The sequence below is a fragment of the Benincasa hispida genome, chromosome 9 (assembly GCF_027475165.1).
Source record: "Benincasa hispida cultivar pf3 chromosome 9, pf3_genome.v1.1, whole genome shotgun sequence".
NCBI classification, from domain to species: Eukaryota; Viridiplantae; Streptophyta; class Magnoliopsida; order Cucurbitales; family Cucurbitaceae; genus Benincasa; species Benincasa hispida.
The window spans coordinates 6,227,528-6,299,616 of NC_143486.1; the positions used below are offsets into that span (position 1 = coordinate 6,227,528).

Below are 72,089 nucleotides of genomic sequence, written 5' to 3' on the forward strand. Positions count from 1 at the left end.
CAAAGTGATAGGTTTGAGTCGGCGACCTGGCCATTCATACCCATGTAAATCAAAGGACCGTCCTTAATGGCAAGAGTTCCCAACTCACTCAGGATTAAGGTCATGTTGCCTATGGTCATCCTAGTGAAGTGAAATCTCTGTCATGAATGGTGTTATATAATGAAACGTTAACACTTCGTGGTCATGTCTTATACAAACTCTTTGTATAGGATGCCCCCACTCACATGTCCCCACATGAATGATCAGGATTAGACCATCTGTGGCAAGTCAAAACACTTGTAACCATTCCACAAAGCGGGCCGCATCCATAACGTTACCAGGATAAGATTTCCCTCCTATATCCATATACTTAAGACATGACCCACTTATATATCACCACATATATGCTTAAGTTACATAATGACAACCAGAGATTTTTAGTTTATTGGTTTGTGGTAAAGCAAATAAAACATCAAATGTGCAAAGTCAAGAAGTGAAGTAAATATCATATATTATACATCACCAGCATTCGTACAAAATATGTTTACAAACTACAGGACATGAGACTTTAGGGCACCATCCCCAACAGAAAGCATCTTGGCGTAGAGTCCATCGATCCACTAGAAGATTATGAGGCTTCATTACCGCACAGTAAGGAGTAAATCGGGAAAGTTTTCGCACAATGATCTCATTTCATGTTCCGATTCTACATTCAAATGTAATCCAATCAATGAATCGAATACGATTAATTCTCTGGCCTGGAAGTCTGCACAAATAAGCACCCGGTGCATTCTAAAGAGGTTGAAAGGCATGTAAATAGCATCGATGTTGCTCCAATGTACATCGTGGTCAGTGTGTTTACCACTGACGTACTTTAATACGTTTGTCACCTTACTCCAATCGATAGTATGACGATCGTGTCTTAGGAAGTTTTCAAGCAATGAGAAAATCAGACAATGTTGAGTGCATGAACCTATGGAATAATGTATATAACGTACCGTTACTACAATGTCAGCTATGGCAAATTTTCGATGACACAAGTCCGGTTGGGCTTACATTTTCATTTTTATGAACATAAATAATCATTGTTTGAATCGTTTAATTGTATTTGCAAAAATTTTCTTGCTCCAGTCCTCATTACAAAATTTATTCCAATCATTTATGATCACTAAATTTTCAAAATTCATTTGTTTTTTCCTGTCTCTACCCATCATAGCAAACTCAATAAAATAAACAATACAATTTTCACTGCGTCAACATCGTTTTCGAACTCAAGTTTTCAAAAAAATAGAGTCCAACTCATATGCCTTCGTACCCTCATTGTCATTTAGATACTTAGCTCCGAGTCTAACAAAAGAATTTTCTCCTCTCACAGTTCTAGTTTGATATTTTAGTTCTGTAATAAGGTTAAACTCTATTTGGTTGAATGATACCTTATTCCCCATAAAATTAAAATTGATAACATATCTCATAGGTTCCTTTACCTCGTGAAGAAAAATATAATAAATCAGTGGTCCACTGAAGATGATGTTTGTGTCAAGGAAAGGACCAAAACATGTTTGTCTAAACATGGCTAATTGTGTCGGAGTTAGTTTTTTCTTAATTTGCGGAATAGATTTTCCTATATGGGAAAGGTATGAAAGGGCGGCAGGAAAATTATCATTAGGATAAACCTTCATTTCTAGTTCCATTATAACCTACATTTTTCATCAAATAAATAAATTAGAAGTCAATACAACACAACAATACATCAGAATATTTAAAAAGAAAAAAAATTAAATGTAAGCTACTGTTTTTTTTGCCTGGCCCCATAGCCATCTGGGCCTAGGACCAGGTCAAAAAACAATAGTTAGCTTTGAAGATTTCCCAATCTGGCCCATCCCAGTCCGAGTTGCCCGATCCCACCCTTATAGCTACTGGTTTTTGGTCGGACCCTATACCCGGTCAAGCCCGGGACTGGGCCAAAATCCAATAGCTAGCTTCGAAGATGACCCGGTCCCGCCCACCCCTTCCCAGTCCCAAGTCGCCCAGTCCACCCTTCCTATTTTCTGGCCCGACCTCAATACCTGGTCGGGCCTGGGATTGGGCCAAAAAATAGTAACGTCTCCTTCTTCTCGCCCGATCCTGCCCCATCTCGCCTAGCCCACTCTTTCTCGGCCATCTTCCCGGGTTTCGCCCCACTTCCCCATTCCCAACTCGAGCCCCTTTCCCAGTCCCACCCCACTTCCTGGTCCCGATTCCCTACATCCATCCAAAATCCTGCCTGGTCAAGATCTAAAAAAGCCCGGTCGAGTTTCATCGAATTGGAGACGTCTCAAAATTAGAAAATCGAAATTTAAAGCAAAAAATGGTTTCTAATGTATAAATCAATATATATACTACCTATAGGTCTCTAAATCATTATGAAATACCAACGTTTTTTCCCAAAAAAATCTAAAAAATTATGAAACCCCATGAAAACCCATAAACTTGTTACCAAAAATAAAATATTCTATTTGTTTGAATCAAATGAGCTCACACAAGATCAAAACTCACTACTATAACATAATAAAAGATAAAGATACACAAAGGCATGAAATCAAGAACAATGCCAAAAAATCCAAAACCAAAACCCTCCTAAATACTTACTTGATGAAGATGAACTTGAAGATGATGAACCGAAATGTTGAAGAAAAACTGAAAGAATGTGAGGAGTTTTGAAAAGAATTTGAAGGGTTAAACAAGAAAACGGTCATGGAGGGAGGAATTGTGGGTTTCCAAAGTTTTGAATCTTTTTCCAAAAAAAAAAAAAAAGTATAATGGTCTTTTCCTACTATGGTAAATTTTGAGGGGTCAAAAATCTATTCTTTTTAAAAGTTGTCATTTTTTCCAAAGGAAAACTTCCAATCGGTCATTCTTATTAATAACCCCAAATTTTTCACTCATCTCTATCTATTTTTTTTTTTTTTAATTATTTTGTTACACTAAATAAACTTTTTCTTTTCTCATATTTTTACCTTGAAGCTTTATTTTTCCCTCTTCTTCAATTTCCTCATTTTTTTAGCACTCTTTTTCAACAAAACTTTCTCCATACTAAGGTAGGTTAATCTTTCTTCTCATCTCTTCTCTCTTCTTTTACATACTTTTATTTTTCTTTAACAAGATTCAAAACAACTAAAAAGAAACAACACATAAAAGAAAGAGATAAACAGTAGAAGAGAAGTAAAGAAATCGAAAATAAAATAAGCAGTAACAATAACAACTTATTTATAACAAATATATGAAGGTTAGGTAATAAGGTGTGGATCATTAGGATCAAATCCTACATTTTATCATTCTGGGAAGAGGACATTTTCTTTTTCATTTTTGGAAGAGAAGAGGGATTGAGGCTTTAGTCAATGTTGGAAGAGAAGAAAAAATGGTATGGGGGCCGCTCCCTTCCTCTAAGATTTGTGTAGAATGGTGGTTGTTGCTTTCGAGTTTTTGGAAGAGAAAATGAGGGTTTTAGGTGTGGTGGCTCTCTAGTATTTTTGCTAAGAAAATAGGGGTTAATGAAAGTGGTGGCTAGGGTTTGTGTGGAGAAATATGGGGTTTATAAAACCTAAAAAATTGCCACATTTGTAATTTCCTTTTTATTTGTTTAAATTTTCAATTTTTGTGATTTTGCCAATTTTAGCTAATGCCTAAAAATTTAGCTAATTTTTGTGATTCAAAATTTTATCCTATTTTTGTACATCCTAATTTCATTAGTCACTTTAACCGGACCAAAAAGGATCAAAATTTCACAAATAAATATATGTACGAAATTAAAATTTAATTAACAACTACCATACAAAAATGAGCAAATACATAACCTTAAGTCAAACTACTTAAAAGAAGTCGGACAAACATAGGTGGCTACAATACTTTCTCAAACAAATTCAAAATCTCTTTCGAAAATATTTTCTCAAACATTTTTCTTCTTTTTTTTTTTTTTCAAAACTCTCTTTCGGAAACATTTTTTCCATACATTTTTCTCTTCAATTTTATTTTTGTAAAAAATTTGATCATTTTATGTATTTCAAAAACTATTTCCAAAATGTTTTCACTTGAAATTTTATTTACAAACTCTTTTCAAAATATTTACCCAAACTTTTCTCTTCAGTTTTGTTTTTGCAAAAATTCTCTCAATAATTTTTTATTTAAAAAAAAAAAAAAACTCTTTCCAAAATATTTTCTCTCAAACTTTTTTCTCCTTTTTAATCCCTTTCAAAATACTCTCTTCAATTTTATTTTTCAAAAACATTTTTTCCAATTTTTTTCTTATTCAATTTGATTTTTGCAAAGATTCTCTTGTTTCCAAAAATTTTCTCAATTTTTTTCTCGTCCTTTTTCTTTTAAAAAATCTTTCCAAATCATTTTCTCAAACTCTTCTCTTCAATTTTTTTTTTTCAAAATTATTTCTCATAATACTTGTAGACCCCTTGTCCAAAATTTTATTTCATCATTGTTGGAGGAGAAATTTCGGACCAATTACGGATTGCGACGTCATTTATTAAATTAACGATGAAATGAAAAAATCATCAAATTTGGGACTAGTTAAGAGTCGATACATGTCCCAAATTGAAATTGAAGATGAATTGATCTGATGACGTCACGTGTTTTCGTCACGAACGTTGGGTTGAGTAAAATTAATTTCGCCCAATTCGACGTTATAATTTGGGCATTGGTCCAATTACGCCCAAATGTAATGTGGACTTAATTTAGACCTAAAATGTCAAAATAGGTCCAAATTCAATTAATAGGGCCTAAAGGTCAGGCCCAAGTTCCAATTAAGAGGACCCAAAGGTCAGTTGCAAGTCTAATTAATTGAGCCCAAAGACCAGACCCAAACCCGTAAGGCCCATCAGAGAACCCTATAAATAGAATAGCTCTTCTCATTCCAAGGGGTCAGCAATTCTACATTCAGAGAGCCCAGAGAAAATTCATCAACAAGCAAAAGATTCTTAAGACTCCTGAAGATGCACTCCTAGAAGACAGAAGGCCCTTGAAGACACAGACTCTTCCAAGACTTCTACTTCAAGAACGTTCGGTGTCTTTCTTCTTCAAGTCAAGTACATCCACTCAAACCAGAGAGAATCAGAGGATCAAGTATTGAGATCGAACCAAATCGCATCAAATCAACATCAACATCAACACCAACTCAAGTTTAACTCCACGAAATACGTTTCTCCGAAAACTTCGTGTGAACAAATTGGCACGCCTAGTGGGACCTCTCTACCTCTCATCTCTCTCTCTCTCAACATCCAAACAAGACAAATGGCACCAAAGAAGATGACATTCAGAGCTTCCTCCACAAACAACTCTTACACGCGACCTGTCACCCACAGTCGCTCAAGAGAAGTCACGCAGGAGCAAGAGCAAAGCTCCCTCATCGAGCACAACATCTTGAGGCAAATGACGGAGTCCCCACAAGGTGGGGTTGTCATCAAGGAGAACCCCCTGTTTAACAACTCTACTTTCACCTCCAGCAAGTCGAAAAGGGATTAGCAGCCAGATGTGATTTCTGTCATGATGGCAGATGTGACGGCTGAAGCGGTCATGGCAGAGATGGAAAAGAAGATCAACCTTCTGATGAAAGCCGTCGAGGAGCGAGACCATGAGACTGCTGTTCGGAGAGAACAGATGCAGTCTCGAGAGGCTATTGAATCAAGCCAAGCACCTACGGTCAAAGAAACTGACAAAAGGAAGACCGTGCTAGAAGAAAACCAGCTGCAACAGTCAGCTTCGATGGCCTCTTTATCAATCCAACAGCTACAAGACATGATCATGACCTGCATAAGGGCTCAGTATGGAGGTCCGGATCAGAATTTCTTCATGTATTCCAAGCCGAAAGATCGACAACGTGAGAATGTCTGCAGGGTATCAACCCCTAAAGATCCAGTAATTCGACGGAAAGGGCAACTGAAAGTGACACATCGCCCACTTTGTAGAAGCATGCGAGAATGCGGGAACAAGTGGAGATCTGCTAGTCAAGCAGTTCGTCAGAACCCTCAAAGGAAATGCTTTTGACTGGTACACAGACTTAAAACTTGAGGTGATCGATAACTGGGAGCAACTTGAAAAAGAATTCTTGAATCGGACACACTGTCGGCATGATAAAGCTGACAAACACCAAGCAACGGAAAGGGGATTCGGTCATCAACTACGTCAACCGATGGAGGGCTCTAAGTTTGGACTGCAAAGATCGACTCACCATATTTTCTGCTCTGGAAATGTGAACGCAGGGTATGCACTGAAACTTCTCTATATCCTGCAGGGAATAAAGGCCCGTACCTTTGAAGAATTGGTTACTCACGCCTACAACATGGAGCTAAGTATCGCCAACAGGAGAATGAAGGATTTCCTGATCCACGAACTGAAAAAATACAATAAGGAAGTAAAAGGCACCGAGAAGTTTGTGAAAGGCACCACGAAATAATCAATGGTCGTTAATACGATCCCGTTGAAGTTTTCCTCGAAAGGGAAAGAGAAGAATATGAAAAAGAATGACGAAGGAGGCGAAAGACGTCGCCTAACTCTGAAGGAGCGGCAGAAAAAGTCTATCCGTTCCCCGACTCCGATGTTGCGGATATGCTTGAGCAACTGCTGGAGAACCACCTTATCCAACTATTAGAATGTAAACGATTGGAACAAGCCGGTAAAGTGGACGATTCCAATTACTGCAAGTATCGTAGGGTCATTAGCCACCCAGTTGAAAAATGTTTTGTATTGAAGGAGTTGATCCTTGAGTTGGCCCATGAGTGAAAAATAGAGTTGGATCTAGATGAGGTGGTCCAAATAACTCATGTCGTGGTGACGGTAACACCAAGCGTGTTGGTACCAATCATACGTTATGAAGAAAGTGAGAGTTTGGTCCAGTTTGGGACCTTCGAACTGTGGTCGTGCGGTTTCAGTGGGAGGTCCAAGCCATAGATCCTCAAAATAGAAGAGATCATGTTCATAATGAAAATAAGAAGGCTGGATCCTTACGACATGTCGAAGAAGAAAGGATCGAACTCTACCCAAAAAGAGTCACGCTCTTATCGAAGTTACAGGAGAGGGAGCAAGACACAAGAAAGAAAGGGTAGAAAGAAGGGTTGGAAGCCAAAGGCTGTTGGTGAGGGAGATGAGGACGTTCTTCGTCTCAGGCAACAGGTGACATTGGCAGATTTCCTCCCGAAGAACTTCTACGATTGGGATTCAGAAGAGACACCAGAGGCTGCCACATGTCATGCTGTCAACACCGTGGAAGAAGATGATAGTCAATACCCTCCCAAGCCCATTAAAATCGACATAAGAGCCAAAGGGCTTATCGTCATTCAGTATAGACGACCTGCTCTCACTCCTGCAAAAAGCCAAGACGACCCTCATTAAGGCATTATTGGAATCCAACGTATCTGGTGCACCGACCTCCATAACACATGTGTATGCCTCGTGTTGTATATCCATAGGCTTCTCAGACAAAGATCTGCTGCTGGGTTCCAAATTGCACAATAGGCCTTTATGCGTCTCTGGATACATTTGAGAATAGAGAATGGTACGAATCCTCATCGATAAGGGATCCGCCGTCAATATAATTCCTAAGACGACTATGAAATAGCTGGGCATTCTCATGGAAGAGCTATCAAACATCAAATTAGTGATTCAGGGTTTTAATCAAGGCAGCCAAAGGGTGATAGGCATGATACGCTTAGGGCTTCTCATTGGCGATTTGAAGGCTAATGCGCTATTTCATGTGATAGACTCAAAGACCACCTACGTGTTATTATTGGGGCACCCTTGGATTCACGGGAATGGTGTGATTACGTCAACACTGCATCAGTGTTTTAAGTTCTATCCGTTTTCTCAGGCTGAATCTCACTTCGCAGATGCGAAGTTTTACCTAAAGAGCGAGAATTATGGTGAAACAATGCCCGCAGAGGCCTCACTGACAAAGAAAGTAGGTAAATCTCATCGCTAATAGAAACAGAGAAAGGAATAGGTAGCAAGGTACAAGCCTCCAACCCAAAAGAGAGTGGGACATCCCCCAGTGTTGGAGAGACACCTGTGGTGAGGGACGAAAAAGCCTCAAATCCTCCGATTCTGCTATGTCCCTTTGTCGAGACGGAAGAAGCATGAGTCACCTTTTATGGAACACTCAAAAGGTTTATAGGTCGGCAACATAGAATTCTAAAGGAGAGTTTCGTCACACCTCTCACGCCAATAACGAAGCAGGAAGTCCACAAGTCAAAGGTGGAAGTGACGGAGTTAAATTTTCTCAAGAAGCGAACTAAAGACGAATTTAATCCCAAGGCTTACAAGTTGTTGGTGAAGGTGGGTTATGACTTCATCACTCACACTAAGTTCAAGAGCTTGAAGATTTATGAGCAACCCAGACTCTCGTCGACCCAAAAGAAACTTTTGCAAAAGGGACACACTATACCTACATCGAGGGTGGGACTCGGATATGAATCGTCAGAGTTGGTCCGCATAATCAAAAAGGCGAAGGGAAAAGTGGCCAACAACAATCATATCATCGAATAGAAACGTCGTATAGTTCGATCGTTGTTTCCTCCTTCCCTCTACCAAATCTAACAAAACCCACACCTCTTAGATTCTCACTCTGAGAATACCAAGGTTGCTGCGTGATAGTGTCCGAGAGGTTGCTTGTTCGTGGAGAAGTTTTTTTCTTGACGACCGAAAAAGCACGACGAAGTTTTTACAAGAGGGACACGTTAACTTTTGTATTTTTATGCAGAATATGCGTTGACGAACGAGCGTGATCACAAGAAATCAACGAACGAGTGCAGCATTACCGCAAGGCTTTGCGGTGATTTGTGCTCGCAAATATCTGCTCAAGAAGGATAGCCGCATAGAGCCGGCACAACGTGGTGGGCACATCTAGATGAAAAGCATAATTAATCACGATGGGATAGAAAGTTGTTGACTATCTAGTCCGATTAAGTTGACAAGCCACTAACGGTCTACTGTAGCAAGTACACTCAGCTTTTCGGTGACAAATATTTGGGACATCAATCAAAGAATTAAAGCCATCCCATCTGTGCAATCATAAGAGAGAAGTTTCACCCTGAAGGTCTATAAATATCGAAGGCAACCTTCAGCAAAGGAGTTCGGATAGTTGGAGAATTTTTCCCTTAGATAGAATAGCCTTGTTCATAGTTTTCCTTTTTATTTAGAAGACGGAACGAGAGAAGGGAAGAGACGCCGAAAGATCGCTCAGGGCAACTCGAGAGAGAACCTAAAGGCGTGAAAAAGCAAAGAGCGGTCCGACTCTCGTGAGAGCAGACTATCTTTTGAACAGAGTAGAAAAGACAGTGTAAAAGCCTTGGGAAGCAAGAGATTGCTACCAGGCTCTTTATTCTCTTCTTGCATTGTTATTTTGTATTTCAAATCTATATCTATACAATAGAATTTCTTTATCTACATCTGTTCACTCTCTTAAAATCACGCATGAGTAGCTAAATTTATCGAATTGGTTAAGAAGAACTAAGCTAACATGATCTAGGATCTTCATTGCATATGATTATCTTGTTTTATGTTGTGCCCAACACCCCTTTAGAGCTACTCGAGACAGAGTCTAAAGAAAAAACCTAAGACTTGAGAGAGCTAGGTTAGAATCTAGACTTGAGAGAGCAAGATTAGACCTGCATAAGCAAGAGATAGGGGCTTAGAGATAAACTATGTTTGCCAACATGCATCACATGCACCCTAGAGATAGGTTATGATATTATGTGGTCGCCTTATTTGTGTGTGTGTCATTTTGTCATCGCATAGATAAGAATAGAGGCTTATGTGTAGGTCCTATAGACTCATGCATATATCGCATGCATTCTAGTATTAGAAGTCGTAGCATTTGCATCGAGAGATGATTTGCTATTGTATGTGTGTTGCATGATCACATAACATGAGCGCATCCTAGGAAGTGTTAGCCGAACCCCTTCTCAACCTGTCCCCCCGCATACTCATCGCATCTTCTGTATTATCTACTCTTTTCGAAACTCTGCCGCATTCATTTATTTTATTATCGCAAACAATGACCCAAAACAACTATTTGATTTCTTGGTTACTGCAAAGTTTTCTTGAAAATTACCACCACATACCGTTTTCCCTCGTCCTTGAGTTCGACCCTAGACTTAGCAGGAAACTCAGTGGAATTTATACTTGGATTCCACCGAGAAAGCTTGTTGCTCAACGCATTTCCATCACCACATTTCATTCCATAACTTCACCTCACAAAAATAACGCATCATCAACCACCAGTGGTGGCGTGACCTTCAACCTTCAAGAGACTAGGTGCAGTTCCAAAGAAAAACAAAGGAAAACCTCGCACTCCCATTTTTTATCGCCTAAAGCACGAGAGGGTTGAAGATTCCCTCGACGAATATGTCTCCAGTGAGACAAAGGGTAGGGAAAAGCCTGCGGTGATGCCTTTGATACGACTATAAGAAAGAGGGGACCGATACCTCGGGCCTCAATTTGGTGACGCCTCGACCTTAAAGATGCTGAAATTTTTGTGGTTGATGCCTTAAACTCTTGTAGGATCCTATAGTTTGTAAACACCCTCATGAACAAGCGCTTATGATATAATAATATGAGATATTTTCTTCACTATTGTCTATGAAATATAAGATATTTTATTTGTAATTACCACAAACCAATAAACTAAGATCCCTGGTTGTCGTTGTAACTTAAGCATGTATGTGAAGATATATAAATGGATCATGCCTTAAGTGATAACCTAAATAGTCTGTAGTATATGGATATAGGATGGAAATCTTATCCTGGTGACATTAAGGATACGGCCCGCTTTGTAGATTGTTACAAGTGTTGTGACATGCTACAGATGGTCTAATCCTGATCATTCATGTGGAGACATGCGAGCGGGGGTGTCCTATATAAAATAGTTTGTATAAGATCAGACCACGAAGTGTTTAGTCTCGTTATATAAAGTCGTTCATGACAGAGACTTTCATTTCACTAGGATGACCATAGGTAACATGACCTTAATCCTGAATGAGTTAGGAACTCCTGTCTATGGGGGTAGTCCTTTGATTTTCATGGGTGCGAGTGGCCAGTTTGCCGACTCAAATCTACCAATTTGGGGATTCATCTGATTGGAAAGCTGGGAACTCAACTACACAAGATGAAATTCACTCCTTCCCCGAAGCAGAGGTAAGTAGATAGATTGCTCCCTTAAGGACTGATTCCAGGGCTTGAACGATGTGGCACCACACACACCTTCTCATGGTTCGAGAGGTGTCCACTCATAGTAGGACTATGATGTATTGTTCATTAGAGGAATCAGTGGTACTTAAGAAGTTAGATATAACTACAGGGGCAAAACGGTAAATTGGCCTAGCTGTACTTACGAGCATCTGTGAAGGGTTATCGTACTTGAAGAAACTCTTATCGTAGAGGACCTATGAATGGAAGCAAGATCATTCCAAATTCATTGTGATAGAAATACCGCATTCACAACAAACACACAAGTTATGCATCTAAGAATAAGTTACAGCATGCTTTTCAAACTTAAATCCAAAGGAACGAGATACATACCAGTTGAAGAACTCTTCTTCTCTTTAAATCTCGCTCTCATCACGGAATGGCAACTCTTGTTGTCGCTGAGATCGCCAAGGCTATCGTCCACCAAATCACGTTTCCGCTTACCACCGAAGGTCTTCTACACGAATAAGGCAGCAAGGAGGACACAACCTGGTAGAGGGGAGGAGGAAACAACGATCGTTTACCACGACCAAGAAAGTGAGAGAAATATGAAGTCTATTTCATAGACAGATGCTTGATCGTTTAGTAAAAGGAACATGATCGTGTAGTAAATAGGGGTTGATCGTTTAGTAAAATCGCTTGGGCGCACGATCGTTTAGAAAAGACTATGCAATCGTTTAGAAAATATGCGTATGTACACGATCGTTTAAAATAACTTGAGCCATCGTGTAGGCTCTAGTTTACTAGGCGATGATCAATGTACTCAATCGTGAAGCGATTAATCGATGTATTTGCAAAATGAAAACTAATTTCATTTTATCTGCCAGTTACGAAAATTGAATGTAACCTCCCACTATCTCGTGCAGTTATGGAGAAAAACCAACAATTATCTCATAATTGCTTAATTAAAAATAAATAGAATCATATTATATTTATAACCTATAGTTTGATATCACATCATATGCAACATATAAACCATAGTCCTTTTCTCCTTCACTAGATATAAATCATATTTATATCCTTTTCCTCTAATCAATGTATCTCATACATCATGTCAACCATATCATATATAATCGACAAGTTCAATCATATCATATATAATCGAACTCCCTCTTGTCAATTTGAACACTTCAAACTAACCCAAAAACTGATTCTCATCTTGAATCCATTAAGCTACCAAGAAAACCTTATGGACCTGTGGCTTGAAGCTCCAACGGTATGTGAATAGTTGACTAAACTCTTTAGCCACGAGATTCACTATCCATTAACTTCCAGGCATTCCACTAAAGACCGACAGTTGCACTCTTCTTACCACATATATATTTTTGTGTCCATCGGATATAACCAATCAATAGTACGATAACCCTTCACAGATGCTCGTAAGTACAGCTGGGCAATTTACCATTTTTTCCCTATAGTTACATCTAACTCTTTAAGTATCATTGATCCCTCTAATGAATAATACAACATAGTCCTACTATGTGTGGACACCTCTCGGGCCATGAGAAGGTGTGTGGCACCACATCGTTCAAGCCTTGGAACCAGCCCTTAAGGGAGCAATCTATCTACTTACCCTTGCTTCAGGAAAGAAGTGAATTCCATCTTATGTAGCTGAGTTCCCAGCTCCCAAATCAGACGAATCCCCAAAGTGGTAGGTTTGAGTCGCCAATCTGGCCACTCGCACCCATGCAAATTAAAGAAACGCCCTCAAATGCAAGAGTTCCCAACTCATTCAGGATTGAGGTCAAGTTACCTATGGTCATCCTAGTGAAGTGAAGTCTCTGTCATGAATGACATTATATAACGAGACTATAACACTTTGTGGTTCGGTCTTATTCAAACTCCTTTGTATAGGATGCCCCCGCTCGCATGTCTCCATATGAATGATCAGGATCAGACTCTGTAGCAAGTCACAACACTTGTAACTATTCTACATAGTGGGCCGCATCCGTAGCATCACCAGGATAAGGTTTCCCTCCTATATCCATATATTACAAACCATTTTGGTTATCACTTAAGGCATGATCCACCTATATATCACCACATACATGCTTAGGTTACAACAACAACTAAGGATCTTAGTTTATTGGTTTGTGGTAAAGCAGTTAAAACATCCAATGTTTCATAGACAACAGTGAAGAAAAATATCATATATTATTACATCACAAGTGTTTGTTCAATACAGTGTTTACAAACTACATAACTCAATGAGAGTTTAGAGCATCAACCCCAATAGTACTGTTGACTGGTTATATCCGATGGACACAGAAATATATTTATGATGAGAAGAGTGCATTTTTCGGTCTTTAGTGGAGTGCTCGACAGTTAACAGATCGTGAATCTCGTGATTAAAGAGTTTAGTCAGCTATTCACGTACCGTTGGAACTTCAAGCTACAGGTCCATAAGATCCCCTTGATAGCTCAATGGATTCAAGTTAAGAATCAGTTTTTGGGTTAGTTTGAAGTGTTCAAATTGACAAGAGGAAGTTTGATTATATATGATATGATTAAAAACTGGTTCAATTATATGTGATATAATTGATGTGATGTATAAGATACATTAATTGGAGGATTTTGATATAAATATGATTTATATTGAATAAAGGAGAAAAGAACTATGGTTTAAATATTACATAAGATGTGATATTAAAACTATAGGTTATAAATATAATATGATAAGTTAGTTATTATATTTATTTATAATTAAAACAATTATACGAAAATTGTAGGTGGTTTCTCCTTTAACCGTGCGTGAGGTGGGAGGTTATGTTCAGTTTTCATAATTGAAGAATAAAATGAAATTTTTTTTTTTATTTGGTAAAGAATTGCTTCATTAAGGGCATTACCAATCGTTTATCTAATTAGAGACTATACGATAGTCTTCTAAGCGAGAGCCTAAACGATTGTGTAGGCGCCTTTGACTAAATGATCATGTAAAGTTTTATTAAACGATCGCATGGCAAGCGAGATTCTCTAAACGATCGTGTAAACGATCACGCCTGTCTTTCTAAACGATCGTGTACCTCCTGAATTTCACTAAACGATCAAGCACAAAGTCTATACGATAGACAAAATACCCTCCTACTTGCTTGGTCGTATAGTTTGATCGCTATTTCCTCCTTCCCTTTACCAAATCCAAAAAAACCCACACCTCTTGGATTCTCACTCCGAGAATACCAAGGTTGCTACGTGATAGTGTTCGAGAGGTTGCTTGTTCATGGAGAAGTTTATTCATGATGACCAGACGTTTGGCTAGACAATCGTAGCGACAGCGAGTGGTTGTTGGTTCAAGTCTTCACGAGAGTGAGAGGTCTTTAAAAGAAGGGTTCTTCAAACGTATGTCTCTCGTTCCTTTTGTATTTATTTACTGAAGCATGTCGTAATTTGTTAAAAGATGCATAACTGGTTTGTTTGTTTGTGAATGCTTGTAATTCTGTCATAATGAATTTGGATCAATCGTGCTTCTACTCGTGGGTTCTCTTTGATAAGAATTCCTTCAGAAAGGCCATCGAACAAGAAACCATCAAAAGAGGCAAGAAATGATGGAGAAATCCATAGTACTGTCCTCTCACGCATGAAGAGAAAGACCTTCGTTACTTTAAACACAAGTAAGGGCTCACTGAAAGTAAAAAGCACGACGTTGTCTTCACTAATCCTCAAAATGGAAATTTAAAGCAGGAGGAAAGCGAAACTTCGTGCCACCACATCACTGTCACTGAAGAATCTGAAGAAGGTATGATGCAGGAGGAAGTGGAGGACGCTTCACAAGGTCAAGAGAACGGTGGTCAGTCCACAGTGGACAAGCTAAAAGAGGTGAATCTAGGCACAGTAGAGGAAACGCGTCCGACTTTCATCAGTGCCTCCCTCTCGGAAGAGGAAGAAGGCGAATACATGAGTTTGCTCACCGAATACAGGGATGTTTTTTCTTGGTCATACAAAGAGATGCCAGGACTAGATCCGAAGGTAGCAGTCCACCATCTCGCGATCAAAAAAAGGTGTCAACCGTTAAGCAAGCTCAACGACACTTTCGGTTGGAACTTATCCCCCAGATTGAGGCTGAAGTCAATAAGCTAATTGAAGTCGGGTTCATCTGCAAAGTCAAATACCCAACGTGGATAGCCAACATTGTCCCGGTTAGAAAAAAGAATGGATAGTTTCATGTCTGCATGGACTTTCGCCACCTAAACAGCGCATGCTTGAAAGACGATTTTCCATTACCCATCACAAAGATCATGGTTGATGTGACAATGGGACATGAGACCTTATCCTTCATGGACGGATCATTCAGTATAACCAGATACGAATGGCCCTCGCAGACGAGGAAATGACGAAATTTTGAACCCCAAAAGGGATATATTGCTACAAGGTGATGCCCTTCAGGTTGAAGAACACCGACGCTACTTATCAACGTGTCATGTAGAAGGTGTTTGACGATATGTTGCACAAACACATGGAATGCTATGTGGATGACCTTATGGTCAGGACCAAGTGACGACAAGACCACTTGAAAGATCTATGAAACGTGTTCGATCGCCTGCGAAAGTACCAATTAAAGATGAACCCCCTCAAATGCGCGTTTAGTGTAACTTCAGAAAAGTTTCTAGGCTTCATTGTGAGACATTGAAGGATAGAGATATATCGATCCAAGATCGATGCCATCCAGAAGATGCCAAGCCCAAGGAATCTACATGAGTTAAGAAGTTTGGAAGGACATCTGGCCTACATCCGGAGGTTTATTTCTAACCTGGCAGCGCGGTGTCAACCATTTCAGAGACTGATGAGAAAGGGAGAAAAATTTGAATGGGATGAGGCCTGTCAAAATGCCTTCGATAGCATAAAGAGGTACCTGATCAGTCTTCTTATCCTAGGAGCCTCGGTATCGGGCAAGTCGTTGATACTATACATTGCAGCGTAAGAAAGATCGTTGGGGGCACTACTAGCACAAGAAGCAGAAAAGGGAAAAGAACGTGCTCTCTACTTCTTAAGTAGGACCCTAAACAGAGTTGAGATCAACTATTCTCCTATTGAGAAGACGTGTCTTGTGCTCTTCTTCACCATAGATAAGCTGAGGCACTACATGCAATCTTCACAATCCACTTAATTGCGAAAGCTGGTCCCATCAAGTGTGTTCTGTCCAGGCCAATCATCTCGAGGCGTTTAGCCAAGTGGGCAATCATGCTTCAACTATACGACATTGTTTATGTACCACAAAAGGCAGTCAAAGGGCAGGCATTGGCCGACTTCTTGGCAGATCACCTGGTTCCATCAGATTGGAAGTTAAGTGAAGACTTGCCCGACGATGAAGTTCTCTTCACAGAAACCTCAGAGTTATGGGTCATGTTCTTTGATGGTGCGGCACAAAGAAGTGGTGTTGGGGCAGGCATCATCCCGTTTTTCCAGAAAAGCACATGTTTCCTTATAGTTTCGCAGTTGCTGAGTTATGCTTAAACAATGTTGTTGAATACCAAGCCTTGATAATTGGTCTCAAAATGGCTTTGGAGATTGGGATCGCTTGCATAGATATTTTCGGTGACTCAAAGTTTATAATCAATCAACTCTTATGCCAGTACAATGTGAAGTATGATGACTTGAAATCTTACTTCATTTACGCTCGCTAGTTGATGGAAAAATTCGAAAGCTTACGTCAGAGCATGTCCCGAGGATGAAAAATAAGAAAACGAACGCCTTGGCAAACCTAGCTACTGCCTTAACGGTCCTGGATAATGTGCCCCTTAATATATTGCTTTGTCAAAGATGGGTTATACCTCCGATCGGGACTGCATGTGAGGAAATGAATGCGATATCAGTCTACCTAACCGACGAGGAAGATTGGCAGCAACCCATCATAGACTACCTTGAGCATGAAAGGCTCTCGAATGACCCTCGCCATAAAACCGAGATTCGAAGGAGGGCTGCGCATTTCATTTACTACAAAGGGATCTTATACCACCAATCCCTTGAAGGACTCTTCCTTCGATGCCTAGATAAAGAGGAGTCAGCAAATGCTTTGGGGGAAGCACACTCAGGCGTATGTGGCACATATCAAGCAGGACCAAAGCTACAATTCCAGCTAAAAAGAATGGGTTACTATTGGTCGGGGATGATCCAAGATTCAATGGAATACACAAAGAAATACAAAGCCTATCAATATCACATGAATTTCATTCATCAACAGCCCGAGCCTCTGCATCCGACTATAGCCTCGTGGCCTTTTGAAGCATGGGGGCTAGATCTGGTCAACCCTATAACACCTAAGTCGTCAGTAGAGGCACTTATATCCTCACAACCACTGATTAATTTTCAAGATGGATTGATGTTGTCGCATTAAAGAAACCTAAGAAAGAAAATGTGGTGGACTTTATCCGCACTCACATCATTTATCAGTACGGTATTCCCTATCAAATCATGATAGATAACGGGAGACAATTCTTCAATAGCTTGATGGACAGGTTGTGTGAAAAATTCAAATTCAATCAGTACAAATCGTCCATGTTTAATACTGCCGCAAATGGGTTGGCAAAGGCATTCAACAAAACATTGTGCAACCTGTCGAAGAAAATTGTCTCCAAGTCGAAGAGAAAATGGCAAAAAAAGATCGGTGAAGCATTGTGAGCTTATTGCACCACTCACTGTACCCCTACGAGAGTCACCCTGTAGTCTCTCGTTTATTGGGTAGAAGTTGTCATTCCTTTGGAAAGAGAAATTCCATCATTAAGTCTGGAGATGCAAGAGGGGTTGACTACAGAGGACAATACCAAACTGTGTCTCCAAGAGTTGGAAACAATGGATGAAAACCAATTAGAAGCTCAACAAGCGTTGAAATGTTACCAAGCACAAATGTCTAAAGCCTTTGATAAACATGTAAAGCCTCGATCTTTTTAAGTTGGTGATCTAGTGCTCGTCGTAAGAAGACCAATTATCACAATAAGACATATGGGAAATAAGTTTACTCCTAATTGGGATGGGCCCTACATCGTCAAAGAAGTCTACACAAACGGAGCATACAAGATAGTTGATCAAGACAGACTAAGAATCGACCCAATCAATGGCAAGTTTCGGGTATGTAGACAACTTAAAGCAATTTAAGTCCAGTCACGTGGAGAAAAAAAAATCCAAGCGCATAAAGAAAATGAAACCTTAAAAGAAACGCCAAGCACTAAAAGTTGCGACATAATTAAAAAAAAAAAAAAACAAAAACAAAGAGAGAGAAATATCTTCCATATAAGAAAGTTTCAACATTACAATATGATAAATAAATATAGCAATCAAAGAGAGCCTAGAGATTAGAAAATTCTTGAAAGCTCCAACGACAAACATAGGGGTAGCTAAGCAAGGTGTACAAGGTTGGATCATGGTATCCAATTATAGTCTTTCGGCTCCTGTTGCATAGCCTTTAACATTTGATGCAGCATCTTCGAGGCTTTGGCGTCCTTATCAGAAATAGCAGAAGTAGTCTCTATATTGTTTATGGTCCCTCTCGTGTTAGAAGCGTCAAGCTTGTGTTGATTAAGAAGATTCTCATTCTTCAAGAGTTTCTTCGATATTTTGACTCATTTAGCTTTGATGACTACTAGCTTCGCTAACAACTCTTCCTCTTCTTGTAAAGCTCGAGAATCATGCTCTAGTAGGGCTTTTCTTTTAATAAGGGCACTACTTTCATCATATAATATCTTTTCCAAGTGAAACTTGGCCTCCTCCAAACGTTGGTTCTTATTTTCCTCGGTTAATTGAGAAGAAAATGATGATTGGAATTGATTGTACCTTTCCATGTTTCGATACTAGTCATCTACGAGCTTTCTAAGTGGGGGAAGATTGGCTCCACAAATGTTCAAAATTGCCGCAAATATCTGGTGAGTTTCCTTTTCCAGACAAAGGACCTTCTCGAAGGGGGTACATATGATTTTCTTCTGTATAGATTCCCACATAGCCAAGACAGCATGGCGCCCAATGTCAGAAACTATGTTGCCAGCGCAAAATTCAGACACCCCAGAAACAACCGTGAAAGTTGATTTGTCCACATGTTTAGGGAATTCCTGGGCCACAAGAGGATGAGCCGAAGCTAGAGCCACCGTTGTGCCAACCAAGGCCCCAGAGTCGTTCGCACACGCAGAAGTCAGCTTGTGTCCATTTGGGTTCGCCAGGGCTTTTAAAGCTTCCCCCAGTTGTAGGTCCCTCTCTGCTGAAGAAGTGTTGGGGAAAATAGCTTCCCTAACTTGAGAAGCCAAAGCTTCGACGCACCCTATGCATGTTTCCTTCTCGACGTGGCAAATGTGTTCAGGAGTAGTGAGCTTTTTAGGTAGCATCTTTAAAGTTCTGGTATCCTCAACAACTGTGTCGATAGTGAAGGGGCTCATTAAGGACTCTTCACTTTGTGGTCTTGCCAACTCTTGAAGTGAGGCGTTCAAAGGCGACTAAAAAACCACATAGCATAGGTTATTTATTAAAAAAAAGTTAAAAAAGAAAAAAGAAAAAAGAAAAAAATTGTACCAGTAAGTTAAGAGCATCATGGACTCCAAGATCGTTTTGATCCCCTGGTAATAAATCATGGCATGAAGCCTTTGGCTTCTTGAAGGCCCTTTTCCAATAAAGATCACTAATGCTACTATGACTCTCCTTTTCCGTTGAATGTGGAGCATTCTTTCATGGGGCTAAGGTCATCTCCTCAACCAAATGAAGTTGTTTTCCTCCCTCGGTGATCTCTTTGCTTTTGGGCAGTTCGGGTTGTGCCGGAGGAGGAATGGCGCTAGATAACAAATGGTGCCTGTCATCCTCAAAGTAGCTTCCATGTTTCTCTCGCCACCAAGTTTTGAAACAAGGGGTGGTGTGATTATGTGGGTTTAATGTGCAAGCAGGCAAGAATTCTTGGTTAGAGGTCCTGCTTCTCGTACAAATCCTTCAGTGATATAGTACATTTCGGAGGGTGGCGATAGGGGGGATTCCCCCTATGTCGTTAGGAAGGTCTTGGTAAAAGCCAAATTGTCTGCCGAACCAGTAAGGGCTATACAATTCAATAATTGAGGTGCGCCCACACTGAGATGATACGTAGCAGGGTCGCATGTTGGAAAAATGTGAAGACCCACTAAAGGAGAGGTGCTCATTACCAATCACTTGCTCATGTTTATTCCTGCCCTGAATATTCACATGTCACTGAATGTTTGCTCCTTTGTAGATCAAATCTTGAGCTTCATATTTCCCAAAGTAGATCGCTCCGCCTTCACCAGAAAAGTTGGACACCTTAGGACCCTAAACATCTACAGGAACAGGGTAGTGGGTGTTAAAATAATTGGCAGCCCAACCATGGACATAGTGTGTAAAGAAGCAAAAATCTATGCGCTCGATTGGGTTTGAAGCTTCAGTTATCACTCCTAAGCCACGATATATGTTCACTAGGATAGGAATGGCAAGGCTAAAGATATTCCCGTCAGCCATTAAGCTGGAAATTCTGAAGACGTCGGGATGAAGATCGGCTCATTTCTGAGGAAACACGAAAAAACATAGCCAATGAGACAAAAAGGATTCTAGATACGTCTTGTCCCGCAGATTGTCTTCCACCCCAAGTTCCTCAAAAAACATGCTTTCTCTAGCTGACCATGCTTGAAATGTGATCTCTGCACTACTCGGATTATGAGTAGATTGAGGATGAAAAGCCCTCTTTTGCTTTCTGTTTGGAGGCTTGTACTTTCGAGTACTAAGGAACCAAAACAAAATCCACGCGCTAATGGTCATCAGAGAATCGCTCTTGGCGGAGGTCCCACGGTCATTCTTGGAAGAATTTGTACCGTCATTTCTTTGTGAACAAACTATCAAGTAGTACGCACGAAGGAGATGTTCACAGGTCTTCGACAGATATCTTCCTTTCTTTCATGAGCCAGTTAATTCCTTGAAGTTGGGGATAACTTCCTCATAGAACCTTCCTTTAATAGGAAGACCCCCGAAGGACCATAAATCCCATAAAAATATTGACAGTTCACCCGCCATGGTGTGAAAGGTGTTGGTGGATGGGCACCAAGCCTCACAAAGGGCCCTATAACACCACTATTGCAGTCATGTGTGTACAAAGAGGCCATCACTGCATTGAACATACGAGTATCATAAAGACGTTGTTCGTTTCGACCAATAACAAACTCTAGCCATTAGGGACCTTTGTTATGGCATTCCAATGAACTTCGTTTTCAGTCAAACGACGGCCGAGAGTTAACACTCTATCATAGTTAGAAGTCTCGTTGTGGATGGTAGACTTTAAAGCCCACACTTTCTTATCTAAAGTCAAAGACACTTCCATCGATAGTTCAGTAGCCATCGCATCGCCATTCAAATCAGGCCAAATATCCGCAAAGGGACCATCCAATGACTCCTCCACAGGAAGCCTAAATTAAAAAGAAAACGGGGAGCTTCTGTTCAAAAAAAAAAGGAAAAAAAATGGATAGGCAGTGAAGAGGAGAGGGGCTCGCGGCTCGGGATTACAAGCTGAAAAAAAGAAAAGAAACTGGGAGAATTTTTTTTTCTCCACCTTGTAGTTTGATGGGATGAGAATGCAACAGGCCTTGAGTCCTATTTATAGGACTTCACTGAATCCAGACTCAAATCAAGAAATCTAAGATTTGGTTAAATCTAAATTCTGTTTGGTTTAAAATTTTATTTTAACCCCTTATTTTTTTATTTTTTTTTTCTACCCCTCCTTTTTCTAAAACTATTGGCCACGTACCAACCCTTTTTCATTAATTAAGTTTTACCTCCCGTTCTAAATTCAAAATTTCTAAGTTTTATCTCTAAACCAAATTAAATTGGGGATGGAACTTGAATTTTTATTTTAAATTCAAATTAATTAAGTTTTATCTCAAAATCTAACTAAATTGGGGTGAAACTTGAATTCTCATCCTAAATTCAAAGTTTTTGAGTTTTACCTACAAATCAAGTTAAATTGGGGATGGAACTTGAATCTTCATTTTAAATCCAAAATTTTTTATCTCTAAAATCAAATTAAATTGGGGACCAAAGCTCGAAGTTTGTTTTTGTAAATTTGGCCATATCCTAAATTTATTTCTTAGAACTAAATTCTTAAGTTTTAACCTCCAAATCAAATTAAATTAAGGATGAAACTTGAATTTTCATTTTAAATTCAAAATTTGTAAGTTTTGTCTCTAAATCAAATTAATTTGGGATGAAACCTGAATTTTTTTTTTTTTTGAAAAAAAAAAAAGAAATTTGAGAATTCCTACTTTTTATCTTTCCAAATCAAATTAAATCTGAGATTTTCTTAAATTTTGGCTTACCTCTATTACAAATTTGAGTTAAACTTGTGCACTAAATTCACGTTTAATTAAATTGGAGCATCGAAGTCAAGACCAAATTACTTACATCTCGATGTCGGCTTTATCTTTTTCGAGATTTCTCCACCCATATTTGTGCATAAATCTCGAAAAGAGACATTTGTTGGAAAAGAAATTTCGGATCAATCACGGATCGCCAGGTCATTTATTCAATTAACGACGAAATGCCAAAATCATCAAATTTGAGACCAGTTAAGAGTCGACATGTGTCCAAATATAAATTGAAGACGAATTCTGATGACGTCACGTGTTTTCGTCACGAACGTTGGGTTGAGTAAAATTAATTTTGTCAATTCGACATTATAATTGAGTGTTGGTCCATTTATGCCCAAATGTGGGCTTAATTTTGGTCTAAAATGTCAAAATATGCCCAAATCCAATTAATAGAGCCCAAAAGTCAGGCTCAAGTCCAATTAATAGAACCTAGGTCAGGCTCAAGTCGCCCAAAGACCAGGCCTAAGCCCATGAGGCCTATCAGAGAGCCCTATAAATAGAAGAGTTTTCTGGGTCAGCAATTTTAGCTTTAGAGAGTCTAGAGAGAATTCATCAACAAGCAGAAGACTCAGAGAATCAAGTACTAGAGATCGGACCACATCAAATCAACTTCAACTCCACGAAATACGTTTCTCCGAAAACTTCGTATGAACAATCATTTTTATATTTGTATAATTTTGTATCTTCACTATTTTAAAATCCACCAACTTTTAAATAAAAACAAACAAAAAAATCATTTCCTTCTTTTTCTTTAAATAAAAGAAATTAATTTTTTTTTCATTTAATTTTTTTTTTCATTTTTGCATTTTAGGAAGAATAAAATTTTTGTGATTTAATTTTAACATTTCATAAAATAAAATTTAAAAAAATATATTTTTCAATTTTTTGCATTTTAAGGAGAATAAAATTTTGGTGTTTTAATTTTCATATTTCATAAAATAAAATTAAATATGTTTTTTCTTTGCATATTAGGGAGAATAGAATTCTTAAGTTTCATATTTTGTAGGATAAAATAAAAGTTTTTTTTTTTTAGGGAGAATAATGGTTTCAATGTTCTATTTTTTTGTGTAAAAAATTATATCTAATCAATTTTGTAAGATCTAATTATGATAAATATTTTTAAAATCAATCAAATAATTCTCAATTATTTTATTTTATTTTCTTCTTTTAAATTTGATTTGATCTATTTTTTCCTAATCAAGATGGTTTGAAAAATCTGTAATTGGAGATTGATAAACACATTCTGAATACCAAGAAAGAAAGAAAGAAAGGAGGAAAAAAAAAAAACCAGCCATTTTCTCTCTCAAAATTTCTTGTTTCTATCATTCTCCATATTCTTTTCCTAATGTTTTTTCTCCTTAAACACGTGTATTTTTCTCCCTAAAATACATCACCACTATTTTTTTTTTCTCACTCATTCTCCTCCACTTTTCTCCAATAATCTCCACTTTTCTCTATTTCTCATCTTTACTTTTTCTCTATTTTTTCAAGTAGGTGGTTTTATTTCTTATTTTAATGTTCCTTTATTTATATGCTAATTTGTTTAAGTTTTGTTTTCTTGTTTAAATATTAATCCAATTAATTTTTTTTATCCATTTGATTCGTATATACATATTAAGTTTTGTAAAGCCTTGCTCATATTTGATTAATGTATTGTTTGTATATTAAATCTTCAGAATATTTTGTTTTCTTATTTTTATTTTAGTTAATGTTATTTTCATTAATATTATTGTTTGATTTTTAGAAATATCTAAGATTGATTATTTAAGAACCTTATTATATTAATGGTATTCAATTTACGATATGTATTTAAATTTATTTTTCGACTTAATTCTGTATTTCCAATCGTAAGTTTTTTCATTGACGGAATCTTGAATACTCGGATGCTGCTGCTTGGATTTGTTAGGTAAAAAATCAATGTATTGGGATGCCAAGATTTGATGTTAATATGTCTTATTTTAAACCAAGTTTTAATTTTAAAAAAATCATTTTTACATTTGTATTTTATTTTCTATTCTTCTATAATAAAAATATATATTTGTTGAAAATATGTATTATTAAAAAAAAATCTTGTCATAAAATGTATTTATTTCTTTAAATAATAAATTTTAAATATTTTTGAAGTCGTCCATAAATATTTTCTTCGATAATAACAAACAAGAAAGAAAGTTGAATTCCATTACCTTTCTTTTTCCTTAAAAAAGAATAGGTTTTCTTAAAAATGGTTTCCTTTCCCAATTATTTTAAAAATAAATAAACCAAATTAAAATTGATTTAATAAATAATCATTTCCATAAAAGAAATTGCAAAAGATTCATTTTCACCTTTTTAAATAAATAAAACTAAAATCATCTTCCAAAAATATTTTTGAAAAAAATATAAATTTTCTTATGATGGAAGTTAGGAATTTAAAATGTTGACTTTCTTAATATTCTTGAAAAGATAATATTAAAAGAAATTAAACATTTTCTTATGACAGAGATTAGGAAGTCAAGTCTTGTGATGATGAATTTATTTTGGGATGTCAAATTAAATTCAAATACAATTTCCTATGACCTTTAGACGAAGTTCTTTATAGGTAATAATAGTGATTAATAAAATAGGGGACATTTAAAAATCAATAAAAAAAGAAAAAAATCTTACAAAAGGCATTTCTTTAATAACATGATAAAAAAAATATTATTTCATTTTGAAATAAGTGTTGTGGTAATATCTTTTCCATACACAAAAGATCTTCGGACCTTTATCTTTTCTTTGTAGACTAATTTAGCATAATTTGGATGTCCAATCACACCCTCAAAATCAAGACCGGTAACAAGGTCAACCCCTCTGCGTTGCAAATTCCTAGCAACAATACTTTCAAAAACTCTTTCCAATACATTTTCTCAATCTTTTTTCTCTTTCCTTTTCTGTTTGCAAAATATATCTTTCCAAAACATTTTCTTGAACCTTTTTACTTGAACTTTTGTTTTTAGAAAATCTTTTTTCAAAATATTTTACAAACTTTTTGTTTCTTTTTTCTAAAAAATATTCACAAGGTAGGAGAGATTAAGGGATGTATCGAGACATTTCAATTAGGTTGATACCTCTTTAAGAATCCTCATCACGTCCCAAGATCAAAAGCTAAATCATTAAATGATGAAAAGATAAAAAAAAAAAAGCTAGAGAGAAGCTCGAAAGTTTGTTTACAAAAAAAAAGCTTTCCAGTTGAACGATTAGAAGCAATGCTATAATTACAAAAAGGGCACTTTTGGAGCACCAAAGAGTCGCAAGATTGAGCACATCTTCCCAAATATGGTTTACAGTCTTGCCACCGTTCTTGAAAGTCCGATCATTTCGTTCCAGCCAAATACACCACGGTGTAGCTCCAATAAAGCCTCCAAATAAAATGTTCCTTTTCGAAGTATTCTTCATTTTGTATAAGATTAGAAAGGGTAGCCTCCATCGATCGGGGCAATACATGTCCAGCAACAAAAAACCTATAAAAATGAAACCAAATCTCTCTAGAGTAAATGCAAGAAATAAAAAGATGATCAAGATCAGTTTGACTTCTTTTCCCCATATTGATGAACCAAAGAACAAAAACGTTTTAGAAAGATCGGTATCCTCTTCGATAACAATTCTCAATATCGGAATTCAAACTCTCTACTTCTTCCATTTCCATGGAATCCTCCTTACTTTCGCTAATTCTTATCCTTCTCCTCTTGTTTGATTTATGAACATGGTGCTCAATTAACATCACAGTCAACCCAATAAACACAGTCCCCAAAATACCCCCACTCACCGCCACAACCACCATCGCCACCCATTTCCCCTTCCCTTCCTCATCATCTTCTTCATCATGTGGTACCACCACCCATATCGCCGCCACGTACCCCGTCGCCATGCACGCCACCGCCACCCAAATCACCTTCTGCGCCACCGCCACCACCACAATCTGCGGCTTACGCCGGAACGGAATCACGCTGATCAAAACGATCACAACGGCTAAGGAAGTGAACAAAGCGACGTCGTTGCATATAGTGAAAATTTTGAAAGCTGACGTGTCGCCCACAGTGGATTGACCAAGTCTTTTCTTACTTTTGTTGTCTAGTTGTTGGTACACTCCGCCGGGGGGGTTTATTCCGGCCGCGAATGTGACGGTTGCGATTAAAATCGCGACTAAAACGACCGTGTTTCTTGTGTTTTGGAGAGCTTCCGTGTAGATTTTAGTACGGTGTCGTTTCGCGGGAGAGTTATTGTAGTGGTTTGTTGTTATAATTGGATTTGAGGGCGATTTTTTAGGGTCCGATTTTTTGGATTCGGATTGGATCTGGGTTGTTGGGGCGATAAATTCTTGGCCTTTCTCGTCCACGTGGCTCCACCAGGAGTGGCTGGAGGAGGATGCGGCGGCGTTGGTCCGATACGTGGAGGCTATTTCGGTGTCTTGTGTAGGGGATAGCATTTCGGCGTATCTCCGGCCGCCCGATTTTGTTAGTAGGTCTTCGAGTCGGCGATTTGCGGGCGTGTCTCGGGCTTGGTCGAGGATGTCGAGGGCGGTTTGTCCTCTGTAGTTTCGGGAATTTATCTCAACCCCTGTTTTTCTGATTAAATACTCTGCTATCTGCAGTCAACGGACATTTAAGAAGGCTCATTTAATGTTAAGTTTAATAGAATTATTATTAAAAAAAAAGGTTAATTTTGGATCTATTTAGGGTTTTTTAATTTAAGTACCGTTCATTCGTTGAGCTATACATGATTGTTGAACTATGCTCTCACGCTTTTAGTTTATTTAGTAAATTTTAATTTTGTTTGCTAAAAATAGAATTTTAAATTTAACAAATTTTTTAACTATTTAATTTATTGAACACAAGATTGAAAGTTTATGATCTAATTAAACATAAAATTTAATTTATATCTATTAAATCAATTGATTTTTATAATATCTAAATATATATTATATAGCTATTAGATATTTTAAAATTTCAATGATCTATATTTTTTAAAATTTAAGGACTAAATAGACACAAATTTAAAAATTTGGAGACTAAACTTATAATTTGACTAGAAAATAATAAAGGTTTGTTTGGAATAACTATTCAAATACATGAAAACATTTTTTTAGATTAATTTGCGAATTTAATTTAATTTAAACCCAAGATTAAAAAAATAGGGAGTAAATAATAAAAACTTTTTGTGTTATTTTAAAAACAATTTCATTTCAGAACGATAGTAATCACCTGATGTCGGTGTCCAGCGATAGCAAGATGAAGGAGAGTGTTATTATAACGATCACGAGAGTACAAGAGGTTGCTTCCATTACAGACATGGAACAAGTACACAAAGGCATCGTATCGGCCGTATCGAACGATGAGATGGAAGATGGTTTCTCCCTCTTTGGTAAATTGGTAAAACGCGGAAGACGCCATTGACAAAAAATCTTCAAGAACTGCAACTTTCCCGTTCATGGCGGCCAAGTGCAATGGCGTGTACCCGTTCTTGTTGTATTGCATAGCCATGTTTGCATCTCGTTGTAGCAATGCCCATACCATCTCTCTCATCCCTTTGCTGCAAGCTATGTGCAATGCTAAGTTTCCATTCAAATCCGCCATTTCTGCCACTCTTGGACTTGCATTAACGAGCTCCCTTACCATATCTGTCATTCACAAACCTCAACTATAATTTCACATCTCCAGCTTTCAACTGGGTGATTTTGAAAACTTTCATTTTTCACCTTCAATTTTGAAATTTCTAAAAGTGTATATATTAAAACTTTCATTGGTTGTACCTGTGTGTCCATTAGAAGCAGCAGCATGAATACAAGTTTGATCAAAAGCATCTTCCTCCAAACAACTTGAAATTCCAATTTCAACCATCAAAAGGGTCACCACATCAAGATGGCCATTGGAGCAAGCAACAAAAAACCCACTTAGATTCTCAACGTTACGCCTTGAAGCAACTTCATGATTGGCTTCAAGAAGCACTTTTACAACTTTCACATGTCCATACCGGCAAGCTTCATGAAATGGCGTTTCCAAGTTCTTGTTCTCAGCCAAAACCATCTCAGGACATGACTCCACCACTTCCTGTACTATGTCAACATGCCCTAATCTCGACGCGAGATGCAACACCGTGTCCGAAACCTCCTCAGTTCGTTGCCATACGATCGATTTGTTTTCTTTCATTAAGCTCAAAAACAATGGCATCACATTCATCTCAATCGCTTGCATGAGATTTTGATCCATACTGACGAGTCAGTCGATGAATATTATTCTTTTTTATCTCGAGATTAAACGAGAAGAGATTGAATGGAGGAGGGTCGAAGAAGGTACGGTTTTTATATATGTAGTTTGGGAATGATCAAATCAAACTTAAATTCTTGGAACCTGCCTTCTGGTTGGCTTGCAAAAGGTCAAGTGGGAAATTGATATATATCACCTAGTTATTCTGTTTCAATTAAGTTATTTGGGTGAAGGAAATGGGTTTTTTCCATGAAGTTTAAGCGTAGCCTTCAATATAATTTTGCTATGTAGAAGTTTTCTCCACGCTGTGGAAATAATACATTGACTTTTGCTCAAAAGGATTCTTCTTTTGTCGCGTTTTGCAATTTACTAGGAAGGAGAGATATATATGGAGATTTATATCTCATTACACCTATTTCACACGATATTGAACCAAATATTTGATGCGGATGAAAGGTCATTAGTTCAAATTCATAGTCAAATCAAGAAATTTTTATCACTAATGGAGAGTACTACAAGAACTAAGAATGATGCCAAAAAAAACGTTTAAAAAAATCCAAAAACGTCGCCCAAAGTTTTCTTGGAGAAACAAAAATCGTTGCCAACTACATTAGCAAAGTATCATAGGGAGAGGATCTATCGGCAAAAGTACTTAGTATCGGTAGAAGCTATTTTTGTCCACGCTAAGTAAGCAACCAGAGAAAATCATACTTTTAATTTTCCGATATTACTTTTCTAGTGTGGAAAAAAATAATTTTAATAACAAACAATGTCTGGTAATATGATATCTCTATGTGTTAACTTAGATATATAGATGAGCTTACGGTAAGGGGATAATTGCTTTAAAAAAAAAAACAAAAATTAAAGTCAAAATCGTGAATTTAGTTGAAGATCAAACTATAGTACATTTTAATATTTTAGTGCCGACATTATGAAAAATCTAAAATGTTTTTTTTTGGAAAAAGAGTCCAGTGGTTGTATACGCTACTTGGAAGTTGGACACCAATCAATAAACTAGTTCTTGTTTCTTAATTTAATTAAATTAATGTGGACATTAGTTTGTATTATGAATATATAATAGAAAACAGATATTCATTGCTTAGTATCCCAAAGGCCATGTGTCACAATTCATGTTGTCCATGTGTCATGTAGTTATTCATGTTTGTTGTTAAGTCCACATTTTACTTGCTACTTTACCTATAGTGACATTTGGTGGATCTTAAAAACACACTAATATTGGTGAGAATTCCACTCCCACCAATTTTCATATTGTCCAATTCCATGATTTTGGTTATTTATGTTTTATTTATTTTATTTTCTAATTTTAGTTTTTATTTATTTATTATTATTATATATAAAGTATTATTATATTATATTTTTCATATCCGTATTCTCGTTGTGCTCCTCAATTTTCATAACACGTTATTAGCACGAGCTCCTATCGTTTTCCCGCTAAAGGTAGGTCCTAAAGAAACATGGATCATTTTCATATGTTGGGTGTTTCAAAAATGAGCAGAGAAGATCTATGTTTGGCAGACAGTATAACTACACATATACTTACAAATAAAAAATACTTTTCCAAATTGACAATGCTGAAAGCAAAAGTAAATATAATATCAGGTTTTGCAAATTTGATCAAAAGTTTTGAAAAAAAAAATATTATTTTGCCTAGAGGAACAAAATTTACAATTGACAATGCATTGTACTTTAGTCAATTAAAGAGAAATCTTCTAACTTTTAAAGATATACGTTGCAATGATTATCATATTGAGACTGTTAGTAAGAATAATGTGGAATATCTATATATCATATCCACTATTTCAAATGAAAAACGTATATTAGAAGAGTTGTCTGCTCTATCTTTTGGATTGTATTATACTCATATACGAGTAATTGAAACATATGCAACAATGAACCTGAAGTTCATGAATCTAGACATATTTACAATTTGGCATGATTGATTGGGTCATCTAGGGTCTATAATGATAAGGAGAATTATTGAAAATGTGGACTCATTAACCCACCAAGTGGGGACTGAATCACCCGCATTTTTAGAACGAATTCATGGTGATATATGTGGACCCATTAATCCACCAAGTGGACTATTCAGATATTTTATGGTATTAATAGATGCATCCAGCAGATAGTCACACATATGCTTATTATCAAGTCGAAATCTTGTATTTGCAAGATTATTTGCTCAAATAATTAAGTTAAGAGCACAAATTCTTAATGATACAATTAAGACCACTCGTCTAGATAATGTTGGTGAATTCACATCCCAAGCTTTTAATAATTATTGTATATCAATTGGGATAAGTGTTGAACATCATGTAGCTCATGTTCATACACAAAATGGTTTAGCATAATCATTTATAAAACGTTTACAATTAATTGCAAGACCATTACTTATGAGAGTTAAGCTTCCTTCATCTGTATAGGGACATGTTATTTTGCATGCTACGTCACTTGTACGCATTATGCTAGTAGCTTGTCATAAGTACTCGTCATTACAATTAGCTTATGGTCATGAGCCAAATATTTCTCATCTGAGAATTTTTGGATGTGCAGTATATGTTCCAATTACTCCACCACAACGCACTAAGATGGGTCCTCAAAGGACGTTAGGAATATATGTTGGATATGATTCCCCATCAATTATTAAATATCTTGAGCCCCTGAAGGGTGATGTATTTACTGCATGATTTGCTGATTTTCATTTTAATGAGACAAATTTTTTAACATTAGGGGAGGAATTAAGTTGGAAAAATAAATTACATGGAATACATCGTTATTATCTCATTTAGATTCCCGTATAGATCAATATGAAATTGAAGTTCAGAAAATAATTCATTTGCAAAATATAGCAAATCAATTACTAGATGCATTAAGAGATGCAAAGAAAGTAACTAAGTCACATATACCAGGTGCAAATATTCCATCAAAAATTGATATCCCAACACAACAAGTTGTCACTAATGAGTCTGAAACACGCCAGAAGCGTGGTAGACCAATGGGTTCCAAAAATAAAAATCCTCGAAAACAAAAAATAATTAATAGTAAAAGAAACTTAGTTGAGGATGTAAATACCCATAAAAAAATCCTCGATATGATTAATGAGGAAGGTGAAATACCTAAAGATAATAATGAGATTTTAATAAACTATGTCATGACAGGAAAAAATGGAATCGAACTAATGTAATTATTGACAACATTTTTGCATATAATGTTGCTCTTGATATTATATCTGAAAATGAGGATCCTTAACCAAAATCTGTTGAAGAATGTCGACATAGAAAAGATTGGTTTCAATGGAAAGAAGCAATCGAGGCAAAATTAAACTCAAAACGTCGGGTTTTTGAACCTGTGGTCCAAACACCAGAAGGTGTTAAACCTGTGGGATACAAATGGGTATTTGTGAGGAAAAGAAATGAAAATAATGAGGTCACAAGATATAAAGCAAGACTAGTTGCACAAGGTTTTTCACAAAGACCTGGTATTGATTTTAAGGAGACGTATTCTCCGGTGGTGGATGCAAGTACATTAAGGATTTAATTGGCTTGACTATGTATAAAAGTCTGGATATGCATCTTATGGATGTAGTCACAACATATTTATATAGATCTCTTGATAATGATATTTATAAGAGAATCTCATAATGATTTAATGTACCTGAAATATATACATCAAATTCTCGGGAATAGTATTCAATAAAGTTACAGGGATCACTATATAGATTGAAACAATCAAGACGGATATGGTACAATCGCCTGAGTGGATATTGATTGAAAAAATGATATCAAAATAATCCAATATGTCTGTGTGTTTTTTTTAAAAAAAAAATCACAATCAGAATTTGTTATTATAACTGTATATGTTGATGACTTGAATATAATTGGAACTTCTGAAGAGCTTTCAAAGGCAATAGAATATCTTAAGAAAGAATTTGAGATGAAAGATCTCTAAAAAACAAAATTTTGTCTTTGTTTGCAAATTGAGCATTTAACAGATGGGATATTTATTCATCAGTCATCTTATATAGGAAAAGTTTTGAAAAGATTTTATATGGACAAAGCACATCCATTAAATATTCTAATGAAAGTCCATTCATTTAATATAAAGAAAGATATATTTCAACCTCGAGAAGATAATAAATAATTTTTTGGTCTTAAAGTACCATATCTTAGTGTAATTGGTGCACTTATATATCTTGCTAATAATACAAGACCAGATATTGCATTTTCAGTAAATTTATTAGCTAGATATAGTTCTTCTCCTACAAAAAGACATTAAAATGGAATTAAGCATATACTCCGTTATCTCTAAGGAACAATCGATATGGGTTTGTTTTATTCAAATAAATCAAATTTTAATCTAGTTGATTATGCATATTCTGGATATTTATCTGATCCACACAAAGCTAGATCTCAAACAGGTTATCTATTCACATGTAAAGGAACTATTATATCATGGCGATCGGTGAAACCGACTATAATGGCCAATTCCTCAAATCATGCTGAAATTCTTACAATTCACGAGACTAGTTGAGAATGTGTATGATGTTTATGATGTTTATTAGTTAGCATGATGTTTATGTATGCCTTCATTTATTGAGGTTTGAAAGGACTAGATGCACATAGAGATATATGAATGCCAGCATGATTTGAATATATTATGATCCTTGGAGATTCTGTTGAATCTGAAGATGATGATATGTATATGTATGTTATAGAAATTTATATGTATGTTTTAGAACCATGATGATGAGATGTATATGTATGTTATTGTAGGATTGTATCAACAGCAGCGGAAGCACAAGGATCATCTAAGTACTCAAATTCACTAATTTTGGCAAAATATAAAGCATGCTTTTGCAGAAACAAGTGGGTTTCAAGACATACCTCTTGTAGAACTTCTTCAAAGCTCCATCTCCAGCTGCTATCTTCTCCATATCTTGTTGCAGGCCACCTCAAGATCTTCCCCACAATTCTCTTGGTGCTCTAGATTGAGTTGTGGGACTCAAAACAAGTTTGAATCAAGGGATGAAGGAGAAAAGCTCACTACAGCAACCTTGTTGAAGAACCCTTTCTTCAATCCAAATTTTCTCTAAAATTCTCTATAGATTGCATGCCCGATTTTCACTCCAATCTCTTCATTATATTGTAGATCAACATGCAAAGAGAAGAGTTGTATGAGTTGCAACTCATGCTTGGAGAAGACAAGGCCAAGACATTGCTTCATGTGTGAGCTACTTAGGTGATGGATAATGGAAAAATCCTTTTTTCCATTTTGTGTGCTTTGTTTTCCAATTTTTCCAATTTTATCCAAAAAATCAAAATTTGATTTTATAAATCTATTTTGATTTTAAAAATGAAAATTTAATTAATTTCATAAATTAATTATTAAATAAAACTTAATTAATTTAATATCAAATATTAAATTAATTTTAACACATATCCATCTTTAATATTTAAATCATATTTAAATATATAAATTCTCCTATTCCGTTTAATTCTAAAATTAAACATATAATTATATATCATATAATTAATAATTCCCTTAATTCTAATTTGAACGTTTCAAATTAACTTATCACGCTATTCTAGAGCTATCCGTTACGACCTAGTATAGGGACTTCGTGGACCTACAAATCATGGGCTCCAACGATCCGAGATTAATTGGCTAAACTCATTAGACCAAATTAATCCTCATTCGTTAACTAATGGGTCATTCCACTAAAGCCCATAGTTGCACTCCCCTCACTGTTGTTATGTTATGTCCACATGATTTAACCATAATCAGTAAGTCGACCCTTCACAAGTTGTTCGTAATAACGGTTGGGTCAAATATCTGTTTTACCCCCAAGATTATGTCTTATTTCTCAAGTCTCTACTGATCCTCTAATGAACAACTGGTTTGTGATCCAATCACCATATTAAACTCTCTCAACCCTGTGAGAGGGTAGGGCCCCTTGTTCAAGACTTGGATTCAGTACTTGAAAGAGCAACCTTTCTCCTATCCCTAAATCGAGTAGGTGTGATCTCCGTCTTGCACCCTATGTCCCCAGCTATCTATCCGATCTTACCCCTGAAATGGGAGTCTTATTGAGCCGACGTGTTGAGCCAACCCTCAAATATGAAAATCTAAGGGCAATCCCAAATAAACAGGAGTTCATAATTAGCTCAGGATTAAGATCGAGTTACCTAGGTCATCTAGGTGAAATGGTCAGTCTTAAACAGTAAACAACATTATAAAGTAAGCGGGACTTATTTTTTGGTCCTGATCTTATGCAAACTCATTGCATAGGACGCCCTCACTCCTCATATCATAATATGCATGAATTAGGATCACATCGTATGTAGCACTTTACAATTCTTTGTAACAACTACAGAGTAGGCCGCATCCGATGGTGTTGTTAGAATAAGGTACCCAACCTCATTCATGTACCATAGATCATTTTGACTATTTACTCAAACCTGATCCACTATTATGTCTCCACATAAAGTTCAAGTACTCATACAGTAATCATGAGTCTTAGTTTATTGGATTTAGACTTTCATACAATTTATGAGATCAATAACAAGTATATTGATAGTAGAAAATGTTTATTGTTTTACAAACTGCGAGTTTTTAGGACATAAAACCCAACAATACTCCCACTTGGACTAAAACTCCAGTGGATCAATATATGCAAATCTATACAATGTTGAGTTTATATGGAGAGAATAAAATGTACAAATACAATAAACTAGGGCATTACAATACCCACAAATTCTCCCACTTGTCCTAGTGATACAAAACTCGTAGACCTAGTCCTACTAGGTGACCCTGGAACACTTTAGCCGAGAGAGCCTTCATAAATGAATCAGCTAAGTTATCTTGGGAAGCAATCTGAGTGACAATGACGTCTTCTCTGTGTACAATCTCCCTGATGAGATGGTACTTCCATTCGATATGCTTTCCCCTTTTATGGCTTCGTGGTTCCTTTGAATTTGCAACTGCTCCACTATTGTCACAATAGAGAATGACAGGCAGATGCATGTTACGAACTACTTCCAGATCTATCATGAACTTTCTGAGCCATACTTCTCCTTTTGTTGCTTCTCTTGCAGCTGCATACTCAGCTTCCATTGTGGAGTCCGCAATACAACTCTACTTGATGCTCCTCCACACAATGGCTCCTCCATTCAGAGTGAATACTTGAGAATGTTTTTAACAGCAGTCCAATGGTCATGACCAGGATTAGATTGATATCTGTTGATAATTCCTACTGTTGGGATTGGTGTCCTAATTCTCCCGGAGTCTCGTTGTTTTGTAAAGATGCACATTGTTCAAGGAATAAAATAAGTGTTATTTAATTCTGGCATATACTCATATCCAATAAACAAAGCTCCTTGGTTATCTGATGTGAACTTAAGCATGTATATGTGATATACAAGTGGATCATGCCTTAAGTGATAGCCTAAATCGGTCTGTAGTATAAGAATTAAGGTGGGATACCTGATCCTAGTGACACTACGGATACGACCCGCTTTGTAGAGGTCTGCAAGTGTTGTAAACTACTACAGATGATAGATCCTGACCATTCATGTGGAGACGTGCAGCGGGGATGTCCTATACAAAGAATTTGTATAAGACCTGGACTACGAGATGACTAGACTCTATATATAACGTCGTTGATACTAAAGACTTGCATCTCACCTAAACGACCATAAGTGACATGACCTCAATCCTGAGTGTTTTGTGAACTACTGCCTTTGAGGGTGGTTCTTTGATTAGTATGGGTGAGAGTGGCTAGATTTCCAACTCAACATGCCTACCTTTTTGGGGATTTGTTTGATCTAGGAGTTGAGAACTCAATTCACAATATGGAATTCACTTCTTTCCCGAAACAGGAATAAGTAGAGAGATTACTCCCTTAAGGGCTGATTCCGGGCTTGAACATGGTGGCCACAGCTTCTCTTTGGAAGAGAAGACTCAGTCATAGTAAGACTATGACTTATGTTCATTAGAGGGATCAGTGGTACTTAAGGAGACAGATATAACTACAGAGGCATAACGGTTATTGGCCCAGCTATACTTACGAGCGATCTGTGAAGGATTGTCGCACTACTGATTGGTTAAGATGGACACATAATATATCTGTAGTGAGGAGAGTTCAGTTGTCGGTCTTTAGTGGAGTGCCTGGCAGTTAACGGATGGTAGATCCCGTGACTAAAGAGTTTAGTTAGTTATTCACGTACTGTTGGAGCTTCGGATCTACAGGTCCATAAGGTCCCCTTGGTAGCTTGGATTATGTTGAACATCAGTTCTTGATATTGATTTGAAATGTTCAAATTAACAAGAAGTATTTTGATTATATATGATATAATCGGTATGATGTATGAGATACATCTACTGGAGGATTGATGTAAATGAGATTTACATTAAGTATCATGAAATAGAAAAAGAACTATGGTTTATATGTTTCATGAGATGAAATATTAAAACTATAGGTTATAAATATAGTATGATAAGTTGGTTATCATTTATATTTATAATAATATTAATTATTAAATCATTAATACTTTTTCTTTTAAATAACCAAAGTAGTGGGTGGTTATTGGATCATGGTAACCGTGAGTTTAAAAGGAAATTGGTTTCCTATTTTGAAAAAGTTTTTGAGTTTTCTCTCCGGCAAAAAAGAAACTTACGAAGTCGTTAAGTAAATATAGATTCACTAAACGACGGTTGGGCGAGCTAAACGATCGTGCAGTATTTACTAAACGATCGCATAGCTTTGCTAGACGATCCCTGGCCCACGGTAAACGATCGTGTAGAGTATGTATGCAACAGATTGAGCTAAACGATTGCATAGCTTTTGCTAGACGATCGCATAGTTTTATCTAAACGATTAGACATTGACCTATACGATAGGTCTCAGCCATCTCCCACTTGCTCAATCGTGTACGCGATCGTTCTTTCCTCCCTTCGTTTGCCTCACACCAAGTCCGAATAGAGCCCACCCTCTGGATTCTCACACCGAGAATACCAAGGTCGCCTTGTTAGTGGTGTCAGACTCAACTCGACACCGTCGAGATTTTCTAAAGGCCGTTCGTTGTGTTGTAGAGGTCGTTCGTGACCGAGGAGATCATTGAGGACGAGCGCGAAGTGTTCGTGCTGTGTTCGTGCGGTGTTGCGGTCATGTAGATCGAGCGCTCGTGGTTGTTGTTGTTCGATCAGAGGTGCGCAACGGAGCGTGGAGACGCTTCTACCTATGTGTGTAGAGTTTTACTCTTTGTTCCTTTGTATTTTACATGCTGTAATTTCTGTATGAATTGCATAACCGTTTGTTTGAAGTCGACTGTAAATGATTTGTTGATTCATGATTGTAATTTGGAATAGTCTTGTTCCGCTGCTCATGGAAATCTCATTTCCAATTTCCTTCACCTATGGCATAGCATATATCGGGACGAGTACACAACATTGCATACATCAAATCCCTACTACAGATGCATATGGAATTCAATTCATCTCTTCAACTTCTTGAGGTGTCTTAGGACTTTGTTCTTTAAACAAGTGAATTCCATGCCTGAAAGGTAAAGATCCTTTCTTGGAATTTTGCATTTTATATCTAGACAACATCTTGTCTATATAAGATGCTTGAGATAATTCCAATGTTCTGTTCTTGCGATTCCGAACTATTTGGATTCCAAGAACATACTGTGTTTCTCCCAAATTTTTTATTTGGAATTGTGAAGCTAGTCATCTCTTAACGTCAGCTAGATATTCTACCTCATTCCCAATAAGTAGAACATCATAAACATACAACACCAGAAAAACGACAGTTTTGTTGACGATCTTCTTATATATACAGGGTTCGTCAATATTTTGTTCAAAGCCATAATATTTGATCACATTGTCAAATCTCATATTCCAGGATCTAGAAGCTTGTTTTAATCCATAAATGGATCGATTAAGCTTGCAAACTTTGTGCTCTTTACCCTGCTATATAAACTCTTCTGGTTGAGACATATAGATACTCTCTTCAAGATAGCCATTCAAAAAAGCTGTCTTGACATCCATTTGCCATATTTCATAATCATAAAATGTGGCTATGGACAAGAGTATTCTAATAGACTTTACCATGGCAACTGGAGAGAAGGTTTCTTCAAAATCTATCCCTCTCTTTGGGTAAACCCTTTTGCCACAAGTCTAGCTTTGTAGGTCTGTACTTTACGAGGTTGGTCTCGTTTTCTCTTGTAGATCCATCTACAACCGATGGGTTTTACCCCTTCAGGTTGATCTATAAGATTCCAGACATAATTAAAATACATAGATTCCATTTCAAGGTCCATGGCTTTAATCCATTGGTCTTTGTCCACATCGTTCATTGCTTGATTAAAAGACAATGGATCTTTTAAACCATCATCTGGTATGATGACTTGAGTTACAGTTAAACCCATGTACCGGTTAGGCTGTTGCACAATCTTCCCATTACGACGAGGTATTCTCAACTTTTGAGAAGGATGTGAAGTATCAGTTTCATCAACAACTCTTGTTGACAGACCTGCTCTATCAACAATTCTTGTTGAAGGATCTGCTCGACAACAACTCTTGTTGATACATTTGTCGTTTCTCTGGACATTTCTTCTATTACTAGCTTACTACGAGGTTGATGGTTCTTTATATAATCTTCCTCCAAGAAGGTTTCATTTGTCAATACAAACACTTTATCTTCTTAAGGATCATAAAAGAGACTACTTTTAGTTTCTTTTGGGTAGCCTACAAATAAGCATACTTTTGAACGGTGTTCCAGCTTTTTAGGATTCTGCACCAACACATGTGCTGGACAACCCCAAATCGTGAAGTGACGTAAATCCTTTACGTCCCATCCAGAGCTCGTAAGGCATTTCAGAAACGCTTTTCAAGGGAACTATGTTCAAAATATACACCGCGGCCTCAATTACGTGTCCCAAAAATGAATTTAGTAACTGAGCGTAACTCATCATGGAACGAACCATATCCAATAAGGTTTTGTTTCTCCTCTCTGCCACACCGTTCTGCTGAGGTGTGCTAGGGGTTGTGAGTTGAGACCGAATTCCATGTTCTATCAAATAGTTCTAGAATTCAATGTCCATATATTCACTACTTTGATCCAATCGAAGTGTTTTAATCTTTTTACCTAATTGGTTTTCAACCTCATCCTTATACTCTTTGAACTTTTCAAAAGTTTCAGACTTTTGGCGCATTAGGTAAACATGCCCATGCCTAGAATAATTATCTATAAAACTGATGAAATATTCATACCCTCCTCTTACTCTAACATTTAGAGGCCCACAAAGGTCGGAGTGAATCAGCTCTGGGGGTTCTTTAGCTCTAAGACCTTTTCCAGAAAAAGATCTTTTTTTCATTTTACCCTCAAGACAAGACTCACATCTGGTAATGAACTGTCTTCTAACTTATTTAGATGACTGTTCTTAACCAATCTCTCAATCCTATTGAGATTTATGTGACCCAGTCTCAAGTGTCAAAGATAGGCATTTGGAGAAATCTTCCTCTCCTTATAAGTCCCAGCAGTTTTAAACATCTCTATGTTCAAAATAGCTTTGACCTTAGTTGATTTTAACATGTACAAGTTATTTTCTAATTTTGCAGAGAAAATCTATTTATTTCCCATTTTGATGAATACTTCACCATTTTCAAAATAAACTTTATAATTTTGTTCTAGCAAACAAGAGACATATATTAGATTCATTTTCATAGAAGGAATATAATATACATTTTTCAAATAAATGTACTTATCTCCTATAAATAACTTCATATCTCCCACTGCTTTGGCGAAAACAATCTCCTTGGTCTCTACCTTGAAGATTGTTTCACCTTCTGTCATTTGTCTCCAGGAACTTGTTTCCTGTGAGATAGTACATACATGATTAGGACACCTGAATCAATTATCTAGATTTTATCGTTTTCCACTAAACATGCTTCGATAACAAGTAAATCATATTTATCTTGTTGTTTGAATTCAGCATTCTTATCTACATAATTCATAATTTTAGATGAGTTGGGAGATAGAGGACAATCCTCTATTAAAACTCTGTTGGTGTAATCAACCACTAGTAATTTATTTGTTGATTTGATTTTACTGTTAATAATATTGGAAGTGAGTATTCTAGAATTTGACATGCTGATAAAATATAAACAAATTATAATTAGAAAATTGTAACTAAATCCAAAGTCTAGTTTTAGCAAAAAGTAATAATATACCCATAACCATTATTTATTTGCAACGATATTTTAGTGAGTCAAAATATGTACTACCGTGGGGCAGTCAAATACTCCTTCCCTAAAACAAACAATTTTGACCAAACACTATCCCCGGAATAACTCTTATTCCTATAGTACTTACATTCCACCAGAGGTATGCATCTAAAGGACATAAATGCCTAACTTGACTCTAGTAGTGGGGTTACTTACTGAGTATTTAATACTCATCCTTTCTCATGTTGTTGCTTTAGGTAAGGGTAGAGATGCATCGACAATTGACAAGCAGAATCCGTGATCGAGCCACTAGGACCAGATTTATGCTTCTGCTCATGATATTTATATTTCTTTTCATGTTTTTCAACTTTCAGTTCTGATGTTTGAAACTTACTATTAAGATTTGTTTTCAGGCCTATTTATTATCATTTATGATTTATGGGTTCCCTATCGTTTGTTTTTAATATTTGAATTTATTGAAGGTCTTTTGAATTTACCTTATTTATTTAGCATATATTTCACTATAAAAGGGTGTCGTTTTAAGTTTCATGCATGCATGTGTTTAGTAACGGCCTAACTTGAGTCCTAGGGGGTCGGGTTGTTACAAAAGATCTCAGAAAAATAAAATTTTGCTTTGGTTTGCAAATTGAGCATCTTATACAGGAAAAGTTTTGAAAAGATTTTATATGGACAAAGCACATCCATTCAATATTCCAATGGAAGTCCGTTCATTTCATATAAAGAAAGATATATTTCAACCTCGAGAAGATAATGAAGAATTTCTTGGTCCTGAAGTACCATATCTTAGTGCAATTTGTGCACTTATGTATCTTGCTATAATACAAGACTAGATATTGCATTTTCAGTAAATTTATTAGCTAGATATAGTTCTTCTCCTACTAAAAGATATTGGAACATAATTAAGCATATACTCCGTTATCTCCGAGAAAAAATCGATATGATTTTGTTTTATTCAAATAAATCAAATTTTGATCTAGTTAGTTATGTAGATTTTAGATATTTATCTGATCCACACAAAACTAGATCTCAAACAGGTTATCTGTTTGCATGTAGAGAAACTGTTATATCATGGCGGTCAGTGAAACAGACTATAACGACCATTCCTCAAATCATACTAAAATTCTTGCAATTCACGAGGCTAGTCGAGAATATGTATGGCTAAGGTCAATGACTCAGCAAATTCGTTAAACGTGTGACTTGTCTTCTAATAAAAACCTTCCAATAATATTATACGAAGACAATACAGCTTGCATAGCCCAAATCAGAGGAGGATATTAAAGGAGATAGAACAAAGCATATTTCACCGAAACTTTTCTACATTCACGATCTTGAAGAAAATGACGACATTACTATTGTTCGAAGGATTATCTGGTAGACTTATTTACAAAGGCATTATCAACCGCAACTTTTGAAATATTGGTGCACAATATTGGAATGCGGTGACTCGAAGATCTTAAGTAATGTTTTCATGAGGGGGAGTAAATATATTGTATTTTTTTAAAAGTATGTATTATATGAAATATGTACTCTTTTTCCTTCACTAGGGTTTTTCTCATTGGGTTTTTCCTAATAAGGTTTTAACGAAGCATATTTCATATATATATGGGCATCTAATGGGGAGTATTATGAATATTATAATAGAAAATAGATGTCCATTGCTTAGTGTCCTAAAGGCCATGTGTCACCATTCATGTTGTCCATGTGTCATGTAGTTATTCATGTTTGTTGTCCATGTAGTCCACATCCCGCTTTGCCTATAAATAGTGTCATTTGATGGATCTTAAGAACACACTAACATTGGTGAGAATTCCACTTCCACCAATTTCCATATTATCCATTTTCATGATTTTGGTTATTTTATTTTATAATTTTAGTTTTTATTTATTTGTTATTATTATATTATATTTCTTCCGTACTCTCATTGTGCTCCTCAATTTTCATAACAATTTGGATAATTTTTAGATTTTCCTGTAAGCTTTAATCTTAACAATTGTTTAATGTAGTTATATAATCAACGCACATACAAATGTGAACTTAGTGAATCCTGACTAAGGCTCCATCTGAGATTGTTGTAGCTTTTAAAATAATTGTTAGTTGTTGTGCTTTTAGAAAAATCAGTTGTGAAAAGAAGTAAATTAGTGCTTAGTAAATTTCAGCTTAAACTTGAAAAAGTAGATTGGAGTGCTCGGTAAATAAAAAAAAAAACATCTTATTTTAGATATAATAACTAAAACAGACTTATAATCAATTTTTCAATTTTTTTTAAAATAATGTTTTTTTAAATATAATGACAAAAATAGGATTGGAAGGAAACATTTTCCAAGAATAGATGTTTTGGGAAACTATTGACAAAATTGGGGCAGTGGAATCGTGTACCGGGTACACGATTTCCATGTGGAAAACTCGTGTACCCGGTACACGAGTACTGTTTAATCTAGTCAGCACCATGTCGGCTGACTGGTTGATCGATCAAACACAAACTCGTGGACTCGGTCCACAATTTTCTTTTTTTTCTTTTTTTTAAAGTTTGTTGACTATTTTTTTTTTAATTGTAGATGTACAACAATATTAAAACTTTAGGAATTGGTCCACAAATTCCTTCATTATTAAACTTAATTATATATTTAATCTACAATGAAAACATCTTGCACTCATATTAAAAAAAAAAAACCATGATATTAAAGAATATTTACAATTAGTTCTTTAATTTACAATTTGAAAATGAAAGTTTACATGAAATTTAAAAAACGACCCTCCCTGGCCCTTACCCCTCATGTGGTTGTTTTCATGTCCCTCTAAATTAGATTCACCCTGTTGTCGCTGTCGTCTACGACGAATATGTCTTTGATCGGTGTCAGTAACATTGAGTCGTCTTGTTTGTTGAATAATACTTCTACGTTGACCAATGTTTGCTGACACATTGAACCCAATTCTGGTAAGTTGTTCTGCACTGAATATTGTTGAACATCGCCGATAAAATTATTTTGTACAATAAAAAAATATATAAACAATATTCATATTATATATATGGAAAATGTCTGATTTTAAATCTCTTACCATGTAGTAATAGTAAGCGCCGTCAGGTGTGATAAATCGCCTCGTGATCGAATTGTACCAGGGAAAGTAGTCGTGTTATATAGCTAGCCCATTTGTTAATTCTCCATGTGCACAATGATCATGTCGTCCATGCCAGTAGGATAAATATTTCGCATGGATTCGACGCTAGTCTTGGTCGTGCTTACCTCTCAATTCGATCTGGTATAGTGCTAGGAGTGTATAGGACAACGAAGGTATCGTTTGTCGCAGACCGAACTGTCTCAACACATAGATGATACAACTCTACTATATGGAAGCATATAAGAGGGCTAATGGTCAACTAAATGTCTTCACCATCACGACAATAATCAGGTAAAGATGACCAAATCTGTTGTATGTATGGCGTCCAAATAATCTGATAAAAAATAATAATAAGTATACATATTAAATGTTTTAAATATTCATTTATATACACATTTACTACCTGATTGTGCATCAGCATGTCGAATATTTTTCTATACACGAGCAACATATTTGTTGACTGTTCAGAGGTAGCTAATACACCATTTCATCTAGAATTATAAAAAAATACAATTAATTTATATTCTTACATAAAATGGTAACGAAATAAATATATAAATGAAATAATACCTGGCACTAAGTGGACAATGATCTGAGGTCTATAGTTGGACTTATGATACTATAATTGGAAATCGATCATAAGCCCATACTTGTAATAGTATCAGTGGCCCTGCTATTTCCAACGCTTGTGCATTGGAAGCTCGACAAAGTTCTCTATACAACTATGCAAGATATGCACCACCCCACGAGTACGTACTAGCGTACTCGAAATCAGACAATAGTGGGAGGAACATGAGTTGCACTAGAGTATTTGACTTGTCAGCATATAAAAATCCTCCAATAAGCTGCATGATGTATGCTCGTGCGTACCTACATACGCTGATGTCGTCGGCATCGGGAGATAATTCTAGAAACTGGGATGCCAACCAAGGGATACTCAATCTTGATCCCTTCAGATCCTCTGGTAGAACGCCTAAGAGCTCTTCACAAACGTTCTTTCAGTCATACTATAGTGAACCTGTCAATGGTTGCCCGTCCACTCGTAACCCAAATTGTATGGCAACATCCTGTAGCGTAATCGTACATTCCCCACAAGGCAGGTGAAATGTATGGGTTTCTGGTCTCCAACACTCAACTAGAGTAGTAATAAGGTGCCAATCAAGCTGGATGAAACAAATTTGTGCAACCCCAAGAAAACCTGTCTGCGGAACATATGGAATAATGCGGTGATCAAATGGGATAGTATGCTATGCAGTCGCCTCCCTTCTCCAACAACTCAACACTACTGTGGAAGAACTATCTGTGAACGATGTGTATTTTGTTGGTATAATTATATAGGATTAGAAGAACCAACCCAAACATACATATATTTCTAAGTTTAAATTAGCCCAACAAATAAAAAAAATATAAGACCTAAGATTTAAGATTTATAAACATATACATATAAGATCAACCTAACAAATACATATAAGATCAACCCAACAAATACATATATTTCTAAGTTTAACATACATATATTTCTAAGTTTAAATCAACCCAAACAAATAAAAAAAAAAATATAAGACCTAAGATTTAAGATTTATAAACATATACATATAAGATCAACCTAACAAATATATATAAGATTAGCCCAATAAATATATATATTTCTAAGTTTAACATACATATATTTCTAAGTTTAAATCAGCCCAAACAAATAAAAAATATAAGATCTAAGATTTAAGATTTATAAACATATAAATATAAGATCAGCCCAACAAATACATGTATTTTTAAGTTTAACATACATATATTTCTAAGTTTAAATCAGCCCAAACAAATAAAAAAAAATACGGACGATTATATATTGAAAAACAACTGGAGAAAGAATTTTACCACAGAAGCGTTCGGACGATTTTAGACGGACGAACAAATGGGGGACGATTTCGAACAATTTTGTACAGACAGAGGCGTTTGGAGCAAATGGAGAAACGCAAATGTTATATGACAAACGGACGAACGGTTTCGAGCAAGTGGAAGCGTTTTGATGCACAAGACAAAAGAAAAATGAGAAGATTTCGGAATTTTGGCCGGAGAAACGCAACAAAAGAAGCAAGATTTCGGAATTTTCGAGCAAAATCGTTCGGAAGGCAGAAGGCAGAAGGCAGAAAGCTCTCGGTGAGGAAGAAGAAGGGGCAGGCGGCGATTTATTGGAGAGGAAGTCGTGTATCGGGTACACGACTTAAGATAATTGTGTACCGGGTACACGATTACCTCAGTCAACCCTGCATGACTGCCACGGCAGACTGCACATGCCAGATGGACAGGGACTCGTGTACCCGGTACACGAAGCTAATCGTGTACTGAGTACACGATTAAGGTGTAATCGTGTACCTGGTACACGATTTAAAAACCTATTATTGGGAATATTTTTCCTTCAATCCTATTTTTGGGAATATTTTCCCTCCAATCCTATTTTTGTCATTATATATTAAAAAAATATTATTTTTTAAAAAATCCAATTTTTCTAACATTTTGTAATTTAAAATTTTAAATAATTATTTAGTATGATAAATTTGGTTTGTTGTAGATTAATTTTTAAATATTAAATAAAATAGCTCTATTTAAAAATATAGATATCTGGCATTTTTAAAAAAAAAAAAAAAATTGATGCATTTCACTCCTGATTTAGAGAATCTAAAAGCTAATAGAATACCACTTTTAAAGTAAATGTGAAATTAACGTGTTTGTTAAAAATGATTTTAACAGATTTAATAAAATAAAAAAATGATTAAATTTTTTTTCTAAATGACATTTTGACGCAACTAATACAATATCAAACCTAGCCTAAAAAGGCTAGAGTTTAAGAAAATTTTTAGAAACCAATAGTTTAAATATATTTTTCAATAATATATTCTTTTCCCTAAACTTAAACTAAGATTATTGCAAAAATGTTGAAAAAAGAAAATATGCACGCCCAGTGGGACTCGAACCCACAATCGCCTGATTAGAAGTCAGACGCCTTATCCATTAGGCCATGGGCGCTTTTGTTTTACAACCCCACACCTTATATATAATTTCTAACATTTTATTTAATGGTTTTATTATTATTATTATTATTTTTCAACTTTAAACTTTCGATTTCATCTCCAGAAAATATATGAAAATTTTAACATATTTGATTTTAAACTTTAAAAAATTTTACACTTTTCACCTCAATCAAACAAATTTTCATTTGAGTTATAGAAAGTATTTTGATATATTTTCAATGAATCATGAAACATATCGTATAATAAATATTTTGCAAAGAAAAACAATAAGTTAGCTTCTTTTTCATTTGGTTGATATCTATGAGTTTTAACAAAGGTTAATTTGTTCAAAGTTTTATAGCATTGAAACAGTGAGCTTATAGAGATTTTTACTTTATATTATTATTAATGTTATAGTTAGTGGGTGTCAAATTAGAAATTAAACTACCTTGGAGAACAAATTCTCTAATTTACTTTCCAAATTTATAAGAATTATATAAATTTTGACTGTTATTCTTTTGGTGTCTTAATTCATTCTTTTAATTCTATCAATTATATGTCATGTAACGTTACTATTGTTCAATGTAAACATTCACACACAAAAAAAACATAGAAAAAAGTCAAAAAGTCATAGATTGGATTTAATATGAAGTAAATTTAAAAAACACCCAGAGGATCTAAAACATCCCTTTAATTTCACTTTTCATTACACTTTAGATCTTTTATTTCTATACTCAAATTTTAGAAAAATGTTGTTATTGTTATAAGAGATTGTAATTACTTTTCATTACATTTTAGAAGTTGTACTTATCAAATTTTATAAGAGAATAAGCATATTTAAAATTGAATTCCATAAATGAAAAAAGTTAGGTTGATATTTACTTATTTGAAAAATTTTTGGTATTTTATTTTAAAAAAATAGTAATAATAAAGATGGAAAATGCACTTAAAAAGGTTAGGGTTGGTTTGTAGGCATTCTAAAGAAATAATTTTGAAAATAAGGGATTAAAAAAAATAAAGTTATATTTCATGTTTACATAGATATGTTTGGTAGTAGGTTCAAAAATTAAATTTCAATTTAAACAATTTTTCAAAATGTGTTTGATAATATATTTATAAACCATAAAACTAATTATAGTTATTCATTAAATATTAGGTTGAATATAAATTATCACTAATATTGTAATATTATATGATATATAATATATTATATAACATATACTTTAATTATACAAAAATAATTGAGTTAAGAAATTACAAATTATTTTTTTTAATATAATTATACATAAAGTTTTGAATTCAAAATCTAGATACACATAAAAATCTTGTTTTCAAATTTTGCATCGTTTACATCACATAATCCAAACATATTTCCTGCACTAAGTAAACCAATAAAACAAAATCGGAATTATTTGCTAAAACCCTTAGGTTCGTTTCGAAGCCATTTTGTTTTTTGTTTTTTGTTTTTGTTTTTTAAAACTAAGCTTATATCATCCACATTTCTTACAATGATTTTTTGTTGGAAAGGTATCAGCACGCAGCGGAAGCGAACAAGATCGATAAACACTCTAATTCATTAATTTTGGCAGAAAATAAAAACATGCTAAAACAGAGTTTAATGAGTTTCAAGAACATACCTTTGAAGAACCATTGAAATCTCTATTTCCAGCTGTAAATTCTTCCAAATCTTTGTGTAGACCACTATAAGATATTCCCTACTATTCTCTTAGTGCTCTAGATTGAGTTGTGGAACTCAAAATAAGTTGGAATCAAAAGGAATTTGGAGAAAGCTCACTGGAACAACCCAAATGAAGAACATCTTCTTCTATCCGAATTTTTCAGAAAAATTCATTCGGTTGCCTCTCTTCAACTTCACTCCAATCTCTTCAATATATTGTAGACTATCATGCAAAGAGATTTGTTGCATTGGATGCAGCTCATGCTTGGAGTAAATGAAGGTTGAAGAAGTGGGTTTCATTATGAGCAACTTGAAGATGAACATGAAAAATCTAATTTTTCATTTTTTGTGTTTTTCTATTTCCAAAATCTATTTTGATTTTAAAATCATATTTTATTTCTAAAATCAAAATTTATTAATTTGACAAATTAATTTCATAAATTAATTTTCTAATAAAATTAATAAATAATTATTTAAAAATTTTAAATAATTCTAATTAATTTAATATCCAATATTAAATTAATTTTTACACAAATTCATCTTCATATATTTAAATCATATTTAAATATATATTCTTCAATTCCGTTTATTCTAATTTGAACGCTTTAAATTAACTTATCATGATACTCTAGAGCTAATCCATTTCTGAACTAGTAGGGGGACCTCGTGGACCTACAGATCATAAGCTCCAGTGATTCGAGATTAATCGACTAAACTCATTAGACTGATCTAACCCACATTCGTTAACTAATGGGTCACTCCACTAAAGCCCATAGTTGAACTCCCCTCAATGTAGATATATTATGTCTACTCGATATAACCATGATTAGTAAGTCAACCCTTTACAAGTTGTTCATAATAACGGCTAGGTCAAATCTCTGTTTACCCCCGAAATTACCTCTTGTTCCTTAAGTCTCCATGTATCCCCTAATAAACAATTGTTTTGTGATCCAAGCACAAAACCGAGTCCCTCTCGGGCCAATGAGAGGGCGAGACCCCTTGTTCAAGACCTAGAATCAGCACTTAAGGGAATAATCTTTCTACTATCCCTAAAAGCAGGTAGGAGTGAATTCCATCTTGCACCCTATGTCCCTAACTATCTATCTTACCCCTGAAATGGGAGTCTTATTGAGCCGGCGCTATTGAGTCAACCCTCATCTATGCAAATCTAAGGGTAATCCCGAATAAACAGAAGTTCATAGTTAGCTCAAGATTAAGGTCAAGTTATCTAGATCATCGTTTTGAAATAGTCAGTCTTAAACAGTAAACAACGTTATAAAGTAAGAGTGACTAATTTTGTAGTCTGATCTTGTACAAACCCTTTTGCACAAGGACACCCCCACTCTTCATGTCCAACATGAACGAATTAGGATCACTTCGTTTGTAGCACTTTAAACTCCTTGTAACAACTACAGAGTGGGCCACATCTAATAGTGTTACTAGAATAAAGTACCCAACCTTATTCATATACTATAGATCACTTTGATTATTTACTCGAACCTAATCCACCTCTATGTCTCTACATAAAGTTCAAATACTCATCCAATAGTCAAGGGACTTTCAGGTTTATTGGATTTCTATTAAGCAAAACGACTATTCAATAACACCTTATTGAACTTTCAAAATAAGTTTCATTGTTTACATACCACGAGTTTTAGGACATAAAACCCAACATTTTCATATTTTTTTAAATACAATGGTTGAATTCTTAACTAAATTCCAAAAACAAAAACAACTTTTTGAAAGTTATTGTTTTTAGTTTTCAAAACTTGGCTTGATTTTTTAAACAATTGGTAAAAAGTAGATAATAAAAAAAGAAATTTGGAGGTATAAATAGTGTCTATAAGCATGGGCGGAACCACATAGGGGCACGTGCCCCCTCAATTTATCCGTCTTTTTTATTTTTAATATAAATTATAAAATAATATATATAAATATATATAAAACAGTTCAAGTTAAGTAATAAAAATAGTGTTGGTTTGTTAGCATGTAGTTAGAGATGTCCAATTTTCCCGCGAAGACGGGGCCTCGCGGGGATTCCCCGATTAGCCGAGGAATTGGAGAGGATGTGGGGAAAAAAATTCTCGTTGAGCTAAACTGGGTAGAATCCCTGTCCTCGCCCCCGCCCCGTTCTCCTTCCCTGCCCTGACATATTTATTTAGTATAGTTATCTAATGTTATGTTGTTATTATTATTATATAAATATTACATTTAAATTTTAAATTTGATTATAAGATAATGAATATGTTTAAATTGAATATTTAAATTTAGATTATATATGTGAATAATTTGATTTATATTTATTTCTTTCTACTAAAAAAAATTATTTATTTTTTAGGCCAAAATTTGAGTAATCTTTAAATTCAAATTATCATGTAAAACTAACCATAATAAAAAAAATTGGTGATAAAGTTAATTATTTAATTAAAATTTGTTCACATTAACGATTTAAATTAATTGGTTTTTTTTAAAAAAAAAAAGAAATGGGAAAAAATTCCCCACGGGGAACCTGATTCCCGCGAATTCCTCGCGGGGAATCCCCGCCCTGATCCTTGTGGGAAGTTTCTAGGGGATAGGGAATGAAGTGGGGAGTGGGGATGTGGATGGAGAATGACATCCCTCGCTTTACCCCGCCTCGTGGACATCTCTACATGTAGTGTTGTTTAGTTGGCAGTAGATATGAGTTTGGCACTTACTACTTTTAACATTTTATTTCAGACTTTTATATGAGTTTTTACCCAAAAAATTAATCTCTAATGGGCTTTTAAAGTCCAACTCATGTAAAGAATAATAAAGGAAAGTAAGTCAAACAATGTGACATTTAAAATATAATAATGTGTCTTTTTTTTAATAAATAACGTGAGATTTATAATATTATAATTGTCGTTTTTAATAAATATTCAAACAATATATTTTTTTTACTAGCAACAAGACAGGACAGTATATAGACTTTTTCCTTCTTTTCGAAATTCACTTTTAAATCTCAAGAACATTCGATTAAAAAGATATTTTTGTACATAATTTTTATATTCACATTACACTTCATATATTTTTATTTGTTTCCATGTTATTTTTACATTCACATTTACTCACATAGGTTTTTAAAATTAATTTCAGAGTTCAAGCAAAAAGATTATTTGCTGTCCGTCGTTTAGATATACAAACTTGACAATCAAGTTTTAAAATCTTCTTAAACTTTAAGTTTTTATGCCTTTTAAATCTATATAATAAAATGTAATGTTCTTATTATTAATATTTTTGTAAAGTTAATTCAAAATTAATATAGAGAAATATTATAAAAGAAAAAACAACAATATAGACGGTAGAGGTATCATCTTCAAAGAAGAAAAATGTTTTGGATTATGATCAATCTTATACAGAAATCAATCTAGAAAAACTACATGCACATCCTGACTAAGAACCAAAGTTTATGATTATAATTATAATATTCAAGATCAAGTTCATATAACATATTTACTAAAAGATCCTTGTCAACCTCGAAATCATATTTTTCCACTTAAGAATTTTGGTACAAAGTCAAGACAATTTAATATAACTTGGTTAAGTGAATATTCTAATTAGTTAGAATATAGCATTTTAAAGGATGCTGCATTTTATTTATATTGTTATCTATTCAAACCAGAAATAAGTAAAAAGTCAGGATTGATTTTAAAATATGAAAACTTGTAAAGGACAATTATAAGATAATAAATTAGTTAATATATAAAATTATGAATATTTTTTATATTTATTTATATATATATTTGTTAGGCCGAATATATAGTACTCCTATATAAAATTGTTAGCTCTGTATGTGTCTATAAGTTTAATGTTAAAGAACAAAAAATAATTAAGAAATGGGACTAATATTTCAACTAAATTTTAATACCACAAGCGCGAGTGAGTTTAGTGGAAATCTGAACCCATCTCCCATTGTGAAGCCGGCAACGTGAACAAGATATTAAATTAATGGTGCCACATCATCCCACGTCAAATAAGGAAAACGTTTGGATTTTTAAATTTTTAAATTTTTTATGTATTAATTTAATAAGAATTTCCCTACAAAATCATCCTTTTTGTCTTTATCGGTAAAGTCTAGGGGTCCCACTAACGGTACATTTGACAAATCCTAATTCCCGTTCCGTCATCTTCACCACTCATTCTCTATCCCTTCCTCCCAACACCAACGGTACTTTTTTCTTCTTCTTTCAAACCTATCTTTTTAATTCAATCCATCGACTTTTATAATGATAATTGATTCTTTAAATTAGATTCGAATTAGTGGTACTCTATTTTTTTAATTTTATAATTATTATCCTATAATTATGGTTTATTTCTTAAATATATCTTAATAAAATTTTAAAGTCTCTTTCATCTTTGAATATTTTCAAATTTATTATTGACATATTAAAATTCTCAATTAAGTTGGGTGTGTTTGGGACAAAAATTATTCTAAAACTATAATAACCACTTCTTATTATGGTAAATACTATTTTGTAATCTCCAATTAGCTACCGTCAACACTATTTCAAAACCCTCATTTGTTAAAGTATTTACTATTTGCTATCGTTTTTATTATTTTACATTTATCATTTTTTTTTATTCATTGCTATATTGTTTACTATTTCCTTCTCAAACTAAAATAATTTATACCTCAAATACATATTATTATAACCCAACTATAATAACCTAAGACTATAATAACCGACGTCATGCTTCAAACGCCCTTTAAGAAGTTGAAATTTTATTGTTCTGTTTATTATAGGGTTGGCAACGGGGTCGGGGCGGGGTGGGGGAGGGTCCCCCGTCCCCGTCATTTGTTCAGGGACGGGGGCGGGGATTCCCCGTCGGGAAACGGATTCCCGCGGGAAATCTCCTATTAGATCCGTGGGGATTTCCCATTTTTTTCTTTTAATTTTTTAAGTTCAAGCTTAAATTTAGAATTTATATATTCAATATTGGGCTTAAAGTCTATAGTATACATTATAAACATACATATAAATAAGTTATTTTATATATTATAAATATATATTTATAAAATATTAAAAATATAAATATATAAAATCGGGGTCAGGGTCGGGCGGGGATACCATCCCGGTCCCCGCCCCATCTCTGGACGGGCCTCGGAAAAATTTTCCAATTTGACCCCATCCCCGATCAAATCGGGGATTCTCCGCCCCAATCGGGGCGGGGCCCTGCGGAGAATTTTGCCAACCCTAGTTTATTATATGTAGATATTATAGCATTGTTATAGTTAAATATATCATAATTAGTTATTAAAATTAATTTTCACTAAATACATTCACACTCTAATCTTTAAAGACTTCGAAAATATAAGTCCTTATCATCCACACTCTAATCTTCTCTAGAATAATCACATAAACCGTTGGAGCCATATTATGACGATGGATAAAGTGTGTTTAAGAAACATAATAATTTTTTTATAACTTTTTGTTAGCAAAGTTTTCGATGTTTTTACGAAATAAGGCAATTGATAAATTTAAGTATATTAATTCAAAAATTGAGAATCTTAAAAGACTAAGGACAAATATGATAATTACCTAAAAGTATTGGATAATTTGTTATGTGTTTGATATTTTTTAAATATTAAAATTAATTTTCACTAAATACATCCATTCTTCAAATTAAACCGAGAATTTTTTTTCAGCGGTAAAGGTAAGTACAGTTTTAATTCATTTTAAAGATTGAGATAAAAAATACGAAACAAACTAAATAAGTCGATCTAAATTATATATTTTAGGAAGCATTGATCTAAATTATTAGTTGTGTAGTCATTGTTTTGAAAATTATTGAAGTCCAAAATTAGACAACCTGAAAATTAAGGATTCGAATAACAAATTTATCTTTGTGTTTAATTTCAATACATTTTCCACATCTTACAAATTATCAATTAAATTATTCCTCACTAAAATAAATAAGGAAAAAGAGTAAAATATTTTTACAGACGTGTAAGTAAAATTTAAATAACCTTGATTACTACTGACTAATGACTATTACCGCGTGAAATGTCACCAATTTTACCCCGGGTAATTAATCCCAAAGAACACCGTAAAAGCTGCTCGGGTAAGAACTTTCCTCCGCCGTCGTTTGGTCGGAAAAATAACCGCAATCGAATTCCGCCGCCAACGGCATTGCCACGGACTCCCACCATTCCCATGACTCACTAACCAATCTGAAATCCTTCAGCGACTCAGTACCAAAATCGTCTTCTATATTCGGCAACTCGACGATCTCACTCAGCTCCTCCTCCTCCGACGGCGACGGCAATGCAGCGGAATTCAAATTGACCATCGCCGCAGCTTTGGCGGCGGCAGCCTGAACGTCGTGCGGCATAAGCGACGCGGGCCGAGGTAAAAACTCTGCAAGTTCAGGGTAATTGAGGATGGCAGAGTCGCCTTTGATGCATAAAGCCGCTGCGTCGTGTGCACGTGCTGCCATCTCCGGCGTCGGGAAAGTGCCGAGCCAAATTCGGGAATTCTTACGCGGTTGCCGGATTTCTGATACCCATTTTCCCCAACTTCTCTTCCGTACGCCCCGGAAAACCGGATGTTTGTTGCAGTCTCTTGGTCTCTTGCCGGTCGGAGTAAGGGGAAGAGGGTTGCGTTTGTTTTGGGGGTTTGAATTCTTTGGTTTTGCCATAATTTGTAAAGAGAGAAAGTGGGTTTAATTTGTTTATATGAAGCTCTGTAGGAATACAGCAATGGCGGATGTGAGAAAACAGAGAGTGGAGGCTTTTGTAGGGAATGTCGTCGGGGCCGCTCTTTCGAAAAAGACATTTTTTTTTTCCTTTCAAATTTTAGTGTGACTAAATGGACACTGATGACGTGACCATTTTAAGTTAAGTGACAAAAAAAATGATTTATAATTTTAGGAAAAAATTAACCAATTAAAAATTATCGCGTGAGTATTTATTTTTGTTAAAAAATTATTTTTTGATGTATAGAGAAAGAGAGCATGGAACTAAGTTGCACCTAAATATTGTTCATAATTTTATATTAATTATCTACTACCATGATATTAAATTTTTCCCCATCTCTTCTCTCTAATTTTTCACTTATCGTTATTGTTGTCACATACTTGTCCATTGCTCGAAGTTGAATGATCACATTTAGAATGAATTGAAAATTTTTAGTACTTTAATAATCCTCTTTTTACACTAACATCTTTTCTTTCGTAAAAAATTATATAATGTTGTTGAACCTCACATTATTTTTAAATAACGTTGATGTGACAATCAATTAATGGAAGTATATCTACACTATTTGTCGTATAGACAACTTTTCAATAATGAATAAATATCTTCACATCAATTTTAAATAACGTTGATGTGACAATCAATTAATGAAAGTATATCTATACTATTTGTCGTATAGACAACTTTTCAATATTGATCATTATAGTATTGTAATTGGGAAAGGAAGGAAGAAAAGATAGAGAGAAGAAGGAGATAGATCATGTTATGTTAGTAGTCTCATCAATAAGGAGTATATAACATTTTTAGATGGTTGTCTCTAAATTTAAATTTGAACCATCATCAAAGTTCATATTTCAATATGTTAACAACCATATTAGTATTGTTTTAGGTCAATTAGTAGCAAAATGCCTACAGACTATTTAAAACCAATTATTTATACAAACTTCATGAATTAAAATGTCCATTTTAAAAGTTCAAAAATCAAAATGTATATTTTAGAATATTGTTTTTCAAAGTGTAAAGACTAAATAATATAATTCTGTAAGTTAAATATGATGTAAGAAATTTTTTTAAATTGCCACAAAGATTAAATTAAACACGATATCAATAGACAAGCTCTTAATTTATTTTTGTTACGAAATTGTATAGTATGATAAAGATAGGGAAAAAAAGCATCATGAGAATTAATAAAAATAGAGAAACAAGGACCATGCATCAAGTGTTTTGTCATATCGATTAAATTGGTATAAAATTGTTAAAAGTGAATTTAGTCCATCGACATTTGAGGTGGAAGAATCAGACATCCGACCTCGAAGTTGACTGTACAAATTTAATTTCATGTCAATTGAGTTATGTTCATTTTAGCAATAACTAATTTATATTACTTCTCTCGAGATTTAAAATTTAAATCTTCATATCTCATTCGTCTAATAAAAAATGGTACTAGCTGATTCATTGATACACAATATTTGAATGTAATAATTTTTTTTAATTACTATTATTGAAGCTAAAAAGTACATCGATGAATCAAGATCTACAACAAAAGATATTATGATTATAGTTGAAAGACATATGGTAATGTGCATAAAGACCTAGGAGAATCTTGTAATTAATAATATAGTCGTAACCTAAATAAACAATTATAATACTACCCTTTTAAACGAAAATCAAAAAAGAAAAAACAACTCTGTTATATCTCATATATATGATTCGTTATCTAACAATTTGTATGGATTGTTTTGAAATATAATAATATTCTTTTATATGTTTTATATTTATTTGCACTGTCTTTGGTATCATAGAGTAATAATTATAAAAATTATTTCACTAATACATATGATCTCGAATTATTGATGATTAGAAATGTGTCGATTTTGTCGAAATTGGTCTCGAATAATAATAATAGTAATAATAATTGAAAATTATTATAGTTTTGCCATGATTTGATCATATATTTTCTTGTTATATTATTTGCTAGTGGCTTAATATCTGCAATGCACGTGGATTATTTTGTGATTGCAAAGAATCAAATATTGCATTTTCTATCTGCATTATGCTTATATATGATTTTGTTATTTATAATTATAATAAGAACATTTGTATGATTTCTTCTTTTAATTAATAAAAGTTAAAAAAAAAATTAACCTATAAAAATATTGAAAAATCAATTTTATTTTATAAACTTGTCAATGGTATCAATTTTGGACTCATCTCATCAAAATACACTTCAAACTTAGTAAAGTGTTCGCAATTTGTAAATCTTAATTGGTCCAATTTTGGCTACTTCATCTATTAATTTGAAAAAAAAAAAAAAAAAAACAGCATAAAAATCTTCATAAACCTTTAGATCTAATAAATAAAGGTTTGCACAAAATAAGTTTAACCAATAAACAAATTAATCACTAAAAAGCCCTATTTAATATCTTTTGGTTCGTTTGATAATAATTTTGTTTTTTATTTTTATTTTTTGAAAATTAAATCTATAGACACTACTTCTATCTGCAAATTTCTTTCTTTGTTATCTATTTTTCACTAATGATTTAAAAAAACTAAACCAAATTTTGAAAACTAACAAAAGTTGTTTTTGAAATTTGGCTAATAATTCAACCATTGTACTTAAGAAAGATGCAAATTATTATAAGAAACGTGAATAAAATAAGCTTAATTTTAAAAAACAAAAACAAAAAAATAAATAATTACCAAACGGGACATTCATTTTATGTTTTTTGTTTTTTAAAACTAAACCTATAGACACTGCTTCCACCTCCAAATTTCTTCTTCATTATCTACTTTTTACCAATGGTTTAAAAAACTGAACCAAAATTGGAAACTAAAAAAAGTAGCTTTTCAAATTTTATTTTTGTTTTGGAATTTGGCTATTGTACTTAAAGATGCAAATCATTGTAATAAATTGAGAGGAAATAGGCTTAATTTTCAAAAACAAAAAACAAAAGGGCTACCAAATTGGCCAATTTTCTTTCATTTTCTTATAACAATTTACATTTTTCAAGTACAAGAGTAGAATTTTTAGGCAAATTTTAAAAACAATAACAATTTTCTTAAACAATTAGGTTTGTTTGGTAACGATTTGATTTTTTAATTTTTGTTTTTGAAAATTAAGCATATAAATATTACTTTCACCTCCAATTTTCTTTATTTGTTATCTATGTTTCACCAATAGTTTAAAAAACTAAACCAAAATTTGAAAACTAAAAAACATAACTTTTAGATACTTGTTTTTGTTTTTAGAATTTGGCTAAAAATTCAACTATTGTATTTAAGAAAAATGCAAATCATGGTAAGAAACAAGAAGGAAATAGACTTAATTTTCAAAAAACAAAAAACAAAAACAAAATGGTTACCAAACGGGCCTGAAACGATTGTCAAACGAGATCTAAAAAGACTCAAAATTTCAAAAATAATAAATGAAACAGTTACCAAATATTGTCAAAATAATGGTAAAAAGGGGCCCAAATAATAATTTTGTGAAAGGACTGACAAGAGAAATATAAAAAATTAAAGTTCATTTGGAAAAATGTCAAAAAGGTTTCAAAATTATAAAAATAGCAAAATTAATAAATGACAAAACTACCCTAAAACAACAAAATTAAGTACAAATGAGAATGTAAATATACTCTGTTTCAAAAACAACTCGAATAATATAAATACACTCTACCTAAACATTTCAGAACCACAAATACACAATATCTAAACATTCCATAAGCAAAAATTTGAAATCACCTTGTATGATCCTTCACGCTTCCAACTGCCTATAGAACGTGTGTATGTGAGGGAAGATGACAACCAGGCGGTGGGTCATTAGAAACTTATGGATGTTCACAATGGCGAACTTCTTTCAAGGTGAGAAAGAACAAAGTTGATTTTATCAATGAAGTTGTTGGTGGTGAGTGGGTATTTGAAGGAATTGCAACTTCAGCACAATGTGACTATTGGAAATACGATTGCGTTTGACACCAAACTAGTTGTAGGGAGTTTAATCGTATTCATTCCATGTGACCATTTTGCTCATAGGATATTGAAAGTCAACATTAAATACTATCAATCACATAACGTTATTGTTGAAAACAAGGTTCAAAGTAGAAACAAAAGCATGAAACATGTGTACGAGCGAAAAAGGTTGGCGATCTGGCAAGGTGGTCACCAAAAGCTAGCTAAGACGATGGAATTCAAGAAGGGGTTGTTAAACCAACAATCGCATACATGAGATAAGGAGAAAAAGAGATTTTGGGAGACGACTAAGTGAAGAAGATGAGATTTAGAATTTTCTGTTATCTTATTCTAATGAGAATGACAATGCCAATGATAATAATAATAATAATAATATTAATAAACTAAACGATATATATATATACACATACATATACATACATACATACATATACGCACATGTTTCAGACATTTAAAAATTCTCATTCATATGTTTCTTTTTAAGTACAATAAATCATTTTTACGTGTTTCTATATGAAAAATTGAAAACATAAAAAATATGAAAAAAAATCAAATTAATTTGATAACAATATGTGTAAAATAATAATTAAAAAAATATTTAGATACAACTGAATTTGTAACAAACATTTAAACAAAACAAAAGTTAGTTTGATAAACTCAAATATGATAATAAAAGATAAATTCAAATATAAATTGGAGAGAAAAATCATGAAGTTTTTGTTTATTGTGATTAATTCGATAAGTAGGTTAGATAAAATCTAATTTGATAACAAAATATAAATTCAAATATAATTCGAAGAAAAAAAAATAAAAAAAAAGAGCTCGTTTATTTACCACTACACTTTATTCATACTTTCATTTTCATTTAAGTTTCAACAATTACATTGTATTTATAACTTCATCAACCACAAAACAAAAACTACAAAAGAAGCCTAACTCGTTGTAGAGTCATAGCAAAAACAGTAAGATTCCAAAAGTGAATACTTATTTGTTTGTCAAAAAGAAAAATTAATGGTATAATAATATAATAAGATGATAATGAATAAAATGTGATTAAAAAAAAATGATAATATTTAAATGAAATATGTTGTTTGTTAGATGATAATATGTATAAAATATTAAGTAAAATCCTAACCATGATAAAAAAAAAATTAATCCGAATTTAAAATAATAAAAAACCAATAAAATAGTGTAAACTCTAAAGATATATTATAAATAAAAATAAAAATGGTGACAAACAAATTAAAGATGGATTAATTTTGAATATTTTTTAAAAGTGGTTAAATCAAATCAAAAACAGATATGAAACTGCCAATTCAAATTTGACACCTTTATCTCTTAGCTTGGAGTCTCATAACCAACAATTCCATTTAGGATAGATTTCTATTGAAAATTGATATACGATCTCATAACAAATTATTTCATTTATACTGTATTTCTATTGAAAATTTATACACGGTATAACAATTACATCGTACTCGAAAAAACTGTTAATCGACTATATTAAGGATAATTTGAGGACTTAAAAAAATATATAATGTACATGGCACACTTTTGCCAAAAATCCTATTATTTTCGGGTTTTTTTTTGACAAAAATCAAAAGACTGCTATTTCCTCCTATTTCCCTTTGTGAAAATTATGGTTCATCCTTTGGTATGGCTACGCAGTTAGAGAGAACCTAATGTTGGGCCCAGGGCCCATCGTGAAAGAATGGATCAACGTATGAAAGTGAAGCCCAGCTACTCACTTGGACGATAAGGTCCCCCTCTCTCATACTTTGGTTTTTTGTCGTGGGAGTAAGGAATTGGAATATGTCAATTTTTAGTATAATAATAAATATCTAATCCATTTAGCTATATTTTAATTTTGACATTATTATTGTTTTTTTAAATGTTGATATGATACACCGACTTATATTGAAATAACAAATGACAATTCAGCATGATGTGACATTAAAAAATGGGTTCATTAGATAAAAATATGGTTACATGCAATTTTTTTTTTTATAATTTTAATGGGTATTTTTTGATAATTTATTAAATAAAAAAAATTTAAAAAAAAATTAATTAGTAAATAAACATTTTATAATTTCTAAATAAGTTAACGTGTCTATTATTTATGGTTATGGGTGTCTAACCCACTTCATGCCCAAAAAAACTTTATTTTTAAACTTGTGTTTTGTGAGTCCAAAATATTAGGTAATATGTTTAGCCCAATTGGAGTTTATTTTTAGGTTGAACCATCTTGAAAGTCCTAGGTTTTATTTTATGTGACATGGGTATGACCTTAGAAGGAACAGAGTGAAAAAAAAAAAAAAAGATAGAAAATCAGAGAGAAAGACAGAGAGTTGTGCAGTTTGATTTGATTTTTCAGCAATAGCTTCCACAAAGTTGTCGATTGCCGGAGTTTGAATGGTTGGATCGTGCTGAAATTTGGCCAGTCTGTTCGGACACAGAGTTTTGTTTTGAACAGTTGGATTGTTGTTGGAGCTCTGGTTTGTCCGTAATCGTTGTTGAACAGAATTTGTAAAACTAGGTGATTTTTCATTGTTTATCTCTTAAGTGTTGATCTCTTATGTATGAAAGTGTCGGTGAATATTGAATCTTTGTATGACTGATTTGGGTTCTTTATACTCAATTTTATTACAATAAGAGAAGTTGACAAGGATAGATTCCTCACAAGTCCTATGGTTTTTAGTCTTCACATCGAAGGAGTTTTCCATGCATAATTGCTCATTGCTTTTAGTCTTCTAAAAATTATGGTTTATTGTTGTCCATTATTGATTGATTGTCCTGAACAAAATCCTAATAGATTGTTGATATATTGTTTGGGTCCTATCAGTTATATTATAATTATATTAGAGATATTTTGTCCCTTAATTATTATGTTCCGCAGGTTTTTCTATGATATAAAAGAAATATTGATTTACCTCTAATGTCAATATCAAACCTATGAAAACATGAAAATATCGATAGAAATATCGACAAGTCGATGGAAATTTAATACAATGCTGAACTATGAAAATTGATGAAGGCTATGAATGAATACATTCTAGACTAATTTTTTTAGTCCATTAAAATGGATAGGTAGTTGCCAACATGAATTTATATTTACCATTCTTTTAGTCCAATAAATTTTATTTAATATTTAGTTTGTAAAAAATATTAAAAAAAATATATATGTCGTGAAATTGAGGAGAAAATATATAAAATGGAGAAAATTTTATTTAATATCTGAACATGAAAATGGAGAAAATATGATATAATAATATTAAATATATAAAATATAATTTAAAATAATATAATTTAAAACATAAAATAACTAAAATTATAAAATTAGATAATATGTAAATTAGTAGAATTTTGAAGTAGAATTCTCACCAATGTATATATATTTTTAAGATCCACCAAATGCCACTATTTATAGGTAAAGTGGCAAGTAGAATGTGGATTTACATGGACACCAAATATGAATAATTACAAGGCACATGGACAACATGAAGGGTGACACATGCCTTTGGAACACTAAGCAATGGACGTCTATTTATTATTATAATATACATAATACTCCCCCTCAGATGCCTATATATATATATAATATGCCTCGTTAAAACCTTACTAGGAAAAACTCAATGGGAAAAAACCCTAGTGAAGAAAAAATAGTACATATTTCATATAATACATATTTCTAAAAGAATACAATATATTTATTTCCCCTTACGAAAGCATCACTTAAGATATCTGAGTCGCTGCATTCCAATGTCGTGCACCAATTTCAAAAGTTGCAGTTGGTAATGTCTTTGTAAATAAGTCTGTCAGGTTATCCTTCGAACAAATTTGTTGTACTGTGATGTCGCAATTTTCTTCAAGATCATGAGTGTAGAAAAGATTTGGTGAAATATGCTTTGTTCTATCTCCTTTAATATACCCTCCTTTGATTTGAGCTATGCAAGTTGTGTTGTCTTCGTATAATTTTGTTGGAAGATTTTTATTAGAAGAAGCTAACGATTCACATATGTGCTAAGTCATTGACCTTAGCCATACACATTCTCGACTAGCCTCGTGAATTGCAAGAATTTCAGCATGATTTGAAGAAGTAGCCGTTATAAGTCTATTTCACCAATCGCCATGATATAGCAGCTCCTCCACATGTGAACAGATAACCTGTTTGAGATCTAACTTTGTGTGGGTCAGATAAATATCTAGAATTTACATAACCAAGTAGATCAAAATTAGATTTATTTGAATAAAACAAACTCATATTGATTGTTCCTTGGAGATAACAGAGTATACGCTTAATTCCGTTCCCAATGTCTTTGTAGGAGAAGAACTATATCTAGCTAATAAATTTACTGAAAATGCAATATCTGGTCTTGTATTATTAGCAAGATACATAAGTGCACCAATTGCACTAAGCTTTAGGACCAAGAAGTTCTTCATTATCTTCTCGAGGTCGAGATATATCTTTCTTTATATCCAATGAATGGACTTTTATTGGAATATTTAATGGATGTGCTTTGTCCATATAAAATCTTTTCAAAATTTTTCCTGTATAAGTTGACTAATGAATAAATATTCCATCTGCTAAATGTTCAATTTACAAACCAAGGCAAAATTTTGTTTTTCTAAGATCTTCCATCTCAAATACTTTCTTAAGATATCCAATCGCCTTTGAAAGCTCTTCAGAAGTTCCAATTATATTCAAGTCATCAACATATCCAGTTATAATAGCAAATCATGATTGTGATTTCTTTATAAAAACACAAGGACATATTGGATTATTTTGATATCATTCTTTCAATAAATATCCACCAAGGAGATTGTACCATAACCGTCCTGGTTGTTTCAATCCATATAGTGATCTTCGTAACTTTATTGGATACCATTTTTGAGAATTTGATATATATGTTTCAGGTACCTTAAATCCTTCTGGGATTCTCATATAAGTATCATTATCAAGAGATCCATATAAATATGTTGTGACTACATCCATAAGATGTATATCTAGACTTTTATACACAGTCAAGCCAATTAAATATCTTAATGTAATTGCATCCACCACCGGAGAATATGTCTCTTCAAAATCAATACCAGGTCTTTGTGAAAAACCTTGTGCAACTAGTCTTGCTTTATATCTTGTGGCCTCATTATTTTCATTTTTTTCCTCACAAATACCCATTTGTATCCCACAAGTTTAACACCTTCTGATGTTCGGACTACTGGTCCAAAAACCTAACATTTTGAAAGTGAGTTTAATTCTGCCTCGATTGCTTCTTTCCACTGAAGCCAATTTTTTCTATGTTGATATTCTTCAACAGATCTTGTTTTAGGATCCTCATTTTCAGATATAATATCAAGAGCAACATTATATGAAAAAATATTATCAATAATTACATTAGTTCGCTTCCATCTTTTTTTCTGTCATGACATAGTTTATTGATATCTCATTATTATCTTTAAGTATTTCACCTTCCTCATTAGTCATGTCGAGGATTTTTTTATGGGTATTTACATCCTCAACCGAGTCTTTTTCACTATTAATAATTTTATGTTTTTGAGGATTTTTATCTTTGGAACTCACTAGTCTACCACGCTTTTGACGTGTTTCAGACTCATTAGTGACAACTTGTTGTGTTAGGATATCAATTTTTTATGGAACATTTACAGCTGGTATATGTGACTTAGTTACTTTCTTTGCATCTATAAATGCATCTGGTAATTGGTATATTTTGCAAATGAATTATTTTCTAAACTTCAAGTTCACATTGATTTGTATGGGGATCTAAATGAGACAATAACGATGCATTCCATGTAATTTCTTTTTCCAACTTTTTAATTCCTCCCCTTAATGTTGGAAAATTTGTCTCATCAAAATGACAATCAGCTAATCATGCAGTAAATATATCACCCGTTAGGGGTTCAAGATATTTAATAATTGATGGGGATCATATCCAACATATATTCCTAACCTCCTTTGAGGACCCATCTTAGTGCGTTGTGGTGGAGCAATCGGAACATTTACTGCACATAAAAAAAATTCTCAAATGGAAAATATTTGGCTTATGACCATAAACTAATTGTAATGGTGAGGACTTACGATAAGCTACTGGCTTAATGTGTACAAGTAACGTTGCATGCAAAATAGCATGTCCCCATACAGATGAAGGATGCTTAGCTCTCATAAGTAATGGCCTTGCAATTAATTACAAACGTTTTATAAATGATTCTGCTAAACCATTTTGTGTATGAACATGAGCTACAGGATGTTTAACACTTATCTCAATTGACATACAATAATTATCAAAAGCTTGAGATGTAAATTCACCCGCATTATCAAGACGAATGATCTTAATTGTAGAATCAGGAAATTGTGCTCTTAACTTAATTATTTGAGCAAGTAATCTTGCAAATTCAAGATTTTGACTTGATAATAAGCAAACGTGTGACCATCTGCTGAATGTATCTATTAATACCATAAAATATCTAAATGGTTCACTTGGCTGATTAATGGGTCCACATATATCACCATGGATTTGTTCTAAAAATGTAGGTGATTCAGTCCCCACTTTAGTTGGTGATGGTCTAATTGTCAATTTTCCTTGAGAGCAAGTATTACATCATAATTCATTAGATTGAAGAATCTTCAGGTTCTTCCATAGGTGTCAATTTGAATTCTCAATATTTCTTCTCATCATTTTAGATACTAGATGACCTAATAGGTCATGCCAAATTCTAAATGTGTCTGGATTCATGAACATCAAGTTTATTGCTACATATGTTTCAATTATTTGTATATGAGTATAATACAATCCAGAAGATAAAGCAGACAACTTTTCCAATATACATTTTTCATTTGAAACAGTGGATATGATATATAGATATTCCATATTATTCTTACTATCAGTCTCAATATGACAACCATTGCAACATATATCTTTAAAACTTAGAAGATTTCCCTTTGATTGACTAGAGAACAATGCATTGTTAATTGTTAATTTTGTTCCTTTAGGCAAAATAATATTTGTTTTTCCAAAACCTTCGATCAAGTTTGCAAAATCTGATATTGTATTTACTTTTTCTTTCAGCATTGTCAATTTGAAAAAATATTTTTTATTTGTAAGTATTGTGTCTGTAGTTGTACTGTCTGCCAGACATATTTCTTCTTTGCTCTTTTCTGAAGCACCCAACATATGAAAATGATCCATGTTTCATCATTAAAAGAAAATAATTACAATAAGAAATATAACACTTAAAATATACAAAAGTTACTAAAAAAAAATGAAGATAGATAAAAGAAAACAATAACATTAAGTCTAGATATTCTTAAAATCAAAAGAAACACTTGATGTTCCATCAACTGCGCCAATATTCTCTTCAGGAGATTCAAAGAAGTCCGCCACATCCAAATTTGTCATATGGGATGGCTTAAATATATTATTATCCTGGTATGCAAAATTTTCTTCCACATTTTTCTCTTTTTCCTTCAGGAAGGCTTGATAGAGGTCAACTAAGTGTTTTGACGTACGACAGGTACGTGACCAATGCCTAGTCATTCCGCATCGGAAGCCTTTATTTTCAATAATTTTTTTAAACTCTTATCTTGTGGAGTTTTTCCTTTGTGATCATCATTTTGTGTGGTTCTTTTGAAATTTAAATGATTAAAACGACCACCACAAAAATAATAATTATTTCTTCCTCTACCACGGTCACGACCTTGACCGCAACCACAACCTCTATCACGATTATGTTGGGATTGGTGTCCTAATTCTTTCGGAATCTCATATATACACATTATTATGAATAAAACAAGAGTTATTTTATCTGACATTTACTCATATCCAATAAACAAAACTTCATGGTTATCGTATGTAAACTTAAGCATGTATATGAGATATACAAGTGGATCATGCCTTAAATGATAACCTAAATAGGTCTGTAGTATAAGAATTAAGGAAGGATACCTGATCCTGGTGACACTATGGATACGACCTGCTTTGTAGAGGTTTGCAAGTGTTGTGAACTACTACAGATGGTAGATCCTGACCACTCATGTGAAGACATGCGAGTGGGGGTGTCCTATACAAAGAGTTTGTATAAGACTAGAGCACGAGATGACTAGTCTCTGTATATAACGTTGTTGATACTGGAGACTTACATCTTACCTAAACAACCATAGGTGACATGACATCAATCCTGAGTGTTTTGGGAACTCCTGCCTTTGAGGGTAGTCCTTTGATTAGTATGGGTGAGAGTGGCCAGATTGCCAACTCAACATGCTTACCTTTTTGGGGATTTGTCTGATTTGGGAGCTGGGAACTCAGTTACACAAGATGAAATTCACTCATTCCCCAAAGCAGGGGTAAGTAGATAGATTGCTCCCTTAAGGGCTGATTCCGGGCTTGAACATAGTAGCCACACTTCTCTTTGGAAGAGAGGACTCAGTCATAGTAGAACTATGACTTATGTTCATTAGAGGGATCAGTGGTACTTAAGAAGTTAGATGTAACTATGAGCGGTCTGTGAAGGGTTATAGCACCATTGATTGGTTGATATGGACACATAATATATCTATAGTAAAGAGAGTTCAACTGTCGATCTTTAGTGAAGTGCCTAGCAGTTAGCAGATGGTGGATCCCGTGACTAAAGAGTTTAGTCAGTTATTCACTTACCGTTGGAGCTTCGAGCTACAGGTCCATAAGGACCCCTTGGTAGCTCAATGGATTCAAGTCGAGAATCAGTTTTTGGTATTGATTTGAAATGTTCAGTTGACAAGAGGTAATTCGATTATATATGATATGATCAGTGTGATGTATGAGATACATCAAGTGGAGGATTAATGTAAATGAGATTTACATTAAAAACCATGAAATAGAAAAAGAGCTATGGTTTATATGTTTCATGAGATGAAATATTAAAACTATAGGTTATAAATATATATGATAACCATAGTATGGTAAGTTGGTTATCATATATATTTATAATAATATTAATTATTGGATAATTATCTCTTTTTCTTTAATAACCAATTGAGTGGGAGGTTATTGGTGGTTTTATGGTTATTGTGAGATAAAAGAAAAAATATTTTTCTAAATTTAGTAGTTGCTAAAAATGAGATTTTCTATTCTCGAAAATTACCCACGGTGCTGTCAAATAAATGAAATTTACTAAATGATAGCTGAAGAGAGACTAAACGATCGTGGAGTGAAACTATACGATAGTTCACTCAGCTGATCGATAGTTAAACAATCGCGGAGCTTCTTCTAAATGATTGGGCATCGTCTATACGATAGACATTGTCATCTCCCACTTGCTCAATTGTTTACACGATTGTTCTTCCGGTCTTTTCCTCTAACCAAGTCCACACAGAGCCCACACTTCTAGATTCTCACACTAAGAATACCAAGGTAGCCATTGTGGTGGTGTCGTACTCAACTCGATATAGTCAAGGTTTTTGGAGGTCGTTCGTTGAGTTCGCGGTGTTCGTGTTATGGTTGCCGATTGTTTGTGATCTTGGAAATCGTTGAGTTTGAGCATTCGTGTGTTGCAGTATTTGAATATGTTCGAGCGTTCGTGATCAAATGTGTTGAAGATGTGTTTTCAAAGGTATGTGAATTCTATCCCTTGATCTTAGTAAAGCATGCTGTAATTTCATTTTATGCATAGCCTGTAGTTTCTGTTTCATGATTGTAATTGTTCAACGTTCATATACGAATGAAATTTGGAACGATCATTTCGCTGCTCATGGAAATCCTCATGTCCGATTTTCTTCAATTGGTATCAAGCCAGGTTGTTCTGATACTCCAAATTTCACTTCTGTTTTGAACTTCTTTTACAGTCTTGATGGGTTTTTTTGCATTACATTTAATTGTTAAATGCGTTTATGGATGCCATTGATTAATGTTTACGGGTTAATTGCCTCTGTTTAAAGCTTTCTTTAAATTACAAAGTGTTAATTTGTAGGGCCTCTGTGTTTTTGGGCATAGTTAACATGCTATCGAGTCTATAATTCAAAGTATTTGAGTTAGTTCAGTCGTTCGTGATGAAGTTTCGAAGCATGGAGATGCGGTTCTCAGCGAAGAAGAAGACCAAGAGTTGGTCGTGTCGTATAGCCTCAGGTAAACGATCTTTGGGATTTAACTAAACGATCATGTATATTTTTCTATGCAATCGTATAGTATTTACTAAACGATCGTTTAGCTAATGCTAAACAATGGGGTAAACCGTTTACTCTATTGTGTAGCATTGATTGCCCGATCACGTAGATGCTAGAGGTAAACGATCGAGTGGGAGCCTGTGATGCTCATCGTTTAGAAAAAGGCGTGCACTAAACGATCGTGTAGTTAGCATGCTTATCGTATAGTTACTGACTACACGATCACATGGTATACGATACAAAGGCACTCACTTAGCGATCGTTTAAACGATTGTGCTTCATCGCATCGTAGTCATTTAGACGATCATATAAGGCTTGCGTTGCAAAGTGCACTGCACGATCGCGTACCTCATACTTCATCGCATAGTAAAAGGTACACGATCGTTGTTAAATGATCGTTTAGCTCTGGAAGCGTAGGTAAACGATTGAGAAAAACGTTTGCTCTTTCGTGTAGACGATCGCTCGGTGTTTGGTACACGATCAAAGGAGACGCGTTGCTTTGCCCAGACAATTCAAGACCCGGTTCGCCTGTTTGAACCAGAGACTCCTTATTTTTGTAATAGGTAGCTTTAGTTTTTAAGGATTTGAGGCAATTTTTTCCGATTTATCAACTTTTGTTTATTATACATGAAATGTATGTAGTTTATATGACAAAGTGTTTGACATATAGATTTGAAATCCACCTTAGGTTGTGCACTTATTCATACATCATGTATTATAAGTGTTATAAAATAGCATGATGAAATTACAAGAAAGCATGCGCATGCATCATGAAATATAAGAGTTATATTTATGCATGCAATAAGCATATTCATGCATCATCTTTATATTATAAGCGTTATAGTATAAGGGTGAATGGAAGCATGTTTTTCTTGGTTCGATGCTGTTTTATATAAGAGTTATATAAAAGGTAGCAATGAATGAATAATGCATGAAACATGACACTTAGGCTGTTTGTAAACATTATGAATGCCTTTTATGTGTTAGCTTTGCATTGTGTATGGTTTTGATTGTTTCTGTTGTAAGTGTTATAATAGAAATTAGAACTAAAATCGATAAGAAAGAGTTGCATGCGAACTTAGGGTGAACTCATGTTTTAAAAGGGTTTTAAAATTGGATTGAGATAGACCTAAGTTCAAAGGTTCTAATAGGATTAGCAACCTAGTTTAATCTTTTTAAATCGATTTAATAGGATTAAATTGATTGGTATAAAAGATTAAAATTGTATTAAATCTATTTATAAGGGACCTTTTGTCTAAGGCAGGTTCTGTCTAGGTTGGGGTACTTAAGCTGACAGAAACAGAACACCCCTACCTGGGAACCTACCTAGAAAGGAGAATTAGATAAATTTTATGCAAACATACGATAGTTGGTCAAAGACTCCGTTAAAGAGTTTAATGGATGATGATCAAAAGTTGTTCAACTATCCAAGGTAAAAGTTACTCTTGGGTAAACCTAAAAAGTCACTTAGTTAAAATTCATAGCCGTGTTTTTCCTAAGTAAACTGAACCCTAGGTTATAAAATACTCAGTGGGAGGAAGAGATGTATATGATATGTCAATGATTCCACTCACGTTTCTCCCTGAATGTTCACAACGTGAAATTCATGCTTGGCCTCATGGTGCCCTGGTGATAACTTGTAGAAATACATGTCATTTATACTGTTTTATTTAGATATTGCGACCAAAAGGAAGAAAAGTTGCGTCAATTGTATGGAAATTAGCTAAAAAATGCGAGAATTATAAATTGTCGTTAATACACCCACTGACACCATTGCGATGGTAGAAAAGAATATTTCAAGTCTGTTTTGTAGGAAATCAAGTCACCGTATGCATTCATGGCTCAAGATAACTACGTCGCATTGCGCCCATCATTCAGGAATGAATAGACGATCAACGCAATGACGGCGCATGCAACAATCGATCAAGAGCTAAGCGATCAACCAATCTCAACCGCATGCGGTAATAAAAAAAACACCGCATGTGGGCAAACGATCGAAGATGTAAAGAGCAACGTAATTGCGGAGGATTTTGATGCGTGTACAGCTGACCGTTGTGCATTTCTGAAGGGATTGATTGCGTAACAGAAGGAATATTCACTCCACCATTTCCGAAACTGTCTTAACAATACAGTGGGGACCATAATGCAAGAGTCAAGCTTGAATACAGAGAAAAGTGTATATACTGATCTGAGAGAAAGACTGGTTGAGCGACTAATCAGAGTAAACCCGGGAAGAATTAAGAGATAAGGCCGAGAGGTGAGTCTCAGGGCAAGAATCCTTTCGATCCCCGCCGTTGAAGCTCTATACGAAGGTCACTTCTACCGGATGAGCAAGCCTGAGAGGGAAGCTCTCCTCTTCATCCATTCCACACGCCGGCAAGCAAATCCACTGTCCAGATCTGTGTCAAGACGTTGGCACTCTTCTGTATTTGTTTCTA

The 72,089-nt window shown here is 34.3% G+C and overlaps 2 protein-coding genes, 1 non-coding gene and 1 pseudogene across 4 annotated transcripts; 1 reads left to right on the top strand and 3 right to left on the bottom strand.

Annotated features, from left to right (window-relative positions):
* Positions 1-7,591: 7,591 nt before the first annotated feature.
* On the top strand, positions 7,592-16,650 carry LOC150033603 (uncharacterized). Its single transcript, XM_090316987.1, has 6 exons — positions 7,592-7,922; positions 8,132-8,292; positions 14,881-15,165; positions 15,252-15,335; positions 15,851-16,044; positions 16,341-16,650. The coding sequence occupies exons 1-6, from the start codon at positions 7,592-7,594 to the stop codon at positions 16,648-16,650; spliced, it is 1,365 nt and encodes a 454-aa protein (XP_090173113.1).
* Positions 16,651-25,629: 8,979 nt separating this feature from the next.
* On the bottom strand, positions 25,630-28,929 carry LOC120086598 (uncharacterized). Its single transcript, XM_039043329.2, has 3 exons — positions 28,294-28,929; positions 27,746-28,161; positions 25,630-27,129 (listed from the first exon to the last, which is right to left on the bottom strand). The coding sequence occupies exons 1-3, from the start codon at positions 28,748-28,750 to the stop codon at positions 26,116-26,118; spliced, it is 1,887 nt and encodes a 628-aa protein (XP_038899257.1). The 5' UTR covers positions 28,751-28,929; the 3' UTR covers positions 25,630-26,115.
* Positions 28,930-47,079: 18,150 nt separating this feature from the next.
* Positions 47,080-47,152, bottom strand: TRNAR-UCU (transfer RNA arginine (anticodon UCU)). The gene has a single exon. It is a non-coding gene; the product is annotated as a tRNA-Arg (tRNA).
* A 7,501-nt stretch (positions 47,153-54,653) lies between these two features.
* On the bottom strand, positions 54,654-55,594 carry LOC120086901 (dehydration-responsive element-binding protein 3 pseudogene; annotated as a pseudogene). Its single transcript, XR_016532269.1, has one exon. The product of XR_016532269.1 is annotated as a dehydration-responsive element-binding protein 3 pseudogene (transcript).
* Between the last annotated feature and the right edge of the window lie 16,495 nt (positions 55,595-72,089).

Excerpts from the sequence above, each read along its gene's own strand:
- LOC150033603 (XM_090316987.1), top strand. The coding sequence starts at position 7,592 with ATGGAAGAGCTATCAAACATCAAATTAGTGATTCAGGGTTTTAATCAA. Across the intron at positions 8,293-14,880 it reads CTTACAAGTTGTTGGTGAAG|GAGGAAAGCGAAACTTCGTG; the intron begins GTGGGTTATGAC and ends AATTTAAAGCAG. Across the intron at positions 15,166-15,251 it reads TGCCAGGACTAGATCCGAAG|ATTGAGGCTGAAGTCAATAA; the intron begins GTAGCAGTCCAC and ends CTTATCCCCCAG.
- LOC120086598 (XM_039043329.2), bottom strand. The coding sequence starts at position 28,750 with ATGGATCAAAATCTCATGCAAGCGATTGAGATGAATGTGATGCCATTG. Across the intron at positions 28,162-28,293 it reads TGCTTCTAATGGACACACAG|ATATGGTAAGGGAGCTCGTT; the intron begins GTACAACCAATG and ends TGTGAATGACAG. Across the intron at positions 27,130-27,745 it reads TCGCTGGACACCGACATCAG|ATAGCAGAGTATTTAATCAG; the intron begins GTGATTACTATC and ends CGTTGACTGCAG.